This window comes from Marmota monax, unplaced genomic scaffold (genome assembly GCF_021218885.2).
Source record: "Marmota monax isolate L192 unplaced genomic scaffold, Marmota_monax_Labrador192_F-V1.1 WCK01_AAM20220418_F8-fsc01179, whole genome shotgun sequence".
In the NCBI taxonomy this organism is placed as follows: domain Eukaryota; kingdom Metazoa; phylum Chordata; class Mammalia; order Rodentia; family Sciuridae; genus Marmota; species Marmota monax.
In genome coordinates, this window is record NW_026692309.1 from 1 (window position 1) to 72089 (window position 72089).

The window sequence follows — 72089 nt, forward strand, 5'->3', positions numbered from 1 at the left end:
TTTTTTTAAATTTTTTATTGTTGGCTGTTCAAAACATTACATAGTTCTTGATATATCATATTTCACAATTTGATTCAAGTGGGTTATGAGCTCCCATTTTTACCCCATATACAGATTGCAGAATCACATCAGTTACACATCCATTGATTTACATATTGCCATACTAGTGTCTGTTGTATTCTGCTGCCTTTCCTATCCTCTACTATCCCCCCTCCCCTCCCCTCCCCTCCCCTCCCCTCCCCTCCCCTCTTCTCTCTCTGCTCCCTCTACTGACATTCGTTTGTCCCCCTTATATTATTTTCCCCCTTCCCCTCACTTCCTCTTGTATGTACTTTTGTATAACTCTGAGGGTCTCCTTCCATTTCCATGCATTTTCCCTTCTCTCTCCCTCTTTCCCTCCCACCTCTCATCCCTGTTTAATGTTAATCTTCTTCTCATGCTCTTCGACCCTACTCTGTTCTTAGTTACTCTCCTTATATCAAAGAAGACATTTGGCATTTGTTTTTTAGGGATTGGCTAGCTTCACTTAGCATAATCTGCTCTAATGCCATCCATTTCCCTGTAAATTCTATGATTTTGTCATTTTTTAATGCAGAGTAATACTCCATTGTGTATAAATGCCACATTTTTTTTATCCATTCATCCATTGAAGGGCATCTAGGTTGGTTCCACAGTCTAGCTATTGTGAATTGTGCTGCTATGAACATCGATGTAGCAGTGTCCCTGTAGCATGCTCTTTTTAGGTCTTTAGGGAATAGACCGAGAAGGGGAATAGCTGGGTCAAATGGTGGCTCCATTCCCAGCTTTCCAAGAAATCTCCATACTGCTTTCCAAATTGGCTGCACCAATTTGCAGTCCCACCAGCAATGTACAAGTGTACCCTTTTCCCCACATCCTCTCCAGCACTTGTTGTTGTTTGACTTCATAATGGCTGCCAATCTAACTGGAGTGAGATGGTATCTTAGGGTGGTTTTGATTTGCATTTCTCTGACTGCTAGAGATGGTGAGCATTTTTTCATGTACTTGTTGATTGATTGTATGTCCTCCTCTGAGAAGTGTCTGTTCAGGTCCTTGGCCCATTTGTTGATTGGGTTGTTTGTTCTCTTATTGTCTAATTTTTGGAGTTCTTTGTATACTCTGGATATTAGGGCTCTATCTGAAGTGTGAGGAGTAAAGATTTGTTCCCAGGATGTAGGCTCTCTATTTACCTCTCTTATTGTATCTTTTGCTGAGAAAAAACTTTTTAGTTTGAGTAAGTCCCATTTGTTGATTCTAGTTATTAACTTTTGTGCTATGGGTGTCCTATTGAGGAATTTGGAGCCCGACCCCACAGTATGTAGATCATAGCCAACTTTTTCTTCTATCAGACGGCGTGTCTCTGATTTGATATCAGAATAGAGGACACAGAAACCAATCCACAAAACTACAACTACCTTATATTTGATAAAGGGGCTAAAAGCATGCAATGGAGGAAGGATAGCATCTTCAACAAATGGTGCTGGGAAAACTGGAAATCCATATGCAACAAAATGAAACTGAATCCCTTTCTCTCGCCATGCACAAAAGTTAATTCAAAATCATTTTTCTTTTTTTTAACATTTTTTTTATTTTTATTTTTTAGTTGTAGTTGGACACAATACCTTTATTTTATTTATTTATTTTTATGTGGTGCTGAGGATTGAACCCAGCACCTCGCACGTGCTAGTTGAGCGCTCTATCGCTGAGTCACAACCCCAGCCCCAAATGCATTTTTCTTTAAGTCTAGTCATCCATAAACAGATGGAAGAACAAGGAAGCAACATTCAAGGCTTTCAAGATTAATTCAATTATCCAACTCTGGTTCTCGACCTCCACTCTGGCACTCTGCTGCCTCAAGGCATAGACAGACTCCGTTTCCTCTAGTGTCCTCTCCATTTGGGCCTTTCTCCTTTCCCGCTCCAACTCACTTTCCAGGTGTCTGATTTTCCTTTCGTACTCCTCTCTTATCTGTGCTTTCTCTCTCTCCAACTCTGCTCTGTACCGTTCTTGGACTGCTAGGACTTGATGCTGAATCTCCTCCTCAGCCCTCCGGTACATCTTATTGGTGAAGTATCTTCCCCCGTTCTCCCTCACCACCTGCTGGACCAGGGTCATCAGCTCCACCCTCTGTGCCTCCTGCTCGGCTCCTGTCGCCTTGTTGTTGAATGCACAGTAGCGATGATGGAACTTGGCCACCAGCTCCTGAATGCCTTCTGGAGCTTCCTTTAAGTAATCCTGGAAATCGATGCTGTCCAAGTCATCTTTCCTAGTGAACAAGAGAATCATGAAACTTCTAGCACTGTCTCCAAACATTTGCAGGATCTTCCTTGTGGCCTTTTGTTCTTCCACAGTATAACGGCCTAATGGGACCACCAGGACCAGAACATGAGGCCCTGGGGAGGTCAGGAGGACACAGCGAGCAATCTCCTTCTGTGTGTCAGCATCCTGTACCTCGGTGTCAAAAATGCCAGGAGTATCAACAACGAGGAGTTCACTTCCGTTCCACACACTGCACTTTTTCTCACAGGACTTAGTAACGGATTTTGATGAAATGCCAGATTTAAATGCTTTCTCTCCAAGGATGCTGTTCCCTGTGGCACTTTTTCCTCCTCCGGTTTTACCAATTAATACAATTCTCAATTGGGAAATTCTGTGATCTTGGTGTCCGGGCCCTGGGCGTTCAAGGAAATAGACACAGAGTTAGAATCTACCTCCGACAGCTTCCCATGCTCTCTCTGTTGAGGCCAGCCTGTACTCACAGGGTCTATAGAAAGCCTTCTGGGCCATTTCCATCCTGGACAACTGGCACATCCCTTGATCTCCCATTTTCACTCTCTTTTCAGGATTCCCTTGAGCTCCTTACTGTGACCATATGTGGCTTCCCAGCCCATAGAGGAAGACATAAATGGTTTCAGAAGAGAACTATGAACTGCTGCTGAGAGCTATCCCAGCAAAGTAATTTAGGAAAGAACACAAAACTTGGCTTTGGAGCTTCTGCAGTGGGAGATTGATTTCCCAATTTATATTCCAAATGGAGCTCCCAGTACGGAGCCAGTAGCAGGTTACACAACTCATCACTATTTTTATGGCAAAGTTTCCTATGTTTGAGATCCAGAATCGGGAGATGAAAGAAATATATTTCCAAAAGTTGTATGTCTGAGAACACAGGATAAAGGAAGGCAAAAGTTGTCTAAGGAAAAACATGGGTGGACATTCACATTGTTATTTAGTTAGCATCAGGGAGGAAGTCACCCTCCTTGGAACCTCCTGGGAGCACTGGCCTGCTGGCCATGGGCAAGGGGAGCAGGAAAATCATGGCAGGTGGAATGGAAGGGCACCAGAGCCCAGCTCCCACACCGCCTCCGTCTGCCAGTGTTGACAGCGTATGAATGGCAATCCATGGGCTGATTGCCCCACGTCATTCCCATCCCTGTGTGCACGCCTGCTTGGGATATGGATTTGCAGCTCCTCCCACTAAAAAGCAACTGATGAATCAAGATGGTCAAAGTGACATGCTTTGGACAATGCCACAATGGAATGCATAATTCAAGCAGAGACTCCAAAAGTGCTCCTGTACTGCGGTTCACCTTCTCTCTGCTCTTCCTGCGACTGCTGTGTGAAGACTCTTGGACCGGCCTACCTGAAGACACCTTGGCCTGCCCAAGAGCTTGTTAACCACACACAGGTCCATGAAGCTATCAAGGCCGAGACCCAGAAGCTGGCTCAGACCCAAGAACTGTCCGCCTGACCTTAAGAACCAACTAAGTAGTTGGTGTTTTAAGCTACTAAATTGTGGGCTAGGTTGATAAATCAGTTCAACTGACATATTCAATTTCTATGGGTAAAAGAGTAAAGGGGGGTTTTGTGATGTGCTGAGTCAGCCTGTTGACTTTGTTGGTCGTAGGGGACCCCAGCAACAGGCAAATCAGGGACCTGGAGGAAGGATTGATTACTCCCACATTTCTCCTTCTCAATCCCCCTCCAGGATGAAGAAAGGAGCAGAGGATCAACAGAGAGGCCTCGCCCGCTGCTGTGCGGTGTCTGTGCTGTGGGAAGCAGGGAGTGAGAAATGGTGCTGAGCCCTGGATCTATGGGGGCCCTTTCCGTTTCTCCCCGAAGTAGCTGTTACGGCCACCTCGGGAGGAAATGGAGAGGGTGGAGGGAAGGAAAAGATCTGGGTCAATGGAGAGAAATGAGGAGCAAGGCTGGGGACGTTGCTCTCCTGTTGAAGTGGGGACTGGCCGTCAGAACCAGAGTGGTCCCCACCGCCCAGCCCTCTTCCCAGCGGCCAGGCCTGGGGCCCTGCGCATGTCTCACCATAGCTGGTCCCTGGTGTGCTGTGGTAGAAATCCACATCATGGTACTGGGCTGCCATTATGGTTTGGATTCCTGTAGATAAAAGTAGAAAATCGCACAGTGTGGGGAAGGCAGAGTGACTGCAGCGTCTGATCTGGCTGTCAGTGTTTTCTCCTGCTGTAAACCTCTCCTCTGACGGCTCCTGCCTCATTTCCCAAAACCTCACCTCAACCCTCTGCTCTCAGTTTCACTTCTAGGTCGTTCCATCATCCCCCCCCCCCCAAACACACACACACAAACCTCAGGGCTTTCTGGGTGCCGGCTCCAGCCCGGCCCCTCTCTCCCTGGGGGCTGCCCTGTGGGCCTCTCACCAGCCTCTGCAGGCTACAGACCCCCTGCTCCGTGTTCCAAACCTCCGCCCTGCACTTTGGCCTCATTTGGCTGTTCCATGGGCTTCTCAGACAGAAGCTGGCCAAAAGGGAGCCCAGGTCCTCCACCTCCCACAGGATTCCTCTTCAGCCAGGGGCTCCCGCCAGACCCAGGGTCATGTCGTACTCTTCTTTCCTCACCTGCATCCTCCCGCCCCGAATCCTGTTGATTCTGGCCCCCCAAATCTCAGAACTATTTGTGTCTCTCCGTCTCCCTGCTCCTCCTCTGCCACTGGTTTGCACGTATCACTTTCCTAACTGATCACCTTGTCTTCCTTCCCTTTCCAATTCCACCAGTTTTAAAACTAAAATTTTACTTTTTTCTTTTCTTGCTTAAATCCCCTAGTTGCTGCCTACTGCCTTTAGAAAGTAGTTTAGATCCTCAGAATGACCCGGAAAGCCCTGCGTGATAACTTCCTTCTCTCATAGCTTTAGCCACAGCGGCTCCTTCAACATTCCCAGAACCCTCTGGATTCCTTCCAACTTTTAGCCCTTTGCAGACTCTTTTTTCTCCCAATTCAGACCAGTGCCCAGCTCATGCCCGGGCAGCCCTCAGGCCTCAGAGGTCTTCCACACTTCACCCAGCACCATGCTGACCACAAGCCAGCGCTGGTGTGCTCCCTGGCTGTTGGCTCTAACTGGACTCCAGGGCCTTTTCATGTCAGAAGAGGAAGCTATTTGTAGGATGTTCTACTGCCCCCCCATAAGCTTTGTGATGGGAAGACCATATGTCGCCCCCCTTTTCTCTGGGGACAAGCATAATACTGGACAAAGGGTGGTTCTCAATAAATGTTTGCTAAATAAATCAATTGATCAATAATCCCTCAGCTTCTTGCCCCTCTCTGTTTGATCATTATATCCAACCCATGTCTACTCCGTATAAATGACAATTCCTTCCTGATGGTCAACTCTTGGTGGCATAGAAGCACAGTGTTCTTTTTAAAATGTTATCCTTCACTGCTACCTCTGAACATTTTGAAAAACTGTCACAGGTGCAGACTTGAGCCAGGACAGTTTGAAAATGCTCTTGTTAAGGACAAGGTCACCAGGCAGGGAGCCATAAATTATAGATTTGAAACAGAAAGTCAAGCACTTCTTTTTCAAAAAGGAAAAAGGGGGTAAGTATTTCTTTATTCTTTAGGAATAGAGAGGAAACAGCTTCCTGTAAACCTGGAAGAGAAATCATAGAACTTTTAAAAATAAGCTGAAACCACAGAGTTGATTTTGGTGATTGGTATTAGAAGTGGATATAGGAGGCCAGCATTAGGAAAACAGGCTGTTTGTGTTTTGTTTGGGGTACAGGGGTTGAACTCAGGGCCTAGAGGCACTTAACCACTAAGCCACATCCTCAGCCTTTTTTTTTGAAATTTTTGTATTTTATTTCAAGACAGCATCTCACTGAGTTGCCGAGGCTGGCTTTGAACTCCCGATCTTCCTGTCTCAAGCCTCCCAATTGGCTTCTCCACATTTGGGATTATAGGTGTGTGCCACCACATCTGGCCTGGGTGTTTCTTAAGGTCCTGCTTTCCACACATGGGCTCTCTAATGCTGCTCTACTGACCCTAATCTAAATGCAAGACTAGGGGAAAGTGCTTTTGTGAGTGCTGATCTTGGGTAGCTAAGTTCTCCTACTCTGCCTAAAGAATAAACACGCATCAGTCCCAGCTTCTCCTGAACTGCAAGTCACACAGGAAAGCATACCCCTTCTCCCCGCTCCTAGGGAGAGCTCATTTCTGGCTGAACCCAGGAAGGGACTGTCTCTGAGGCAGCAGGTCCCTAGCAGGCAGCTCTGAGCAGACAGTTAGTGGGGTCACAAGGCCTCCCACTACACAGCCTCTGATCCTGACCTACGGGTCAGTTCTGGGGAGCTGCACACCAAGCTGTGCCCTTTACAGGTATCAATGTTCTTCCCACCAGCCCCTCAGGGCTAATTGGGTCCACTCAGCCGACTCTAACCCTGGAACAGCCAAGTTTATTCATAAATTCTACAACCAGGGCAGGAATAATTTATTTGTAAGACAAGTATCCTCTAAACAGTAACCCCTGAAAAAGACATCAATTTGTAAGGCTCAGCCTTCAAAACAGATTACAACCTCAAATCAGCAAAGACAGGAAACAGGAGCCAACAAGAAATATATTCTGAAAACAAGTTTGCCAAAAAGTTTAGGACATAGAGCCAATAGAGAGGTCCCCTCCCCACCAAATTTAACATTTTCCTCCCCAAAACAGACACGCATTCCCTTACCTGGAAAATCTGGGTCTTGTACCCTTTTCTGATTTTGCAGGCAATGCTAAGCCAGAATATTGAGGAGGAGGAGGAGGAGGAGCAGAAAGGAAGTGAGGGGAGGAGCTATCTAAACTTGCTTGTGCAAGGGACCTGCACACCTTACTCCTCAATTGCACCAACAGAACTTTCTGTAGTGATGGGATATATTCTGAAAACAAGTTTGAACAAAATCTCAGTGTCCTATCTATTCCATCTACGAGTAACAATGTAAAAAAAATTGAACTTGATTCTGATCTCTCTCAGCAAACCAACCACGTCTAACTCCCAGTTTAAAAAATGTATGAGAAAAAGGAATCTGTCTTTTCCTTCTTTTTTTTTCAGTACTTGGGATGAAGCCAGGGGTGCTGTTCCTGTACTGAGCTACATCTCCAACCCTTTTTGTTTTTTAATTTGAGAGAAGCTCTTGAGAAGTTGCCCAGACTAGTCTTGAACTTGCAATCCTCCTTCCTCTGCCTCCTGAGTTGCTGGGATTACAGGCGTGCACCACTGCACCCAGCATCTTATTTCTTTTATAACTAAACATGCCTTCATCTTTCCAAGGACAGATGGATGCCTATAACAGACTTCAGCCACATTCCTGTGTTTAGAAAGTCCCAAAAGCAAACATGTGAATGTTCTTAAACTACTCTCCACAGTCCAGATGTCACTGTTTAGATTTCAGAGTGCCAATGGATCCTTTGTTTCCTCCTAATTCTAAAAAATAGCACATACACTCAAAAAGTGGAGTCATCTGGGTTAAACTGTCACCTCTTTACGCAAAGCACAGAGTCCCCTAGTAAGTTGGCATGAAGAAACAGCAGGCAAAGTTCAAAGTGAGACTTCCTAAACCTCCTACCTGAGTGGAAATGTGAGCAGGGAGTGGGACTTAGCCAGCATCCAAGACGTGTCAGACTGAGACCTGCTCTAGATAGACTCTAACAGGGAGCTGGGGGCCAGGAGCAGGTTTTACGTACATAGACACAGAGAGACCCAGAAACCCTAGGGAGAGCTCAGGGAACCTATTTACATGTTTGAAGCAAAGTAAGTCTTGTCTTTTTCTCCTTCTCCTTCTTCTTCTCCTTCTCCTTCTCCTTCTCCTTCTCCTTCTCCTTCTCCTTCTCCTTCTCCTTCTCCTTCTCCTTCTTCTTCTTTTTTTTCAGTACTGGGGATTGAAGCCAGGGGTGTGTTGCAGTAATTCACGTGCAGGTCAGCATGGGAAAAGAAAGACGAAGCAGAGCAAGCAAAGCAGCAGCAGAAAAACAGTGCTTTATTGTGTACAGCAATCTTTTTATAGTCTTGTGAACAAAGAAGGCAGCCTTCCAACAGCAATAAATCAGGTCTTTCAGCTAATTAAACATAGCATACAGAAGTTTTACTTTCTAATCAGAAGTGACCCGCTTCTCATGGCTAATCTATTCTCGGCCCGGAGTATGTTGAGCTCTGCTCTTTGTTAAGAACAGATAATAAAATTTTTCTCAGCGCCCTCCTAGCCCACTTGGCAGAACATCCCGTTTGCAGGCAAGTCCTCCCAAGGACAGCAGACACCTCGTTTTCAAGCATGTCCGCTGTTACCTATCTATACCTTGACAGAATATCCTGTTTGCAGGCAGACTCCATCAAGGACAGTAATAGTAACGCAGTTACATCTGATTCTCTACAGGGGTGCTTCAATCTTGTAGTGAGATACGACTGAATGGAGGCCAGGCTTTCTCTCAAATTCTTTTCCCCGAAATACTCCTTCTATGAGGAGTGCATTAGGGCTTGGACCTGGAGTGTCCCCTAAAGGACCCATTATTAAAGACTTGGTTGCCAGCCTGTGGCACTATTTTGAGGTGGTGGAACAGGAGATGGGACCTAGTGGAAGGAAATTAGGACACTGGGGGTGTGTCCTTGAAGGGTAATTGAGACCTCAGCTGTATAAGTCAGCTTTCTGTTGCTGTGACAAAACACCAGACAACAACAACTTCAAGGTAGGGACATTTATTTTGGCTCAAGTTTTCAGAGGTTTTAGTCCATGGTTGGCTGATGCCACGGCTTTTAGCAGAGGCAGAGGCATCATGGTGGAGGGGTGTGCAGAGGAAAGCTGCTCTCTAACTGTGATGGAGTAACTGGGATTGCTACTTACCCTCCTTCCATTCCAGTCAGAAAAATGGACAAAATGTAGAAAGGAACCGTCTCCCAACATTGGACAATAGGCTGTTCAGGACTCATCCATGAGCTAACAGGGTAGATGGAAGGGAAAGAGGGAGGTAACTGGGCTCCCAAAGGAACGAGAAACCAAAAATAGTAAATATTTCTATAAAGAGAAAACATTCCTTGTATCATGTAAAAGATTTTTTAAAAGATGATTGAGCCTTGAAAGCAATGTCATTGAGTGTATTTTTGGTGAATGTAAAATGTATAACAATGATAATGCAGAGAATGGAGGCAGGAAGTCAAAGAGCAACAGTGGCAAGGTCTTACAGTGTAGGCACGGTGACTGTCACTGACGCTGAACTCAGGGAGACTAAGTCCAGGTTCATTTCTCTTTGCCTATGGAAGACAAATTTGTCTAACACCATTTGACAGGAGAGCTTTTCTCCAACAACTTGCTTTTGTACTTTGCCAAAAATCAGTGTGGTATATTTGTAAGAATGTATTTTTGAGTCCTCTTTGTTGTGTTCATTTTGATTATTTAATTACATAGGAGTCTTAAAATTGAGTAGACTGACTCCCCTCATTTATTATTCTTTCAAAAAACTGAAAATTGAAAATAGAATTATTCTAGTTCATTCTCTATTCTAGTTTTTCTCTTTTGTATGATATTTTGAAGAAACTTGTTATACCTACAAAAAATCTTGCTGTACATATGTTTAGAAGAGAATTGATTTCATTACCATGTTGTATCTTGCAGCCTAATTGGGTGTTTACAGTTAACTGATCTTGTTTGATTTCTTTTATTAGTTTTGCTTAGTATTCAGTATGAAAATTTTGTAAATGTTTTTCTATATTTATACCTCAGTTTTTCATATCCTTTTGAGCAATTAGAAGAGGTGGAAAAATTGGGCTGGGGATGTGGCTCAAGTGGTAGCACGCTCGCCTGGCATGCGTGCAGCCCGGGTTCGATCCTCAGCACCACATACAAACAAAGATGTTGTGTCCCCCGAAAACTAAAAAATAAATATTAAAATTCTCTCTCTTTAAAAAAAAAAGAAGTGGTGGAAATGTTTCCATCTTCTTATCATGACTTTGTACTTGGAGTCTTTGAGCTCCTCTCTTCTAGCTATTTATAAAACCGAGGCTAGGATATTGTGAGCTATGCTGTGCTGTAGAACACCAGATCTTATTATATGGCTCCGTTTTCATGCCTCTTATCCATCCTCCCTGTTTCTCTCCAATTCCCAACCTCTAGTATTTGGTGTTACACATTTTGATCAAATTATTGAGTAGTAGATTTTAAGAATAATAGGCATTGTATAATTTTTTTAAAAAATTTCATTTTCCTTAAGATTAGTAAAACTCTGGAATTCATAAAGCACAGGGAAATAAGTGTGCATTTTTTCTTCAGTATGGTTTTAAACCCCTTTATTTCTACTGTGATTTTCATGCTCGTGAAGAGAGTGCACTTCACTAGGTTCAAAAGTGTTCGAACTGAAAAATGGGCAAATGTCATATAAGAATACATGACCAGTGTAACTCCACGTCATGTACAACCACAAGAATGGGATCCTAATTAGAATAAGTCATACTCTATGTATAATATTTCAAAATACACTCTACTGTCATCTAAAAAGAATAAATTTAAAAAATATAATAATAAAACTAGGCAAATGATCTGAATAAACACCTTTTTGAAAGAAGAAATACAAATGACCAATAAATAAATGAAAAAATTGTCAATATCATTAGCCATTAGGTGCTGAGAGCCATTGCCAAGTAGGAATGACGCATGGCAATTTCTTTGTCAGCCTACCCCATGTTGCTTAGAGGAAGGACTCTCCATTGTGGACCCAGGTCATTTGCAGTGACTTTGCATGAAAGGTGACCTTGCTCAAGGACCAGGGTGGATCCGGGTTTAGGGTGGAGCGGGGTTTAGGGCGATCAGGGTTTAGGGCGGTTCCAGGTTTAAGGTGATTCCTGCTGGGAATAGGGCGTATCCTGCTGCTTCAGGCGCCTTGAGTTCCCGTTGAGTTCTCACGGGATTCAGAGAGTATTTGGGATTCAGAGCCCGGTGGAGAGTGTGGATTTCCCCAGAACTCTGCGTGTAGAGTGCCGGTGAGAGGTCGGGAATAAAGAATTGCTGTTTGAATCTACAAGGCTGTGAGTGGCTCGTGATTTTGTGCCCAGCCAGACTGCGGCAATTAGGGAAATGCAAATTAAGACTATATCTCACCCCAGTTAGAATGGCTATAATTAAACACAAAAACAAAATAGCAAATGCTTGAGAGGATACGGAGAAAAAGGGACTCCTACTCTTTGGTGGGAATGTAAATCTGTGCAGCCCCTGTGAAGAACAGTGTGGAAGTTCCTCACAAAACTAAAACCAGAACTACCCCATGTCCAGTTCTCCCACTCTTGTGGGTATTTCCAAGGGAAATGAAAACAGCATGCAAAAGAGTTACTGCCTGCCCAGGGTCCTGTGATACCACTCACAGTAGCTAAGACATGGAATCAGCCTGATGCCCATAACAGGTGGGTGGATAAAGAAATGTGGCATATACACATACAAGGAAGCATTCGCTATGAAGAAAAATAAATTCTGCCATTTCAGCAAAATGGGAGGAACTGAGGTTATCCCATCCTGCAAACCAAGCCAGACCTCGCCTCTCCTCCGGGTGGGCTCCGTGCAGCGCCTGCGCCAGGCCATACACCTGGTTGGTGTAGTGTGCGCCCCCGCGCATGCGCACCAGGCCCTCGACCAGGTCCAGCAGCTGCTCCACCTGCACCTGGCGCTCTCTGCCTGTGGCACAATTGTTGAGGGCGCAGACTCAGCCCTCGCACTCGGCCACCAGATCCCGCAGGGCCCGGTTCTCCGTGCAGCGCACGTAGTCCTCCACAGAGTCGCCGGCCAGGTCCTCCTTGTGGGTGAAGACAAGGACGACTCGCGCCACCACGGCCTGGCCGAACAGCTCCTTCACCTTGCGCAGCGCCTGCTGGTCCTGGGCGGTGAAGCGGCCCAGCTGGGTGACCAGCAGCAGCGCGTGCGGCCCGGGCGCCGACAGCAGGTAGCAGCGCGCTCTCTGCAAGCACTTGGGGTCTGTGTTGTGCACGTCGGAGCCGAAGAGGTCGGGGGTGTCGATGACGTGCACGCGCCACCTGTCCCAGTGCCCTCAGGCCATGGTGCAGGCTCTGGTCGCCAACGTGGCTCCAAGCCTGGACAGGAAGTTCCTGTGGGGACCCGGTGTCGTCTTCTGAACCTGGAGGACCAAGGGTTAGAGTCCGGCATCAGTTTAACCAACTTCCACTGGGCAGCTCCTCTGCTTTCCAGCCAAGGGTCTTGCCAGTTCACCCCAGGCTGGAGACCCCTCTGGGACTTATGTGTATTTGGTTATGAGTGAGCCCAGTCTCCTCTTACCCTGAGCTGAACCACAGGATGCATTGCTGCGATCTGTTCTTACCATAGGGGTCTTCTTCATCTCTTGCCATCTTCCACCCTCTCAGATGTCCCTGAAAGTCCCAAACACGATTGGCTCATTCACGTGTTATACCTCTGAATAGCATAACCACCTATCTCATGCCAGGCAAAGTCCAAAGAGCTGGGGATGTCACAGTGACAAGACATGGCCCTTGCTCGTGAGGGTGGGAACATGCAGGTGTGTTCTTTGGGGAGGGGCAGGTGTCCAGAGAGGAGGCAGGTACATTTTGTGAGTTATAGTAAATTGTGCTAATACTTTTTGGAGAATAATAACAGAAGGGCCAGCACCTGGGTGGCTTAGACCCATGAGAATATTCAGTGGGTTTTTCTTTTCAGGGACTCAAATACAAACAGCCAAAGGCAAGTTTTCACATTTACTCTGTGTAATTTATACTAAGCCTCAGGTATTAATTTTCCCAGATAATAATCAAGGTCAATGGCATAAGTTCAGGGGATTCAGCAGCCAGAAGACACTTAGTTAAATCCTGAGGACTGGGAAGTTTACCAAGGGACTTACAGACCTACTTTAGGGTGGTTGGGCTGGAGAAGGAGCAAGAAGAAAATGGGAAGCCTTCTTTTGGAAACTGGAAGACAGTCACCTCCCAAGCCTACCTGCAGAATCAGCCTCTGCTGTCTTCCAGGCAAAGCCCTGCCTTGTCCAAACACATCTACCTGTGCTCTGTGGCTGGGGGGCCTGGGACGCTGTCCTCAACCACTAAGTGTGAAGCTTTTAAAGTAAAGGGATATGCCCAATTCTAGCATTATTTCATACAGTGGACACTCTGGTCATGTTTCCATGATCCCACAAGTCCCTGAGTGTAGTGTTCCTTTCCATTAAAACACTCAGGGTCCCTCCAGGTGTACTGGGCTGCACGAAATAACCACACAAGAGACAGAGGTACCTTTTTCTTTACAGTCCTGTGACTTCTCCTCTGACCTTAAGGGTTGGCAGAAAGAGCATGTGATGAACACTTTTATTGAGGAGAAGCCATCCAAATGAGGCAAGGGGTCAGGTTTCAAGGGGCTGAGTCTAGCTTCAAGATGTCTGCTGTCAGCAGGTTGACTGACATCTAGGAAGGCCACACCCAAAGGCAGAGCAAGAGAAGGGGATGCACAAAGGGCATTTGAATGGAACATTCTATCCCAAACAGGGCAAAGGGGTAGTATCACAAAGGAATATGTGAGTGTAGTTCAATCTATGGGGTGGCATGCCTATGTCTGAAAGCAGTAGGACCAGGGCAATGTCCATGTCACTACGAGATGTAGTGATGGTCAAAAGCCTCTCCACTCCTGGATGGAAGAGGCGAATCATCCAGAGTGGCTCCCCGCACCTGAGCACAAATGCATGGTCTCCCTTCAGTCTAGCTCTCCAGCCAATCCCTGCTCATTCAGCTACTCCACAAAGAGCCAACTTCAGGGCCTTTCTTGCCCCTTCTGTGCCCTCACTCCTATGACCAGCCATCCTCTCCCATGTTTCTTTCAGAGTTCCTATCTACATTTCCCCGTTGTTTCAAATTCTGCCGCCTTATGCCTGCCACCCTAGTTACTGCAGGGCATGTGTTCTGTCTCCTGGGCACCAACACAAAGGAGAGCAGAGAGAGAGGGCTGAACAGCTTGCCTTTGGCTGAGGATCTGTGAGAACGGGTTTGCTGTGTTCAACCCTGAGGTGTTCTGGGCTGCAGAAGCTCCCTGTAGACGAACACGGTATCTTTATTAATTTATTTTATGTGGTGCTGAGGATCGAATTCAGTGCCTCACACATAGGAGGCAGGGCTCTACCGCTGAGCTATAACCCTAATTTCTTGTTTTTAATAAGTCCCTAAGGGTCGATCCAACATGGCGACGGGCGCGGAGAGATCAAGTCTCTGACCTCTTCAACTGCGCGGGCATAGGGAGTCGTAAACTGTCTAAATGCTGCTTGCTCAGAATCACTAGGCAATGCTGAGCTGACGTGGATCTGGGGCGAAAGTCTGGACCTCTCAGAACACACACCGAACCCGGACTGGCTGCATTCAAGCTCCCGTTCGCCTGCTTCTTGCAGCCAAACTGCCGTGACTCAGCACTAACGACCCCGCTGAAATAACTGGTCGGCCCCTCTGAACTTACGGAGGTAAAAGCCAACCGAGCCTTCATAGGCAGTGGCCACAGGTTTGAAACGGGGCTTGGGAGAGACAGTCAGGACCCACCCGTTGCATTGGTCACCCGGCAAAGGGAACGAACTGTCACCATTTTCATGGGACACCACCATGGCAGAGACCTGACGTCACCATAACGCGGCGGAGGAGATAACTTCATTGAAACCAGCGGCGACAGGTGTGTAACCCCTTAGCCCTCCCTCTCCACACAGCGGGGAAACTTTAAGGGCCCCTCCCAGCTCTCCCGTGAGCGCGATAGCCAGAGCGAGGGAATCAGGAGTGGCGCGGGACTCGCGGCGCCGAACTCCTGGCTACCGCTCCCACCAGTGCTGACAACTGAGGGCTCTTGCACCAGCTACCGGGGGCGTGGCTACAGGAGGGCAAGCAAATTCGCTGGGGGATCTCAGCCCCAAGCTCTACAAACTTAGGGTCTGAGGGAAGGGCAAACAGGGACAGTGTTGCCCAGGCGTTCATGAAAACAGGGCTCCCAGGAGCAGCAGACCTGGCGTGTAGCCAGTATTGTGGTAAGCGTCACCGGTGAGCGGGGCCTGGCTTGAGGAAAAGTGGGGAAGTGACTAGACACAATTGAAGGCCTTAGGCACTCAGGATTGGAGACCCGCCCAGTCTGGGAGGAAGAGCTGCTGCACAGTGATTGGTTCCCACCTATTGAGAGGAGAAGCTTGGCCCAGTGGGCACAGCTCCACCTACTGGAAGAGAAGTTAATCAAACTCTAAGACTGCATTTATTAATTTTTTTTCTTTTCATTTTCATTTTTTTGTTGTTGTTTTTAAAAATTTTTTTCTAATTTTTTAAAATTTTTTTATTTTATTATTATTATTATTTTTTATTTTAATTTTCATTTTTATTATTATTAATTTTTTTTAATTTTTTTCTTTTTCTATTTGCTGTTTTTTTTCTTTTGTCTTTTCTTTTCAATTTTCTTATTCCCCCTTCCTTGAATTCTACCAGCTTACTCTCATTCTCTTTAGTGACCTCTTCCCTTCCCTTCTAATAATTTTCCTCCCAAGCATCAAATAAATTTATAAGAGTAAACAGTAACTCAGCAGTCAAACAGAACAAGAAGTAACATGAGCAGCATGAAAAAGCAAGGAAGAAAATGAGTACAAACAATGCAGGACAGCCTAAATATTCAGGAGGACCCAGAGGCATCAGAAAAATGGTCATATAAAGAACTCAAGGAATACCTTACACAGATGGAATGGAACCTTAAAGAGGATACGAGACAGCAAATTCAAACAGTGAAAGAACACATTGAAAATGAATTACATAAACAGATAAAAGAAGAAGTTAAGCATCTTTATCAGGAGATAGAGATAATAAAAAAAATCAAACAATAATTCTAGAAATGAAGGAAATTATAAACCAAATTAAAAACGCAAATGAGAGTATCACTAACAGAGTGGAGCAAGTAGAAGCCAGAACGTCAGATAATGAAGACAAAATATATCATCTTGAAAAGAGTCTAGCCAACTCAGAAAGAGTGGTAAAAAATCACAAGAAAAACATCCAAGAGATATGGGACAACATAAAAAACCAAACTTACGAGTCATCGGGATAGAAGAAGGTATAGAGATTCAAACCAAGGGAATGAGTAACCTGCTGAATGAAATAATTACAGAAAACTTTCCAGAAATAAAAAAGGAAACGGATATACAAATTGTAGATGCATACAGGACACCGAGCACACAAAATCACAGTAGACCAACGCCAAGACACATTGTTATGAAGATATCCAATATACAGAACAAAGATAAAATATTAAAAGCTACAAGAGAAAGGAGGCAGATTACATTCAGGGGTAAACCAATAAGGTTAACAACGGATTTTTCATCACAGACGCTGAAAGTGAGAAGATCCTGGAACAACGTATTTCAAACACTGAAAGACAATGGATGCCAACCAAGAATTCTGTATCTAGCAAAATTAAGCTTCAGGTACGACAACGAAATAAAAATCTTTCATGATAAACAAAAGCTAAAATAATTTGCAGCCAGAAAACCAGCATTGCAAAGCATCTTGAGCAAAACACTACACGAGGAAGAAATGAAAAACAATAACCAAAACCATCAGTGGGAAGTGCCTCGGTAAAGACAGAGGGTGGGGGGAAAGCTAATTATGGAGAAACAAACTAAATTTAAAAAAAAGATAAATAATCAAACATGGCTGGAAGTACAAACCATATATCAATAGTAACTCTAAATAGTAAACTCTAAATAGTAACTCTAAATAGTAACTCTAAATAGTAAACTCTCCAATAAAGCGACATAGGCTGGTAACATGGATTAAAAAAACAAATCCAACAATATGCTGCCTCCAGGAGACACATATGATTGGAAAAGACATACACAGGCTGAAGGTGAAAGGTTGGGAAAAAATATACCATGCACACTGTCCTTGTAAGCAAGCAGGGGTGGCCATCCTCATATGGAATAAAATCGACTTCAAGACTAAGTTAATCAAAAGGGATAAAGAAGGACACTATATACTGTTAAAAGGAACCATTCACCAATAAGACATAACAATTATCAATATTTATGCACCAAATAATGGTGCTGTGACGTTCATAAAACAAATTCTCCTCAAGTTCAAGAATCAAATAGACCACAACACAGTAATTATGGGTGACTTCAACACACCTCTCTCACCATTGGACAGATCCTCCAAAAAAAAGTTAAATAAAGAAACTATAGAACTCAATATCACAATAACCTAGACTTAACTGACATATATAGAATATACCAACCATCATCAAGTGGATATACTTTTTTCTCAGCAGCACATGGATCCTTCTCAAAAATAGACCATATATTATGCCATAGGGCAACCCTCAGTAAATATAAAGGGGTGGAGATAATACCATGCATTTTATCTGATCATAATGGAATGAAACTGGAAATCAATGATAAAAGAAGGAAGGAAAAATCCTACATCACATGGAAAATGAACAATATGTTACTGAATGATCAATGGGTTACAGAAGACATAAAGGAGGAAATCAAAAAATTCTTAGAGATAAATGAAAATACAGACACAACATATCGGAATCTATGGGACACAATGAGAGCAGTTTTAAGAGGGAAATTCATCGCCTGGAGGTCATTCCTCAAAAAAAGGAAAAACCAACAAATAAATGAGCTCACACTTCATCTCAAAGCCCTAGAAAAGGAAGAGCAAAACAACAGCAAATGTAGCAGAAGGCAAGAAATAATTAAAATCAGAACAGAAATCAACGAAATTGAAACAAAAGAAACTATTGAAAAAATTAACAAAACTAAAAGTTGGTTCTTCGAAAAAATAAATAAGATCGACAGACCCTTAGCCATGCTAATGAAGAGAAGAAGAGAGAGAACTCAAATTACTAACATACGGGATGAAAAAGGCAATATCACAACAGATGCTACAGAAATACAGAAGATAATTAGAAATTATTTTGAAAACCTATATTCCAATAAAATAGAAGATAGTGAAGACATCAATAAATTTCTTAAGTCATATGATTTGCCCAGACTGAGTCAGGAGGATACACACAATTTGAACAGACCAATATCAATGGGTGAAATAGAAGAAGCAATCAAAAGTCTACCAACCAAGAAAAGCCCAGGACCGGATGGGTATACAGCGGAGTTTTACAAAACCTTTAAAGAAGAATTAATACCAATACTTTTCAAGTTATTTCAGGAAATAGAAAAAGAGGGAGCTCTTCCAAATTCATTCTATGAGGCCAACATCACCCTGATTCCGAAACCAGACAAAGATACCTCAAAGAAAGAAAACTACAGACCAATATCTCTGATGAACCTAGATGCAAAAATCCTCAATAAAATTCTGGCGAATCGGATACAAAGGCACATCAAAAAAATTGTGCACCATGATCAAGTAGGATTCATCCCTGGGATGCAAGGATGGTTCAATATACGGAAATCAATAAATGTTATTCACCACATCAATAGACTTAAAGATAAGAACCATATGATCATCTCGATAGACACAGAAAAAGCATTCGACAAAGTACAGCATCACTTTATGCTCAAAACATTAGAAAAACTAGGGATAACTGGAACTTACCTCAACATTGTAAAAGCTATCTATGCTAAACCTCAGGCTAGCATCATTCTGAATGGAGAAAAATTGAAGGCATTCCCTCTAAAATCTGGAACAAGACAGGGATGCCCTCTATCACCACTTCTATTCAATATAGTTCTCGAAACACTGGCCAGAGCAATTAGACAGACGAAGTAAATTAAAGGCATAAAAATAGGAAAAGAAGAACTTAAATTATCACTATTTGCGGAAGACATGATTCTATACCTAGAAGACCCAAAAGGGTCTACAAAAAAACTACTAGAACTACTAAATGAATTCAGCAAAGTGGCAGGATATAAAATCAACACGCATAAATCAAAGGCATTTCTGTATATCAGCGACAAAACTTCTGAAATGGAAATGAGGAAAAACACTCCATTCACAATATCCTCAAAAAAAAAAATAAAATACTTGGGAATCAACCTAACAAAAGAAGTGAAAGATTTATATAATGAAAACTACAGAACCCTAAAAAGAGAAGTAGAAGAAGATCTTAGAAGATGGAAAAATATACCCTGTTCATGGATAGGCAGAACTAACATCATCAAAATGGCAATATTACCAAAAGTTCTCTATAGGTTTAATGCAATGCTAATCAAAATCCCAACGGCATTTCTTGTAGAAATAGATGAAGCAATCATGAAATTCATATGGAAAAATAAAAGACCCAGAATAGCAAAAGCAATTCTAAGCAGGAAGTGAGAATCAGGCGGTATAGCGATACCACATTTCAAACTATATTACAGAGCAATAGTAACAAAAACAGCATGGTACTGGTACCAAAACAGGCGGGTGGACCAATGGTACAGAATAGAGGACACAGAGACTAATCCACAAAGTTACAACTATCTTATATTTGATAAAGGAGCTAAAAGCATGCAATGGAGGAAGGATAGCATCTTCAACAAATGGTGCTGGGAAAACTGGAAATACATATGCAACAAAATGAAACTGAATCCCCTCCTCTCGCCATGCACAAAAGTTAACTCAAAATGGATCAAGGAGCTTGATATCAAATCAGAGACTCTGCGTCTGATAGAAGAAAAAGTTGGCTCCGATCTACATATTGTGGGGTCGGGCTCCAAATTCCTTAATAGGACACCCATAGCACAAGAGTTAATAACAAGAATCAACAAATGGGACTTACTTAAACTAAAAAGTTTTTTCTCAGCAAGAGAAACAATAAGAGAGGTAAATAGGGAGCCTACATCATGGGAACAAATTTTTACTCCTCACACTTCAGATAGAGCCCTAATATCCAGAGTATACAAATAACTCAAAAAATCAAACAATAAGATAACAAATAACCCAATCAACAAATGGGCCAAGGACCTGAACAGACACTTCTCAGAGGAGGACATACAATCAATCAACAAGTACATGAAAAAATGCTCACCATCTCTAGCAGTCAGAGAAATGCAAATCAAAACCACCCTAAGATACCATCTCACTCCAGTAAGATTGGCAGCCATTATGAAGTCAAACAACAACAAGTGCTGGCGAGGATGTGGGGAAAAGGGTACTCTTGTACATTGCTGGTGGGTCTGCAAATTGGTGCGGCCAATTTGGAAAGCAGTATGGAGATTCCTGGGAAAGCTGGGAATGGAACCACCATTTGACCCAGCTATTGCCCTTCTCGGACTATTCCCTGAAGACCTTAAAAGAGCGTACTACAGGGATACTGCCACATCAATGTTCATAGCAGCTCAATTCACAATAGCTAGACTGTGGAACCAACCTAGATGCCCTTCAATAGATGAATGGATAAAAAAAATGTGGCATTTATACACCATGGAGTATTACGCAGCACTAAAAAATGACAAAATCTTGGAATTTGCAGGGAAATGGATGGCACTAGAGCAGATTATGCTTAGTGAAGCTAGCCAATCCCTAAAAAAACAAATACCAATGTCTTCTTTGATATAAGGAGAACAACTAAGAACAGAGCAGGGAGGAAGAGCAGGAAGAAAAGATTAACATTAAACAGAAACATGATGTGGGAGGGAAAGGGAGAGAAAAGGGAAATTGCATGCAAATGGAGGGAGACCCTCATTGTTATACAAAATTACATATAAGAGGTTGTGAGGGGAATGGGAAAATAAACAAGGAGAGAAATGAATTATAGTAGATGGGGTAGTGGGAGAAGATGGGAGGGGAGGGGAGGGGGGATAGTAGAGGATAGGAAAGGTAGCAGAATACAACAGTTACTAACTAATAGGGCATTATGTAAAAATGTGGATGTGTAACCGATGTGATTCTGCAATCTGTATTTGGGTTAAAAATGGGAGTTCATAACCCACTTGAATCTAATGTATGAAATATGATGTGTCAAGAACTATGTAATGTTTTGAACAACCAATTAAAAAAAATAATAATAAGTCCCTAAATTCTTTGTTTTTAATAAGTCCCTCTTTCCCCTGGGGTATGTCAGATGCAGCCATCCATGGATCCGAGTTAGGGAATCGCTTGTCATAGTCCAGCCTCTTATTATGCAGATGAGGACATTCTGATGGATCATGTGAAGGGAAGAGTTTGAAGATTCAAGTTCAATACCTCAGATGCCTCCTGGGAGACCCCCACATCCACTGAGCCTAGGAGACTGGAGAAGCAGAGTTCGAAGCTCAGGTATGTACAGAATTCTCTTTCAGACTTGTTCAGAGGTTAGACTTGCTCATATGCCCTCAGAAATATCTTTCACCTTTGTGAATGTGCACTTGGGGACTGCTTCCCACCTTCTGTAGTGTATTAATAATTCTGGAAAACAGCTCTCTTACTCCTTTGGGGACTAGGGAAAGGGAAAGGAGCTAGTCCTAACCAGGAATGTGTGCATTCAGCTGGCAAAGACACCCGCTGCATCTTCCACACCAACTCCATTGGAAACTCAGAACATTCTTGAAGCCCTGGAAGCATAAGTCTCTTCCCTCTAATTCCTGGTCCCCTGCTTTGTAGAACAGAGGTGCTCATCAGCCAACTTCATTTGAACAGTGCCTCTGTAGCTCTTGCTGCAGCTCCATCTCCTCACAGCTCTTGCCAGTCTGTCCCCTTCCCTGGCTCAGGCTCACCTTTCCTGGGGACAGGCTCAGGAGTGGCCTCTGATGTGAGTTCAGGAGACACCTTCCCTCTGCCTCACAGAGGAGTCACCCAGACCTCAGAGCTGAGCTCAGGAAGCTCAGGGAAGGCCTGCTGATGACAACTTAAAGTGACAGAGACCCTCACCAGTGAGGCAGTGGGCAGGAGACGTTTCTATCACAGAATCCAACCTCTGCTTAGGACTAAGGTGTTGTTTCAGAAGGTTCCTATGATGGTGTCTTTTAGTCCCCAACAGAAGATGCACCTTAAGGGGAAGAACATTTTAGGTCTCTGAGGCCTGTCTTTATTTTTCTAGACTCTGACCATTAATGTTCTCTCTTGCCTTTTGCTTTTTAGGTCCTTTCCTATTAAAAGGTATCCCGAGTCCCCTTTCTCAGTACAGGAATCCCAAGAGAAATTCCTGGCTGAGCATCAGTGTGGACAGTACCACCACCTGCCAGGCACATCACATTAGGGTCCTTAGCATGTTAATTTTATCAGTCTTAAATTCTCTGATAATTCCAATATCTCTTTCATATCTAATTCTGATGCTTGCTGTCTCTTCAAATGTGCATGCATGTGGTGTGTGTGTGTGTGTGTGTGTGTGTGTGTGTGTTTTCCTTTTATTTTGGTACTGGGGATTGAACTCAGGGGTATTCTTCCATAGAGCTACATCCCCAGCCCTTTTTATTTTTTGAGACAGGGTCTCTCTAAGTTTTGAGGCTGGCCTTGAATTTTCGATCCTGGGATAGCTATATACAATTGTATGGAAGAAATAAATCTCACTTCTGCATCACTTCACACCAAAAGTTAATTTGAAATGGACTTTAAGATCAGCAAGATGGTGGAGTAAGAGGTCTCAGCCTTCATTTTCATCTCCTCCCCCAAAGAAGATCAAGTGAACAGCTATCTATGAACAAGGATAACTAGAAGAGATCAAGAATCCACTTAAGGAGCTATTGAAAAATAGTAGAAGGGGAAAATGCTGGTAATAGCCAGACAGTAAGAGAAGAAATAACAATTTCAGGAAAAAGGAGAATGGAGGAAAAATTAGCTTCCTCAGCCTTTCAGGGCAGAGCCTGAATGGTCAGTTTCAGTTTCACCCCACCCAGGACCCTAGGGAGACTGGCATACCTGGGGCATCTGGAGACACCTGGGAACAAAGAGTGACTGTCAGTATAGACACGTGGCAGGAACCACCATGGTCCCCAACAGCCTGCTGCACAGGACTCTTCTGTGCCAAGGACTGCAACAGCCTTGTGGCCCCCATATACTACCCACAGTTTCCCAGCAGGGGCCCTAGTTTCTCTCTTTCAATCTCCAGCTTCTCTAAACACCACCTGGAGTCACCTGCTGCTCCATGAGCTGAGTGCAGCCACTGAGCACATGCCCACAAGTCACCTCAGGCCTGCACCACAGGCTCTGGCACTTAGCGGGTCTGTGTGTTTGTGATCCATCTCTGCAGCTGCCAGCGCCAGTCCTCACCAGCAGGCTTGCCTCTGCAGATAGCCCGTGGAGCTGCACACAGGCTCGCTGCTTGTCTTGACTTCTGTAACTGTTCAGATGTCCACAGCTGACCTTGCCCCATGGTGCCCACTTCAACCACCGTGTTTGCACTTGTGTCTGGCCGGGTATGTGCACACTGCCAATCCCGACTCCTGGGGTGGCACACACACTCCCCTGGCCCCTGCTGCCATGCATTTACTTGCAGTTGGTCCTAACAATTCCTTTGCCCTTGGCCGTCACTACTGTCCTCATGCCTACAACCAATTCACAACCAAGCATGGATCCACGGCAGGTACTGGCTCCCCAGTGGCCCATCCTGTTCAGAGGCATTGCTGAGTGCCCTTTGCAGCCCCCTTGGTTCCTGCTACCAAGGACTACCCAGTTGACAATGTTGTAGAGCCCAGCTACATGAGCTCGTGAGAAGTCACATCCCCCCAGACTGAGTCCCCTGCACACATCCAGAACTGACCAGCCACACCTAGGCCTGATGACGCAGTATTCCAGCCTCTCCTCCCCCATGCCAGCACACATAAGGCATTTCCTTAATAACTCCAATCCATAGAACCCAAAGAGGTGAGTGCCTCTTCAAATGGGCAGACACCTGTGCAGGGCTTCCAGGGTCATGAAGAATCCAGAAAATAAGACACCACTAAAGGACCCAATCACCTTCCAGCAACTGATCCAAAGAGTTGGAGATCCATGAACTAACTGCCTGCTAAAAAATTCAAATTCCTTTAAAATATGTTCCTAAGGGGCTCAGAAAGTTAGGAGAGAATACAGATAAACAATTTACCCAAACCAGGAAAGCAATGCAAGAAGAAAATGAAAAGCTCAACAAAGAGAAAACAAGCAAACAAAAGTTCAAATCTGAAATTGAAAATACACTGAAAGTATTAAAACAAATGCAACGGATTTGCTTCAACGTAGACTAGATTGAGCAGGAAAAAGGAACTAGGCCTGGTGGTGCACACCGTCATCCCAGGTCCCAGGAGCCCAAGGCAGGAGGATCATGAGTTTGAGGCCAGCCTGGTGCAACTCGGTGCAACTCCACCTCAAAAAAGTCGAACAGAACAAAAAGAAAAATCAAAACAGAAGAAAGAATAACAAACTGGAAGACAGAACATTTAAAATTGTGCAGTCCATGGAGAAAAAAGAAAAATAATGAAAAGGCATGAAGAAAGACTCTGGGATGTGTGGAACCTCATCAGGAGAGCTCACATTTGCATTATAGCATTACAGGAGTTTTAAGGCAAGGGAGAGGGAGGGAGGGAGGGAGGAAGAGGAGGAGGAGGAGGAGGAGGAGGAGGAGGAGGAGGAGAAAAACACATGAAGTTCATTTAAAGAAATAATGACTAAGAATTCCTGAAATACGGGGAAAGATATGAACATCTAAGTACCTGAAGCTCACAGGTCTTAGGTCAGAATCAACTCAAGGATTTTACCCATGCCAGAGGTAGTGGCTCACACATCTGCAATCCCAGTGACTCAGGAGCTAAGAGGATCCCAAGTTCAGGGCCAGCCTCAGGACTTAGTGAGACCCTGTCTCAAAATAAAAAATGAAAGAACTGAGGATGTAGCTCAGTGGTAATAGCACCCCTGGGTTCATCCTCTTACAATAAGAAAACACAAAAGCCAACACACAAGAAAATAAAACCGAAGACAAAGAGAATTTTGAAATCAGGAGGAGAAAAAGGAGTCTCACGTACATGGAGATGCCAATAAGGCTGTCAGTGATCACCTCTCAACAGACTCCTTGCAGGCTGGAGGGGTGCGCTGATGTAATCAAAGTGCTGAAAGAAGAAGATGCCAACCAAGAATATTTCCCCCAGAAAAGCTGACCTTCAAAAATTAAGGAGGACAGGGAGGAGGGGAAGGGGGAAGGGGAGAAAAAGACTTTCCCAGACAAACAATAGGTGAGGGAATTCATCACCACCAGAGCTGCCTATGAAAAAAGCTATTTGGAATTCTTCAGTGTGAAATGAAAGGACATTATTTAGTGACATGAAAACATAAGGAAGTATTAATTTCATGGGTAAAGGTAAATATATGGTCATGTTCATGATATTCTAATTCTATAGTGTAATGGTGGTGTGGAAGCCATTTGCATCTTTGGTATGAAGGTTAGAAGAGGAAAGAATTAAAATAAGTATGGCAACAGAAACTCAGGAGAACACAATATCAAATTATATAAATTGTGATATAAAAAATGAAATGTGGGGAAAGGGCTTGAATAAACATGGATTTTTTTCCATTTTATTTATTTATTTATTTGTTTCAATTTATACTAGTTAGGTATAATGACAGCAGAATGCATTTTGATTCATTGTACACAAATGGAGCACAACTTTTCATTTCTTTGCTTGTACATGATGTAGCATCACACCATATGTGCAGTCATACATGTACCTGGGGTAATAATGTTCATCTCATTCCACCATCTTTCCCGCCCTCATGTCCCTTCCTCTCCCCACTGTCCCCTTTGACTAAAGTTCCTCCATTCTTCCCATCACCCCACCGCACCCCCACCATTATGGATCTGCATCCAGTTTTCAGAGAAAATATTTGGACTTTGGGTTTTTGAGACTGGCTTACTTTGCTTAGCATGATATTCCAAATCCATCCATTTACCTGCAAATGCCATAATTTTATTCTCTTTTAATGCTGAGTAATATTCCATTGTGTATATATGCAATCCCAGTGACTCAGGAGCTAAGAGGATCCCATTCATCTATTGAAGGGAATCTATGTTGCTCCAACAGTTTAGCTCTTGTGAATTGAGCTGCTACAATCATTGAAGTGACTGTGTCACTATAGTATGCTGTTCTTTTAAAATTATTTAAAATTATTTTTTAGTTGCAGATGAACAAAATACCTTTATTTTATTTATTTATTTTTATGTGGTGCTGAGGCTCAAACCCAGCCTCACAGATGCTAGGGGAGTGGTGTACCACTGAGCCACAACCCCAGCCCCTAGTATGCTGTTTTTAAGTTCATAAAAGTGTGTTCTTTTATGCCATTAAAGTGGAGTTGTTATCAGCTTAAATAGACTGTAAGAAGTGTAGTATTGGGCCCACCGGCGTGGTAGACAGACCACCCCAACTGGAGGAGGGGCCCAGCCGCCTGCCCGTGCGGTCACCTGACGGAGCTCTGGACAAACATAAGGTTTCCCCAACACCCCCCACCTCATCAAACACCTTATGAGAAGATGGAACTCATCTTGGAAAATCCCACCAACCCTTAAAACCCACCAATTGGTGGGCGTGGCTGCCAGCTCGGTTCTGCAACGGATCAGGCACCTGGTTTACATCTCAGAATAAGAGTAGAGAGGCCACAGGTGGAAGCTCAAGTCCTCTCACACTGACTACCACCACCACCCTGAACCCAGAGACTCAAGCTAGGAATAGGCAATGCCACCAACTGGAAGAAAAGAAAACAGAGTTCTGAGAGACATTTTTTTTCTTTCTTTTTTTCTCTTCTCTCTCTCTTTTCATCCATTCATCCAGTCTCCTCTACCCTTCCCCCTCTGGTCCTCTCAACCTCAACATATGTGAAACCAAGAATTGTGCATGAAAAAGGTCTTTAACAACTGAATCACCAGAATAATATAATATAGAGGAATTGCATATGCTCCACCTCCCTCCCCCCTTTTTATTTCTTTTCTTTTTTCTTGTATTTTCTTTTTCCTGCTCTCTTTTTTCTCTTTCTTTCCTTGTTATTTGTTTTTCTCCTTCTTACTCCCTCTATCCCACTTGCAACCCCTAAATTTTACTATTTATAAGTAGGGTAATCTTATAAACACAGATAGGAATTTGAATCTATACATTCTTCCATAAATTACCCATCTATTGGTTAGAGCTTTCCAAAGATACTAAGTTAGATTAACCCCATACCCTCACTCATTTCCCCCTAAACATAACATCTTACACCTGAAATTCAGTTTTCTTCAAGCTACCAGAAACGGTATGCCTTTCAGGAAACTAATGACTATATTTGTAAACGATAATCGAAACCAACATTTGTAGACATAGAGTCTAGCTATAAATGTAGTAATAAGGAAGACGTGTGCTTAGATGATGTACTATTGATATTGAGAACTGTTAACATTGTCTTTCTCCACAAAAGGGAGACTTTGCAACTATACAAGAGCAATATAAATATATAGGGGGAAAATCAATAACACAACAGTTTCACAAAGCAGAAAGAAACATGAGCAGTATGAAAAGACAAGGAAAGAAAGGACCACAAGCAATGCAGGTCAACTCAACTTTATAAGAGGTAATATCTGCAGCAGATGGAATGTCAGATAAAGAATTCAGGATATACATGCTTCAGATGATCTGGAGTCTCAAGGAAGACATTAGACAGCAAAATCAGACAATGAAAGATCACTTTGAAAATGAATTACATAAACAAATCCAAGAAGCAAAAGATCAATTATACGGGGAGATAGAGGTTATAAAAAACAAAGAGAAATCCTAGAAATGCAGGAAGCAATAAACCAAATTAAAAACTCAATTGAGAGTACTACCAGCAGAGTAGAACACTTAGAAGATAGAACATCAGACAATGAAGACAAAGTATTTCAACTTGAAAAGAACATAGACAGCTCAGCGAGACTGTTAAGAAACCATGAGCAGAACATCCAAGAAATATGGGATAACATTAAGAGACCAAACTTAAGAGTCATTGGGATACAGGAAGGTACAGAGCTCCAAACCAAAGGAATGAGCAATCTGTTCAATGAAATAATATGAGAAAACTTCCCAGACTTGAAGAATGTGCAAAATCATAAGAGATCCACACCAAGACACATTATAATGAAGATGCCCAACATACAGAATAAGTAGAGAATTTAAAAACTACAAGAGAAAAGAAGCAGATTACATTTAGGGGTAAACCAATCAGGATAACAGCTGATCTTTCAAAACAGACTCTGAAAGCTAGAAGATCCTGGAACAACGTATTTCAAACGCTGAAAGAAAATGGGTTCCAACCAAGAATCGTGTATCCAGCAAAATTAAGCTTCAGGATGGAAGATGAAATTAAAACCTTCCACGATAAACAAAAGTTAAAAGAATTTGCAGCTAGAAAACCAGCTCTTCAAAACATCCTTGGCAAAACAATTACAGGAAGAGGAAATGGAATATAACAATGAAAACCAACAGCGGGAGGTAGTAGAGTAAAGGGAAAAAATAATCAAAGAGGAAAAACAAATCATGTTAAGTAACATAAATAAACAAATATGGCTGGAAGTACAAACCATATCTCAATAGTAACCCTAAATGTTAATGGCTTAAACTCACCAATCAAGAGACACAGGCTAGTAGAATGGATCAAAAAAAAAAAAGATCCAACAATATGCTGCCTACAGGAGATGCATTTGATAGGAAAAGACATATATAGACTGAAGGTGAAAGGTTGGGAAAAATCATATCACTCATATGGACTTCGGAAACAAGCAGGAGTGTCCATACTCTTATCAAATAAAATAGACTTCAAGCCAAAGTTAATCAAAAGGGATAAAGAAGGACACTATATACTGCTCAAGGGAACCATACACCAACAAGACATAACAATCATAAATATATATGCCCCAAACAATGGTGCAGCTATGTTCATCAAACAAACTCTTCTCAAGTTCAAGAGTCAAATAGACCACAATACAATAATTATGGGAGACTTCAACACACCTCTCTCACCACTGGACAGATCTTCCAAACAAAAGTTGAATAAAGAAACTATAGAACTCAATAATACAATTAATAACCTAGACTTAATTGACATATATAGAATATACCACCCAACATCAAGCAGCTACACTTTTTTCTCAGCAGCACATGGATCCTTCTCAAAATAGACCATATATTATGTCACAGGACAACTCTTCAAAATTATAAGGGAGTAAAAATACTACCATGCATCCTATTTGATCATAATGGAATTTAACTGGAAATCAACGATAAAAGAAGGAAGGAAAAGTCCTGCATCATTTGGAGAATGAACAATAGGTTACTGAATGATCAATGGGTTACCGAAGACATCAAGGAGGAAATTAAAAAATTCTTAGAGATAAATGAAAACACAGACACAACATATCGGAATCCATGGGACACAATGAAAGCAGTTCTAAGAGGAAAATTCATTGCTTGGAGTTCATTCCTTAAAAAAAAGAAAAAACCAACAAATAAATGATCTCACACTTATCTCAAAACCCTAGAAAAAGAAGAGCAAAACAACAGCAAAAGTAGTAGAAGGCAAGAAATAATTAAAATCAGAGCTGAAATCAATGAAATTGAAACAAAAGAAACAATTAAAAAAATTGACAAAACTAAAAGTTGGTTCTTTGAAAAAATAAATAAGATCGACAGACCCTTAGCCATGCTAATGAAGAGAAGAAGAGAGAGAACTCAAATTACTAGCATATGGGATGAAAAAGGCAATATCACAACAGACACTACAGAAATACAGAAGATAATTAGAAATTATTTTGAATCCTTATACTCCAATAAAATAGAAGATAGTGAAGGCATTGATAAATTTCTTAAGTCATATGATCTGCCCAGATTGAGTCAGGAGGATATACACAACCAAAACAGACCAATATCAATTGAGGAAATAGAAGAAGTCATCAAAAGACTACCAACTAAGAAAAGCCCAGGACCGGATGGGTATACAGCAGAGTTTTACAAAACCTTTAAAGAAGAACTAATACCAATACTTTTCAAGCTGTTTCAGGAAATAGAAAAAAAAAGGGAGAACTTCCAAATTCATTCTACGAGGCCAACATCACCCTGATTCCTAAACCAGACAAAGACACTTCAAAGAAAGAAAACTACAGACCAATATCTCTAATAAACATAGATGCAAAAATCATCAATAAAATTATGGCAAATCGGATACAGAAACATATTAAAAAGATTGTACATCATGATCAAGTAGGATTCATCCCTGGGATGCAAGACTGGTTCAATATATGGAAATCAATAAATGTTATTCACCACATCAATAAACTTAAAGATAAGAACCATATGATCATCTCGATAGATGCAGAAAAAGCATTCGACAAAGTACAGCATCTCTTTATGTTCAAAACACTAGAAAAACTAGGGATAACAGGAACATACCTCAACATTGTAAAAGCTATCTATGCTAAGCCTCAGGCTAGCATCATTCTGAATGGAGAAAAATTGAAGGCATTCCCTCTAAAATCCAGAACAAGACAGGGATGCACTCTCTCACCACTTCTGTTCAACATAGTTCTCGAAACACTGGCCAGAGCAATTAGACAGATGAAAGAAATTAAAGGCATAAAAATAGGAAACGAAGAACTTAAATTATCACCATTTGCGGACGACATGATTCTATACCTAGCAGACCCAAAAGGGCCTACAAAGAAATTACTAGAGCTACTAAATGAATTCAGCAAAGTGGCAGGATATAAAATCAACACACATAAATCAAAGGCATTCCTGTATATCAGCGACAAATCTTCTGAAATGGAAATGAGGACAACCACCCCATTCACAATATCCTCAAAAAAACCAAAACACTTGGGAATCAACCTAACAAAAGAGGTGAAAGATTTATACAATGAAAACTACAGAACCCTAAAGAGATAAATAGAAGAAGATCTTAGAAGATGGAAAAATATACCCTGTTCATGGATAGGCAGAACTAACATCATCAAAATGGCGATATTACCAAAAGTTCTCTATAGGTTTAATGCAATGCCAATCAAAATCCCAATGGCATTTCTTGTTGAAATATATAAAGCAATCATGAAATTAATATAGAATAATAAAAGACCCAGAATAGCAAAAGCAATTCTAAGCAGGAAGTGTGAATCAGGTGGTATAGCGATACCAGATTTCAAACTATACTACAGAGCAATAGTAACAAAAACAGCATGGTACTGGTACCAAAACAGGTGGGTGGACCAATGGTACAGAATAGAGGACACAGAGACCAATCCACAAAATTACAACCAACTTATATTTCATAAAGGGGCTAAAAGCATGCAATGGAGGAAGGATAGCATCTTCAACAAATGGTGCTGGGAAAACTGGAAATACATATGCAACAAAATGAAACTGAATCCCTTTCTCTCACCATACACAAAATTTAACTCAAAATGGATCAAGGAGCTTGATATCAAAACAGAGACTCTGCGTCTGATAGAAGAAAAAGTTGGCTCCGATCTACATATTGTGGGGTCGGGCTCCAAATTCCTTAATAGGACACCCATAGCACAAGAGTTAATAACAAGAATCAACAAATGGGACTTACTTAAACTAAAAAGTTTTTTCTCAGCATGAGAAACAATAAGAGAGGTAAATAGGGAGCCTACATCCTGGGAACAAATTTTTACCCCTCACACTTCAGATAGAGCCCTAATATCCAGAGTATACAAAGAACTCAAAAAATTAGACAATAAGAAGACAAATAACCCAATCAACAAATGGGCCAAGGACCTGAACAGACACTTCTCAGAGGAGGACATACAGTCAATCAACAAGTACATGAAAAAATGCTCACCATCTCTAGCAGTCAGAGAAATGCAAATCAAAACCACCCTAAGATACCATCTCACTCCAGTAAGATTGGCAGCCATTATGAAGACAAACAACAAGTGCTGGCGAGGATGTGAGGAAAAGGGTACATTTGTACATTGTTGGTGGGACTGCAAATTGGTGCGGCCAATTTGGAAAGCAGTATGGAGATTCCTGGGAAAGCTGGGAATGGAACCACCATTTGACCCAGCTATTCCCTTTCTTGGACTATTCCCTAAAGACCTTAAGAGAGCATACTATAGGGATACTGCCACATCGATGTTCATAGCAGCACAATTCACAATATCTAGACTGTGGAACCAACCTAGATGCCCTTCAATAGAAGAATGGATAAAAAAAATGTGGCATTTATACACAATGGAGTATTATTACTCTGCACTAAAAAATGACAAAATCATGGAATTTGCAGGGAAATGGATGGCATTAGAGCAGATTATGCTAAGTGAAGCTAGCCAATCCCTAAAAAACAAATGCCAAATGTCTTCTTTGATATAAGGAGAACAACTAAGAACAGAGTAGGGACGAAGAGCATGAGAAGAAGATTAACATTAAACAGGGATGAGAGGTGGGAGGGAAAGGGAGAGAGAAGGGAAATTGCATGGAAATGGAAGGAGACCCTCATTGTTATACAAAATTACATATAAGAGGAAGTGAGGGGAAAGGGAAAAAAACAAGGGGGAGAAATGAATTACAGTAGATGGGGTAGAGAGAGAAGATGGGAGGGTAGGGGAGGGGAGGGAGGATAGTAGAGGATAGGAAAGATAGCAGAATACAACAGTCACTAGTATGGCAATATGTAAAAACGTGGATGTGTAACCGATGTGATTCTGCAATCTGTATACAGGGTAAAAATGGGAGTTCATAACCCACTTGAATCAAATGTATGAAATATGATATGTCAAGAACTATGTAATGTTTTGAACAACTAATAATAAAAATTTTCAAAAATAAAAATAAAAAATAAACATTAAAAAAAAGAAGTGTATTATTGGGCTGAGCTGTAGCTCAGTGGAAGAGCGCTTGCTTAGCATGCGTGAGACACTGGGTTTCATCCTCAGCACTGTTAGGTGCAGGACATGCTGAATAAGTTGTCTGAAGGTCATGCCAAACAAAGTTAGCTGCAGGATGACCTGGCTTCTCAAACCCTCTGTCTGGTTCTTTATCACCTCTTTGCTTCAAGCCCAAACGCCCAAGCCCCCACCCCCTCAAGGCTAAGCGCTTCGCCCCCCTGCTCAAGGCTGAACACTCAACCCACCGCTCAAGGCCGAACACTTAACCCCTTGTGTGCCAACAAGGCAGCTTGCAAACCCAGAGACCCTGTTAGATTTAGGCAGCACTGCAGAAGGGCTGTAAAAGCCTTCCCCAGCCCCCCCCCCACTTCTCTTTCTCTCTTTTCTCCTCTGTTGCACTGCTGCAATAAAGACCTCTTGGTTGCTCCGAGTGTTGTGGTCACTTTCCTTTCAAGCACCACATAAAAATTAACAAATAAAATAAAGGCATTCTGTCCAATACAGCTATAAGAAAATTTAATAAAAGAGCTATAGTATAACTACAAGAACCTCCACGCAACAGAGCAGAGTCCTTGTCTTGTTCCTGATCTTAAGGGAAAAACTTGGTCTTTCCCCCATTAAATATGGTCTCAGGGTCAGGCATTCACGGAGATCCTTTCCCAGGTGGTGAAAGCTCTGTTCACAGGAAGATATGACCCTGCGTGATTCCCCTCCTTTGCTGTGTTGATGTGGTGCCTTGGTTCATTGGTGTGGATGTTAAACCACCCTGGCTTTCCTGGGAGGAAGCCCACACTGTCATTGTACACTCCTTTCCATGTATTGCTTGCTTTGCTTTGCTGGTATGTGATGAGGATATTGTGCGTCATGAGAGATGTTGCTAGGCAATGTCCTCCTCTTGTAATATTTTTGTGACTTGGTATCAGGATAATGCTGTATCAGAATGACCTGGGATGTATTCCTCCTATATTATTGTTTTGGATGAATTTGTGAGGAAATAGTATTAATTCTTATTCTTATTAAATATTTGGTGAAATACATTAATAAAGGCATCTCCATCTATGTTGTCCCTTGTAGGCAGTGTTTAAACTACTAATTCAATCTCTTTATGTGCTGTATGTCTGTTCAGACTTTCTATTTGTCCTTGAGTCAGTTTTAGTAATTTGTCATTTGTCCATTTTGTCTAAATTATCTAATTGTGGGGGCATAAAGTTGTTCATAGTATTTCCTTATAATTGTTTTATTCTGTAAGATCACTAGTAATGTCCTTTATTCCTAACATTAGAAATTTGAGTTTAAGCCTATGTTTATATTTTGTCAAACTAGCTAAAGATCTGTCAATGTTTTAAAAGAAGCAACATTTACTTTTGTTTATTTTCTCTGCTGCTTTCTATTTTCTGCTTCATTATTTCTGCTCTAAACTTTACTCTATCCTTCTTTCTGATTGCTTTTGGCTTACTTTTTTCTTATTTTATCACTCTGTTAAATGTGGAATGTTAAGTTGTTGGTTTGAGATCTGTCGTCTTTATTTAATAAAAACACTTCCAGGTATAAGTTTTCCTCTAAGTATTGCTTTTTCCTTATCAATTTGGCTGCATTATTTCTTCACTTCCATTTGTGTTGATTTTATTTTGATTTCGTCTTTGACTCATGGGTTCTTCAAAGTAAGCTGTTTACTATCCACCTATTGGTGAATTTCACTTTTTCTCCTATTGGTTTCTAATTTCACTTCATTCTGAACATAAATGGCATTATTTCAACTTTATGTATTGATTGAGGCTTATCTTGGGGCCTCACTTATGCTCTGTTTGGTGTGTTTGCTTGGAAGGACCGTATTTGGTTCCTGGGTAGTGTTCTGAAGATGTCTGTTAGGTCCCATTGCTTACAATGTTGGTCACGTCTTCGATTTCCTGACGACCTCCTTCTAGTCACTCTAGGCATTAGGAAAGTAGGGTATTGAACTCTACAACTGTAATTATTGAATTGTGTATTTCCCCTTGACTTCTGTTAATTTTTGCTTTGTGTATTTTGGGGGCTCATATATGTTTGTACCAGTTATTTCTTCAAATTGTGACTTTTTCTTTTGTCAGTTCAAATCCACCACTGAAGGTCTCTAGTACATTTTTATTTCAATTAATGTATTTTTGGATTCCAGAAAAATAATTTCCCACTTTATTAATGTTCTCTATTAGATGAGACGTCACTATTGTAGCTTTCTTTATTTCTTTAAGTGTGGTTCTCTTCAGCTTTTGGAACATACTTATGGCAGCTGTCCAACATCTGGACCTTCTCCCAGGTAGCCTGTGTTGCTGACTTCCTTTCCCAGTGTACGAGCCACACTTTCCTGTTTCTTTGCATATGTTATAGTTTTTAATGGAAACTGGACATTTTAGGTGATGGAGTGTAGCCCTATTAAAGGATATGAATTCTCCTTCTGCTTTTCTCGGGTTGTTTTATTGTTGTTAATTGTTTACCTAAAAACCCGGCTACACTCTTTTCACGAAGCCCTTCCCTGTGGCGTGAAGCCTCTGATCCTGCCCCTCGCAGGTGCAGCCTGGTACATGCCCATGGTCACTCTGGGAGGACGGCAGCTGTAGCAGTGCTCTCTTGTGCCACCTCTTTCCCTGCTCTTTTGGTTACCTGCCTGCCTCTGTTGCCCTTGCGTCCATCTGCGAGGCCCTCTGGCTGCCAGTTGATGGCCCTCATGTTCTTGACAGCGTCCTGGGGCATGATTGTGCCGCAGTCTGATCTCACTCAATTTCTTCCCCTTTGCAGGGGCAGCTTTTGAAGCTGGTCTTTCAGGCGTTCTCTGACCCTAGGAGGACTCTTCTTACTTGTCTTTCTTCTAGTTCTCTCTGGTAAAATTGCTGGCCTATACTTTCTCTTTTGGCACTCACAGGGTTATTGGATTTCTTTAAATTAGTTATTATCAAAATCTTCATTTTTTTTAAAAAAAACAACATTGGCTTGAAATTTTTCATATTCTGTGTCCTCTGAGGAGTTGTTTGGGTTTCTCTGTTATTATGGGCTGCCTTTCTCCCTGTGAAATTTCTGAGCCCCAGCTCCAAGCCCCGGACAGGCAATGTCAGCCTCTGCTCCTCTTGGCTTGTGTAGACCTTGACCCTCTGGGGGCTGGGAGCCCAGATCTGGGTAGTTGGGACTCAGTGTGCTTGGCCTGCTCTGACTGGAAGAGCAGTGCCCTGGATGCGTCCACGGGAGGTTAATCTCCACCACACATAGAGGAAGAGAAATGTTGCTATACTGACCCAGCAGGAGGCTTGCACCCCTGATTGGTAGCTGAGGGGAGAGGGAGTCCCAATGTATTGGACACACTTGCCCAGAGTGGATCTTCCTTAAAGTGGAGTTGGGAGTAGGTTGAGGAGGGAGAAATGGCTCCAATGTCACAGAATCTCATTGTTCTTACTAAGATGTCATAGGTTTTCTTTGCCAAATGCACTAAGACAATTTTTAGAGACTTAAAATTAAAAACAAATCATCACCAGTTATGGTCCCGCCTGGTAACACCTCTGCAGGGTTGCTCCCACTGCAGTGTGGGAACGGAAACCCTGTCGGTTACTTTAGATCAAACTTTGGCCAAATAGCTAGCTTCCTTCTTTCTTCCTGCTGAATGTATGGATTTTATGGAGATTTATTTAGCCTTTCTTCTTGTGACTTTTTGTGTTAGAATGAAGAATTGCCTAACGGGGATGGAGTTATCATCTGCCACTCTCTGCCCCACTGCTATCTTGATCTAGAAGTCCTTGGTCTTTTACTAGAACAAATATGTTACACCAACAGAGGATAAGAGAAATGCTGCTGTCTGTATTTCCAAGTACAGTCATTTAGAAATGCATCATTTAAATATTATTTTCAAGTTATTTATTTATTTTGGTACCAGGAATTTAAGCCAGGGGCACTTTAGCACTGGGCCACATCCCCAGCCCTTTTTATTTTTGAGACAGAGTCTTGCTAAATTGCTTAGGGCCTTGCTAACTTGCTGAGGCTGGCTTTGAACTTGTGATCCTCCTGCCTCTGCCTCCCAAATTGCTGGTATTGCAGGCCAGTGCCACTGCATCTGGCCTCAAGTCATTTTTTTTCACAATAAACTGTAGTAAAAAATTATGAGTCTGCTCAGCTGGTTACTAGCTACTTGGTTTTGAGAACAGAATTGGTAGGACCTAGAAAGGCATCCATACCTATAAGCACTTGAGTCAGAGTCAGAAGTTCAACTGTTGTGCTTGCTCTGAATGAGGCCACTGTGTGGGTTGGACTCAGGAAAGGTCTTCTGCTTTACCCATGCACTGTCCTCAGGTGGACCTGTGGAGGGTCCAGAATGAGATCTGGTGTGATCTGCATGGTGGTATTTCTTCTTGGCCCAACCCTCCTCCTCCCGTTCTGCTGAATGCGTTAGCAGTACAAGGAAGGGGACATGGGCCCTATTACCTGGCCTTTCTTCCTGTGGTCTGACCACAAACGTGAGTGACAGAGGAGACAGAATGGGGAGGAGGTGAGGCAGGAAATGATTGTGGCCGAGCTAAGATACATGTTTTTCTATGCACAAATGAATTTACAATAAACATTTGTGGTTCATTTCTTGAAGATATGAAGGTTTATAGGAAATAAAAGTTTTCATGCCGTGTTATGCTGAGATGTATGCTGCAATGGTTCCTTTATCCCTTGCTAAGTTTTGATCTATAGCATCCTTCAGTTGTAAGAAAGCCGAGAATGCTTTATTTATAGGAGGAAGTCAAAGTCAAACAAGAGGGATGGTGGCAACTACAGAGTAGAAAACCTGGGAAAGGCAAGGTCCCTAAGGCACAGCCTCTGGCAGGGTCTAAAATGACCTCCTGAGAAAGCCAGAGTTGCCTCTCTCATCATTGAGATTTCAAGGTGCATCTGGCCAGATGTGTGGGTGCTATGGCCCAACAAAGAATATTAAGTAACTACCAAGCACAAAGAGTTAACTTCTATTTGGAGATTTTCCAAAATTTCGAAAATCTAGAATTAGGCTTTTAAAAACTCTATTATTTGTTCTTCTATCACAATATAGGAAAGAAACTAATTTCCCCCAGTAAATTTGGCATGCAGTTTTGATAAATCTGCATGAATTTCCCTTTTCTTGAGGTCTGCCATGGAGTGGACTTTATGCCTGTTAGACTGGGACCCTGGAAGCCAAGTGCCTCATTGATTTTCTTGTGACGGGGGCTTGGAGACATTAGCTCCACCAGTAACATCACCATTGTTCCTTAGGAGTGATTTTTTTTTTTTTGGTACCAGGGATTGAACCCAAAGGCACTTAGCCCCTGAGCTATATCCCCATAACTTTTATATTTTATATTTTATTTTGAGAGAGGGTCTCACTGAGTTGCTTAGGGCTTTGCTATGTTGCTGAGACAGATTTTGAACGTGCAATTATCCTGCCTCAGCATCCTGAACCACTCAGATTATAGGCATAGTGTCCATCAAATATCACACTCTAGATATAGTGTTGATGCAAAATTGCTTTGTGTGGTTATATCTTCACTTAAAACAGTATAGATTTTTTTTGGTACTGGGGGTTGAACCCAGAGATGTTTTACCACTGAGCTACATCCACAGGTCTTTTTATCTTGAGACAGGGTCTCACAAAGTCCCTGAAGCTGGCCTTGAATTTGTGATGTTTCTGCCTCAGCCTCTTGAGTAACTGGGATTACAGGTGTGCACCATTGTGCCCATCTGATACTGAACATATGATTATATAACCTTGAAAAATAAGAAGACTCAGCACAAGTATTTGTTTTTGAATTTTGAGAGCTAGTGGAAAACACACAATAATAAGTAGTTTCTTTTTTATTGATTTTTTTTCAAAAATAAATGATAGCAGAATGCATTACAACTTCTTACACATATACAGCACAATTTTTCATATCTCTGGTTGTATACAAAGTATGTTTCTAAGTACATAGTCTACTTAATTGTGAGATATAGATTGCTAGAAATAATACCAATAGTATTCCAAACAACTAACCACAAGAATATTTCTTAAATGTTTCATTCAATACTTTGTAATTAATTCTTATTCTACCAGATCTTGGGTCAGTAATCTGATTTCAAGAACATCTGCTTTCAAATGGAAAGAATCCTGGAAATCCAGGCTGAGCTCACTGGCACAGCGTGAAAGTTGGTAAGTGTTGCGGTCTTGGAAACCTGTCCCTAGCAGTTCCACATGGCCAACTGCAGGCTGGAGATGCCAAGGAATCAGCAGCAGCTCAGTCCAAGAAGCTGGAGCCTCAGAGAAAGAGGGACCAATGATGGCCTGCAGACCCCCTGGAGAATCCATAGTTCAGGATATCTGTGAAGGAGCAATAGCTGAGGATAACTGTGAGGCTTCATCTGGATTGTGGACTTCATTGGATTAATGGATGCCCAAGACTGAGACACTTCTGGAACTGTAGATGCAGGGTGTTTTCAGAAATGATTGACATATGGGACAGCCAACTGAGGGAGGAGACCCTTCCTGAATGTGGGTGGCACCGTCCAGTAGGCTAGGGGCCTGGATGGGACAAAAGGTGGAGGAAGGAGAAAGCTGACGCAGGCACAAGCTTGAGTCTTCTTGAAAGGGTGCTTGGATTGCCGCTGCGATCACATCAGGTTCCAGGCCCTTCACTCCAAAGCCCACTCCGATCAGCGATTCTCCAGGGGGTCTGCAGGCCTTCAGTCAGACTGGGGCTGCGTCATTGTCCCTCTTTCTCTGAGGCTCCAGCTTCTCGGACTGAGCTGTCACGGGTTTCTTGGCAGCTCAGCCTGCAGTTGGCCATGTGGAACTGCCTTCTGATCCTGTAAGCCAACCTAATAAACCACCCTTTCAGTCATATGTATAAAATCCTGTTCCTCTAGAGGACCAAGACCAGTACAGGACCTAGTACAATTCTCTGCATGAAGCTCCAAGAGAGTACTTCTCTATTGACGACACAGTCCTGTCTGGAGGCTTATAGCGGAGTCTTCAGGCAAGCATTAACAGAAAGCAGAGACCTCTTTCGTAATGAGACTGAATGTCTGTGGCTGTCTTACTACAGCAACAAGAACCAGAGGGGAGGACAGTAAAGGTCTCTTTTGGGCATGGCATTTAACTCTGTTGAGAGTTGGGTCAGTGCTTCTTTGGGGGATCCAGCTTCAAGAGTGCTTTCACACCCAGCACCGTTTTCTTTCCTTACAGTCTGCCCCACCCCAGCTGCAGAAGACAGTTTTCCTGAGCACCTGGGAAGCCAAAGACTACTTCATCAAACTCTCTAGATTCCTTGTCATAGTCCCAAGGGTGCAGGCACCAGATCTTCCTATTCATGCAGACCCTATTTGGGTGAGAAGGGAGAGGGACAATCCAGGAAACCTGTGCAATACCCCAAAGCAAAGCAGGAAACCGGAAGGAAGCTGTGCTGAACATGGAATGAACTAAGGCCGCTGGGTTAGGTGGCAGGTTGGATGTCCCCGCTGATCCCCCACTGCTTTCATCACCCGTGATCTGCCAGTCCTGCAAAGACAGGCAGGGGCAGGGGCAGTGTCTGTCCCCACACTGACGCTTGACTGAAGGGAGGAGTGTTTCCTGGGAGAAGCTGGTGGCTTGTGCCTTTTTTCAGACTTATGGGGGAAGTGTCTTTAGACACACAGGGGAAGAGATGCTGGACCAGGAGCCAACAGTAACCGAGAATTTTCAGATTTGTTTTAGTAAGATGCAGTGCTTTCCAGAGATGGAGGGCAAAGCTGTCTGCAGTGTGTGGTGACATGAAGTAAAGATTTTACAAGCTTGCCGCCTTTGCCTCTTTAGAAGGCTATTTGGTTCTATTTACATATTTGGGCACCCGTGATGTAAGTGTACAATATGTGAACTTCACAAGAGGAAGCTGTGACCCTGAGGCTGACCTCAATAACTACTTTACTTGTTTTTTTTTTTTACATTTTCTATTTTTTAATATATCCTAAGTAGTTTTTCCTGACAGTTGAATGCATTTGTGTAAGAGTCAGGATGCTATTCTTTTCATCTCCTGGTATTATTTTTGCAATGTCTTAATAAGTTAAACTTGAATTTGTCTTACATCATAGCATTGAAAGAAAAGTGACCACAACACTCAGAGTGACCAAGAGAGCTTTATTGCAGCAGTGCAACAGAGGATAAAAGAGAGGGGGGGGGGGAAGCGTGCGCAAGAGAGACAGAGAAAGCAAGAGAGAGAAGGGCCCGGCAGGAGGGATTTTTTATAGCTCAAATCTAATGAGGTCTCTGGGTCTGCAAGCTGCCTGTTGGCACAAGGCGGGTTAAGTGTTCAGCCTTGAGCCGGGGCTTGGGTGTTTGGGCTTGAAGCAAATAGTCGATAAAGAACCAGACAGAGGGTTTGAGTGCCCAGGTCATCCTGCAGCTAACTTTGTTTGGCATGCCCTGCAGACAGCTTACACAGCCTGTCCTGCACCTAACAAGCATCAGAAAAAGCTCTGAGTTTTTAATATATATATGTGTATATATGGATATGTGGGTTTACACACACACACACACACACACAGAGATGCTCCTCAACTTACAGTACAGTTATGTCTGACAAACTCATCTCATGTTGAAAACACCATAGGTTGAAAATGCACACAGCCTCTGAGTGTCATAGCCTAGCCTAGCCTACCTGCTGAGGACACTTACATTTGTCTACAGTTGGGCAAAATCAATGTGACCTCAAACAAAAAAATATAACTTTGAAAATTTTGGTGTTATAGCGGGCACACAGACAAAATATTTCAACTTGGCAAAACAGAAGCTCCCACTCAATTTTAGAGAGTATTTCTGTTTCCTTAAAGGCAAGAGTGTTTTCACTGACTCCACCCAATTGGGTTTCCTGACTCAGAGGTTTGGGGGAGCAAACATTTCTGTCACAGGTGAAGCAGAGGCATCCACTCAAGCAACTTTCTTGGAGAAAACTTGAGAACTTACCAACATACTCTAACGGTGAGGCTGGCTGTGAAGAGGACCCGGAGCCAAGGAGCTGTGAGGGCAGTCAGGAGCTCTGCACGGGGTGGGCTCTGGTTTGCAGAGGGGCGAGGTACGGTTTCTCCCTACTGAGCGCCAGTAGCACCCTAGGAGTGTGCTTCCGGGTGGTAGTGGCTGGCCGCGGGTCGGGGGAGCGCAAGGAGATTTATTAGCGTGGTGTCCTCCATCCAGATATTCACAGGGCGAACTTTTGCTGGGCAGGGCAGGCTCCGGGCAGTGGGGTTTCGCTCCAGACAGCGCTGCCTGCTTTTCTCCCTAGGAGGTTCCGTGCGCTCAAGGTAGAATTTGGGGGCTGGAAATCCATTTAGACACTGTCTGTTGAAATCCTTCCTTTTACTGAAAAAGAACCAGGATCCCAGCAAGTTTGGTGACCCTCTGTGGGTTCCGCAGGTCACTCAGGTCAGAGGGAAGCTGGGATCCAGACTCTTTCCCAGGACTCAACAGATGGAAGCTGTGTCCTAGCAGTGTGACCTGCGGGTGGGGGAGGGCTGCTGTGGACGGAGAATTAGCTGTTCTGAAGAAATAGCAGGACCGAGGAGAGTCGCTTTGCTCTATTTATGCATTTTCTATGCATTTGGAATCTTTTAAAATTTACTTATATCGCTTGCTCAATTTTTATTTTTATTTCCTCTCTCCTTCCTTCCTTTCTTGTTTGCTTTTTTCTTTCTTTTATACTACGGAGTGAACCCACAGCCTCATACGATCTAGGCAAGTACCCTACCTCTGAGTCACTCTGCCCTAGCCTTTAAATTTTTTATTTTGTTTAATTTTGAGAAAGGATCTCATTAAGTTGCTGAGGCTGGCCTCTAACTTGTGATACTCCTGCCTCAGCCTCTCCAGTAGCTGGAATTACAGTTGTATGCCACCCTACACATTTCTTGTCCATTTTTTAAAAATCAAGTTGTTGATGTTTTCTTTCTCTGCTTTTAGATATTCTTTGTGTATTAGTAAAATTAAATCTCTTTGATATAATTTAGGAGGATTTTTTTTGTAGTTTTACATTTGTATTTTAATTTGCTTTTTTTGGTCTTACATTATTATTTTTTTTATTTTTATGTAATCAATTTATCAGTGTTTCCTTATACAATTTTAAGTCTTACATTACAAACATTTTCATCATCCCCAGGTTGCAAAGAATCTGAGTTAACTTTCTTCTCCACATTTTTTCAGTTGGTGCCTTATAGTTCTTACGCATGATGATATGCTCTTATATGTGAGAATATGTGCACAATGTAACAATGTAATTCCGTCAGTATCCTTTCCCAGCACTCCCCCACTCCCTCCCACCTACTCCTTGGTCCCTTTCCTCAACGGATTTCCTCTTGATTTTCTACCTCTGAGCCACTCTGTGCTAGCCTTTAACATTTTTTTTTTTTTAACTTGAGAAACGATCTCATTAAGTTGCTGGGTCTTTTGTGTTTTCATGAGGTCCCCTGCACCCCTCCCCTCCAACTCCTTCTTTCCTTTTTTTCCCCTCTAGCTTTCACATATGAGAGAAAACATACAGCCACTGACCTTCTGAGTTTGGCTTACTTAACATAATGCTCTCTAGTTCCATCCATTTTCCTGTAAATAACATAATTTCATTTTTCTTTATGGCTGAATAAAATTCCATCGTGCATATAGACCACAGTTTCCTTACCCATTCATGCATTGATGGACACCTAGGCTGGTTCCGTAATGCAGCTATTGTGAATCGTGCTGCCATAAACATGGATATCATGATATCACTGTGGTGAGATGAGTTTAATGCTTCAGGGTAAATACCCAGAAGTGGCCTAGCTGGGCCATGTGGTGGTTCCATACCTGATGTTTTGAGGAGCCTCCATCCTAATTCCATAGTGTTTGTGATAATTTACAGTCTCCAGCAGTGTTAGAGTCTTCCTTTTTCTTCACATCCTTTTGAGCAATTATTATTGTTTGTATTCTGATGACTGCCATTCTGATTGGAGTGAAATGAAATCTCAGGGTGGTTTTGATTTGCATTTCCGTAATTGCTGTTGATGTTGAACACTTTCTTATGTATTTGTTGACCATTTGTGTTTCTTCTTTTGAGAAGTGTCTGTTTAGTTCATCTGCCCATTTATTAATTGAGTTACTTGACTTTTGGGGGTAAAGTTTTTTGAGCTCTGTATATATTCTAGCTATTAATCCTCTGTCAAAAGAGTAGCTAGCAAAGATTTTCTCCCATTCTGTAGCGTCTCTCTTCACATTCTTAACCGTTTTTTGTTTGTTTACTTGCTGTGCAGAAGGTTTTCATTTGATTCCTTTCCATTTACTAACGCTTAGCATTCTCTCCTGAGCTTCAGGGGTCCTATGAGAATCATTGCCTGTGCCTACATTTTGGAGTGTTGATCTGTGTTTTCTTCTTGGAGTTGCACGGGTTCTGGTCTAATTCCTGGGCATTTGATGCATTTTGAGTTGATCTTTTTGCAGGGGGAGAGATAAGGCTCTAGTTTCATTCTTCTGCACACGGATCATGGGTTTTCCCAGCACCATTTGTTAAAAGGGCTGTCTTTTCTCCAGTGTATGCTTTTGGCACCTTTGTCAAGATCAGATGACCCTATCTGTGTTACGTTCGTCTCTGTGTTATTATCAGTTCTGGGCCATTGATCCAGGTGTCTGTTTTTATGCCAGTGCCATGTAGTTTTTGTTATTGTAACACTGTAGTATGATTTGAAGGAAGGTATTGTGATGTCTCCAGATTGCTTTTTTGGCTTAGAATTAGCTTGGCTTGGGCTAGGGAGATAGCTTAGTTGGTAGAGTGCTTGCCTCCGGTGCCCAAGGCCCTGGGTTCAATCCCCAGCACCAAACAAACAAGAATTACTTTGGCTATTCTGGGTCTTTTATTTTTTTCAAATGAGGTTCAGGACTCTTTTTTCTAGTTCTGTAAAGAATGTCGTTGATACTTTGGTGAGGACTGCATTGAATTTGTAAACTGCTTTTGGTAATAAAAACATTAAAAACATTTAATGAAGACATTTAAAAACATTAGTTTTGCCTATTAATGGACGTGGGAGGTCTTTCCATCTTCTTGGGTCTTCTTAAATTTCTTCAGTATTCTATAGTTTTCATTGTAGAGTTCTCTCACCTCCTTGATTAGATTTATTCCTAGTTTTATTTTTTCCCTAAGGCTACTGTGAATGGGATTGTTTTCCTTATTTCTTTCTCAGCAGATTCATAGTTGGCAAATAGGAGAGCTTATTGATATTTGTATTGTTGCTTTTGTAACCGGCTACATTGCTGATTTGTTTTTTAGCTCCAGTCATCTTCTGGGGAATTTTTTGGATCTTCCCATTAAAGGATCATATTATTTGCAAACAGTGATAATTTGACTTCTTCCTTTCCAATTTTTATTCCTTTTATTTCCTTCTTTTGCCTAATTGTTCTGACTTGATTTCTAGCACTATATTAAATAGGGGTGGTAAGAGGAGACATGCTTATCTTGCCCTGGATTTTAAAGGAAATACTTTCAGTTTTCTCCCACTTTGGGTTTTGTCTTATGATGTTGAGGTAGGTCACCTCTATCCCAGTTTCTTCAGTGTTTTTATCATGAATGGTTGATGGATTTGGTCAAAGGTTTTCTCTGCATTTGAGGTGACTGAGTTTTTTGTTCTTAATTCTATTTAGTTGATGAATTGCATTGACTGACTTGCATATGTTAAAACATTCTTGTGTCTCTGGGATACAACCAAGTTGGTCAGAATGCAAAACCTTCTTAAATGTTGTTGAATATTTTTTGCTAATATTTTATTAAGTATTTTTGCATTCAAGGTCATCAGAGTCTAAGTTTTGGTCTGTAGTATTCTTACCTTGATGTGTTCTTGTCTGGTTTGGGTATGAGTGTCAATGTGGCTTCGTACACTGAATTCAGGTGTGTTCCATTCCTTTCTATTCCACACAATAATTTGAGGAGTGTTGACATTAGTTCTTTAATGGTCTGGTAGACTTCAGCTGAGAATCTATCTGGTCCGGGGCTTTTCTTTGTTGGAAGACTTTTTATTACTGCTTCTCATTACTAGTTATTCCATTTTTATGTCCTCTTAATTAAATCTTGGCAAATTGAATGTGCACTAAAATGTATCCATTTCTTCTAGATTTTCTGATTTCTTGGAGTTTTTTCAATTTAGTCCCTAATGACCCACTGGATTTCTGTGATGTCTGTGGTGATTTCTTTTTTTACGTCTTTCATTTTAATAGTTTGGGTCACCTCTCTTTTTCCTTCTGCTCTTTTAGCTAAGGTTTTTATCAATCTTGTTTATATTTTCAAAGAACCAATTCTTTGTTTCATTGATCCTTTGTAATTTTTTACTCAATTTCATAGATTTTGGCTATGATTTTAATTATTTCCTTTTTTTTTTTTTACTGGTTGTGAAGTTGTTTCATTCTCTTTTTTGAGGACCTTGAGATGTATCATTAGGCTGTTTATTTGGGATGTTTCTGATTTTTCTTATGTAGGCATTCATAGCTATAAATTTCCTTTTAGAACTTCAGAGGTAGAGCTTTTAGCATGTACGAGGCACTAGGTTTGATTGTCAGCACCACATAAAAATAAAATAAAAAATAAAAATATTGTGTCCACCTATATCTAAAAAATAAACATTTTTTTAAAAAAGAACTGCCTTTAGAATGACCAAGAGGTTCTAGTATGTTGTGTCACTATTCTCATTTGAGTCTAAGAATTTTTGGATTTTCCCAGTTTGTTCTATTATCCATTCATCATTCAAAAGTGCATTATTCTAACTAGATGTTTTGGTGCACACCTGTAATCCCAGTGATTTGGGAGGTTGAGACAGGGGGACTGCAAATTTGAGACCAGCCTCAGCAAATTAGTGAGGCTCTAAGAAACTTAATGAGATACTGCCTTAAAATAAAAACTAAAAAGGGGTGGGGATGTTGCTCAGTGGTGCCATGCCCCCGGGTTCAATCAATCTACAGTATGAAAAGCAAAACAAGCAAGCAAACAAAACCCCAAAGTGTATTGTTCAGTCTTCATGTATTCATATAGTTTCCCATAGAGTTTTTGGTGTTAATTTCTAATTTTGTTGATCTGATAAGATACAAGGAATTATAACAATTATTTTGTATTTGTTAAGCGTTGCCTTGTGGTCTAAAATATGGTATATCTTGGAGAAGATTCCCAGAGGGATGAAGAGTGAGAAGAAAGTGTATTCTGCTGTTGTTGGATGAACTCTTCTGTCTCCCTGCTTCACTCTCATTCTGCTAGGTACTCCCTGGGTCCCACGGGGGGCACTGTGGGGCACTGTGGGGCACTGTGGGGCTGTTTGCTCTGATCTCCAGGGTTCCCACAGCAGCAGCTGCAGCATGGCCGCCTCAGGACGGCCCAGCCTCGGCTCTCCACAGCAGCTGAGCAACTCGGCAGTGTTCAGACACCAGCTTGAGGTGCAGCCTCTGGTTCAGCTAAGTGCCTGCTGCTTTTCTGATCTCGGGTTCCCATGCCGACTCTGATCCCTGTGTTTCTCTCTCTGTTCTCCCTCCCCTCCCTGGTGACCCAGTGCCACCACAGCTGCCCTGCCACTGCCACAACCAGCCTGGCTCCAGTGAACCTTTTTCTTTGTTCAACGCACCTGAATTTCTGAGTCTCTAAGGCATTCTGACTGTCCAGTATTAAATTTTAGTGAAATCCCTCCTTCACCCACCTCACTGAGAAGCTGCACTCTGCTGCTTGAATACCCAGTCACTGAGCAACTAGGAATGCGGCTTTCTCTACTCTGCCATCTTGAATCTCTCAAAAGGCACTTTGAGAAAACCCAAGTTAACGTTTTTACATTTAAATTTCCAACCTATTTGGAAGTCCCGTGGTGTGAGAAGATGAATGCAATTTAATCATTTTCTGCAAGATTATATAGTTACCCCAGCGTTGCTTATAAAATTGTTTATCTTGAAAAGAGATGCTGCCTTATGGAATATAGATGTAGCTGAGTATGGTCAGATCAATATAAAAGAAAACCAGTCGGACAATTCTCTCCTCTGTGACTCTTCTTGCCCGAGCGTCCTCCTGCTGCAGTCACGGAGACTGGAATCATTTTCTGGCAGATAGACATACTTTTCTTTTCTGATGTTCAGGATAACTCATTTTTCTTCATCCAAATGAACTTTATAATGAATTTTTTAACCTCCAGAAGAAAAAAATGATAATAAAATTTTTGAAATTTGTATGTATGTTAAACCATATTAAAAGAAGTGTCTATTAATTGCAAATTGACTATTAGATAAAATGCTTTAAACATGAATCAATGTGAAATTTGGTCAAATATCTTTTCTGCATCTAGGTGATTTTCTTCTGAATCTATTTATGGGATGTATTATAACAGTCAATTGTCTTATAAGTAACCATTCTAGTATTTTTGCATTGAATCACAATCATGGTATATTATTTTTTGGCATCTGATAACTCATTTAGGATTTTTACATCAGTATTAAATGAGATACAACTGTAGCCTTCTTTATTGGTAAAATCTTTACCAGCTCTTAGAATCAATAGTATACTTGCCTCATGGAAGGAATTAAATTTTTTCTTTCTTTGTATTTTTGATTAACATGAAATAATGGTATACATTTTGGGGTTCAGCATGATATTGCAACACATGTATACAATGTGTACTTATCAAATCCTTATCATTTCTTTTTGCTCTACCACTGAGCTACATCACCAACTCCTTTTTGTTTTATTTTATTATTTATTTTTCATGGTAGTGGAGATAGAACCCAGGGCCTTCCTCATGTTAGGTAAGCTTTCTACCACCGAGCTTCATCCCCAGCCACCTCCTACCAGTTTTTAGTGTTTTGTTTTTAAATTCAGGGGCTCCCTAAGTTGTCCAGACTGGGCTTGAACCCGCAATCCTGCCTCAGCCTGCCTGGGAGCTTGGATCACAGGCTTGAGCACCATTGTGCCTGGCTTCCTTGTCATTTCTTGGAGCCTTGGAACTCCTCTCTTCTATTTCCTCTTAAAATATATAATAGGTTTTGGGAGCGACAGTCATCCCACTGTGCTGCAGAATACTAGAACTCATTCCTCCTGTCCACCTCGGGTGGCCCTACTCTGTATCCTCTCTTTATGCTCTGTGCCCCCAACCTTCCCAGCCTCTAGGGATCACTAGTCCACATTCAGGCTGACTTTTAATTTCTCACATATGAGAGAGGACATGCAGCATTTATCTTTCTGGGTCTGAATTATTTCACTTAACAATGTCCTCCAGGTCTATCCATTTTCATGCAAATGTCAGGTTTCCCCCTTTTATGGCTGAATAATATTTCATTGTACATCTATACCACATTCTCTTCATTTATTTATCCATTCATAGGGACCTCGGTGTTTTCCTTATTGTCTTTCTCCCTTTTTTTTCTTTCTTTCCCCCTCCCTTCCTCCCTCTCCCTCCCCCACCCCTCTTAGTTCGTTCCTTCCTTCCTTCCTCTCCTCATATTAGTGGTTGAACCCAGCATTGCTTAAACACTGAGTCACATTCCCAGCCCTTTTTTATTTTTTTATTTTTAGACATGGTCTTGCTAAGTTGCTTAGGGCCTCACTAAATTGCTGAGGCTGACTTTGAACTTGTGATCCTCTTGCTTCAGTCTCCCGAGCTGCTGGGATTACAGGTGTGCACCACCACACCTGGCTAGGTTAGGTTTTTAATCCTGGCTATTGTGACCTGTGATGCAAGAAACATGGTAGTGCTGGTATTTCTTTTGTATATTGATTTTATGTTATTTAGATACATACCCAGAAGTACAACATCTGGATCATATGGTGGACTATTCTAGTTTTATGAGGACCCTCCTACTCTTCTCCATAATGACTGTATTAATTTACATTTCCACCAACAGCGTGTGAGAGTTCCTTTTTCTCCACATCCTTACCAACACTTGTTCTTTTTGTCTAATTGATAGTAGTCACTCTAACTGGAGGGAAATGATTTTGCATTGTGGTTTTTGTTTGCATTTCCCTGGTGAATAAGGATATTGAGCATTTTTTCATATATTTGTTTGTCATTTGTATTTCTTTTTTTTATATAAGTCTAGTCAGATTATTTGCTCATTTAAAATCAGATTGTTCCTTTGTTATTTTAGTTCCTTACATATTGTTTTTTATTTATTGATGTGCTGTATTACATTTATTGATTTCTGTATGTTGAGTAATTCTTGAATCCTGGGATAAATTCCACTTGATCATGGTGAATCACCTCTGTTGCCTCTTTATCGTTGTCTTCTTTATTTTGCCTGATATAAAATTAGCTTCTACTATTCATTTTTGGTTCTTGTTTGCATGGGAATATATTTTTCTATCTATCCCGTTTAGTCTGTGTGTCTTTACTGGTGAAAAGAGTTTCTTACAGGCAGCACATATCTGGATGGTGATTTTGTACCCCTTTATGAAGCTAGTGTCTTTTACTTGAGGAGTTTACTCTGTTTACACTCAAGGTCATTACTGACAGGTAAGGGCTTAATGGTTTTGAATACACTTTGTTCTGTTCTTGCCCCTTACTCAACTTGGTGGCTTGGTGGTCTATTGTATTGATAACTTCTGGTTCTTTTCTCTTCCCCTCTGACATCTGCTCTTTCAGTGGTTTTAATACTTCTGTAGGAACTAACTAATGCTGTTAGTTCCTTTTCTTTTGCTTCTAGACACAGGATTCCCTTCAGCTTCTTTTATAAAACTGGTCTCGTGGTGATGAATTCCTTCAGTTTTGCTTGTCTTGAAAAGTCTTTGTTTCTCCTTCATTTCCCAAACCTAGATTTTCTGGGTATAGTGCTTTTGGTTGACAGTGATTTCCTTTCAGAAGTTGGAATATGTCATTTTATTTCCCTCTGGGCCTGTAAGGTGAACTTGCTGTTTCCTCTTGCAGCTTTTAGAATTCTTTCTTTGTCTTGTACTTTTGACAGGTTGACTATGACTATGTGCCATTTTGAGAATCTTTTCTGGTCATGTCTATTTGGAGTCCTGTGGGTCTTTGGTACATGGATGTCCATATCTTTCACAAGATGAGGGAAAGTTACAACTTTTATTTCATTGAATAGATTTTCTGTGCTTTTCTCCTTTTCTTCCCATTTAGGTACTCTCAACATGTGACTATTTGCTTAATGGTGTCCCAAGGTTTGGAGGATGTATTCATTATTTATGATTTTTCTTTCTTTTTTGTCTGGTTGGGCTATTTCAAAATACCTGATTTCAAGTTTAGACATTTTTTATTTATGATTTCTTTTGAGACATGTCTCATTAAATTGCCAGAGCTGGTCTTGAACTTGTGATCCTCCTGCCTCAGACTCCTGAGTAGTTGGGATTACATAAATTCTCCTGATTGATGTAGTGTGTTGCTGAGGCTTTCAGCTGTATTTTGCAACTTGCTGAGCTCTTCATTTCCAATATTTCTGCTTGGTTCTTTTTCAAGATTCCCATCTCTTTGCTAAATTCCTTAAATTTACTGAACTGACTGTATGTATTCTCCTGTATCTCATTGAATTTCATTATAATCATTCTTTTCATATTCTTTTTTTTTTTTTTTGGTACCAGGGATTGAACTCAGGAGTGCTGGACCACTGAGCCACATCCCTAGCCCTATTTTGTATTTTATTTAGAGACTGGATCTCACTGAGTTGCTTAGCACCTCACCACTGCTGAGGCTGGCTTTGAACTTGCAATTCTCTAGTCTCAGTCTCCCGAGCAGCTGGGATTACTGACGTGCGCAAGCGAACCCAGCTCTTTCAAATTCTTTATCAGGCATTTCATCAATATCATTCTTTGGGGTCTCTGGCTGAAGAGTCATTGTATTCCTGGGAAGGAATCATGTTACTTTGCTTTTCTCCATTTCTTCTGTCTGTAGGATCATATTTGCATATCTGGTATATCAGTTGTTTCTATTATTTTTAAAGGATGGCTTTCGTAGTAACAAGCATCGACCTGAAGATGTATTTTAGCTGTCAGTGTGATAACTACTTTGGCTTTGGTTCTAGTTGGACAGCACAGCATAGCTTCCCCATAGCTTCTTTGTCTGTAACTGGTGGCAGTGGCAGTAGAAATTGGAGCCCAGGAGCTTGGCCTCAGTCTTGGCTTTGGCACTGAGGCAAGTGGCAGGATAGGGATGCAGGTGCACATACCTGTATGCAGGACAGCATCAGGGCAGGGGCACATGAGCAGTACTCCCTATGTTGGCATGTGGGCTGGTGGGGGGGCACCCTTCTTTTTATATAATCAGGAGCAGTTTAAGTAGCATTGAGATGATCAGATTTGTCCGTTTCACAGGCCTCCCCATGAAATCATCCGGACCCGGTACTCTCTTGTGGGGGACTCTTTATTTTTCTTTTATTTCTTCCACAGTAAATGGACCATTTCATCTTTTTATCTACTGGAATAAATAAGGATGATAGAATATTTCCCAATTTCAGTGGGGGAAGAAGAGAAGAAAAGGGGATGGGGAATCATCCCCATAGAGCTAAACTGGCGTTTTTCTCTCCTTTCACTCTTTCAGGTCTGTGTGTGCCCAAGCTCCAGGGCCTCTCTCCAGGAAGATGGCTGACCACCAAAATGACACTCTGAGAATTGTTCTGGTCGGGAGAACTGGAAGTGGGAAAAGTGCCTCAGCAAACACCATCCTTGGGGAAGATAAGTTTAAATCTCAGATTTCTGCCCAAGCTGTTACCAAGACCTGTCAAACAGAAACCCGAGCATGGAAGGGAGGACAGCTTCTTGTTGTTGATACTCCAGGGCTCTTTGACACCAAGCAGAGTCTGAAGACCACGTGTGAAGAGATCAGTCAGTGTGTCCTTTACTCCTGCCCAGGACCTCACGCCATCATCATGGTCATGCAGCTGGGCCGCTACACAAAGGAAGAGCAGAACACTCTTGCATTGATCAAGACAGTCTTTGGGCCGGAAGTCACAAAGAACATGATAGTCTTGTTCACTCGCAAGGAAGAGTTGGAGGGCTGTAGCCTTGATAGCTTCCTGGAAAGTGCGGATGTGAACCTAAGAAGCATCATCAAGGAGTGCGGGAACCGCTATTTTGCCATTAGCAACAAAGCAGACAAGGTCGAGAAGGAAGTTCAAGTGCAGATGCTGGTGGAGCTGATAGATAAGATGGTGGAGAACAATGGAAGGTCTTACTTTTCTCACCACATATATGAGAACATAGAGGAAAAGCTGCAAAAGCGTGGAGAGATTCTGAAGAAAATTTATGCTGAAGAACGAGATAATGAAATCCGACTAATAGAACAGGAATATGCTACTAAGCTAGAGGAAGAAAAGGAGGAACAAATAAAATTAACAATGATGAGATATGAAGAAAAATTAGAAATATAAGGGCAGAAGCTGAGAAGAATATATTCAAAGATGTGTTAAGTGTGATTTTGAAGACAATTTCAAGAGTCTGGCATACATTTTGGAAGTAATGTAATTTTCATTCTTTCCTTTTAATTTAGTACCATTTGTTACTGTAGTGAATTACTGTATGTTTCCAAAGATGACTACGACAATATTTCCCATCTCCTGATTTATGGAGATATAGTTGACAAATAAAAATTGCATATATTTACTGTGTACAGTGTGATGTTTTGACATATGTATACCTTGTGAAATTATTTATTCAAGGTAGTTAATACACCTGTCACCTCATGTAGGTCTTCTTTTTAGTGCAGTGAAAACAATTTAAAGTCTATTTTCTTAGCAAATTAAAAAAACAAAAAACAAAAAAACAAAACAAAAAAAAACAAGATGGCATAATAACTATAGAAACTGTGTTGTACTTTAGATCTCCTGAACTGATTCCTCCTGCATAATTGAACATGTGTGCTCTTTGATGAACATCTCCCCATTTCCACAAATCTCTAGTCCCTGGAAACTAACATTGTACTCTTGGCCTCTATGATTTTGACTTTTCAGATTCCATGTATATGTGAGACCATGCAGTGTTTGTGTTTAACTCAATTCACTTGGCATAATGTCCTCTAGTTTATCCATATTGTTGCAAATGACAGGATATCTGCAACAGTTGATATGAATTGTCAACTTGATTGGATTAAGAGATGTGGAAGATTAAGAGGCTTCTGTGTGTGTCAAATGAGGGTGTGTCTAAGAATGATTGGCATGTGGCATAGCAAACTAAAGAGGAGACCCTCCTTCAGATGGGCAGCATCATCCAATAGGCTGGAAACTTGGATGGAATAAAGGTTGAAAGAATATGGAAGCAGCAGCAGATGCAAGCTCTGTTCTTCTTATGTTCTTCTAGGTTCTTGATTGCTACTGTGATCATCTGAGGATATCAGACTCTTGCTCCTTCACTCTTCCAAAGTGGACTCTGCCACTGATTCTCCAGAAGCCTTCGGTCTTGGACTGGGGTAGCACTGTTGAAACCTTTGTTGTGAGGCTTTAGATTGCGCAGCTACTGGTTCCTCTAGCTCTTGAGCCTGCAGATGGCCATTGTGAACTATCCAGCTTCTAGTTGTGTAAGCCAATCTAATAAATCCGCTTTTTATGATCATACCTCCTGTTGGTTCTCTTCCTTTAGGAACACTGAGTTAAAAAATATCCTTTTAAAATCCTAGATAATATTGTATGGTACAGCGTGCACAGACACATATGCATGCCACATCTCCCTTTCCATTCATCTGAGTGCATGCACTTGGGCGATCTAAATGTCTTGTTTACAGTAAATAATGCTGCAATGAACTTGGGAGTGCAGATGTGTCTTCGATGCCTAGTACGCTTCTTCTGACTGTTGTCTCAGTCCATTTGGGCTGCTTTGACAACATACCATGAATGATGCAGCTTATAAACAACAGAGTTATTTCTCACAAACGTGGAGGGTGGGAAGTGTGAGATCAAGGCACTGGAACATTCAGATCAGGTGAGGTCCCGCTTCCTCCTAGACAGCCACCTCACTAGCCTCACTCGGAAGAAGGAACACAGAGTCCCTCGTAACTCTTTTTTTTAATATTTTTATTTTATTTTTTTTAGTTCTCGGCAGACACAACATCTTTAATTTATTTTATGTGGTGCTGAGGATCGAACCCAGCGCCCTGCGCATGCCAGGCGAGCGCACTACCGCTTAAGCCACATCCCCAGCCCCCTTGTAACTCTTTTTTAAGGGAACCAATCTCATTCATTAGTGCTCTGCCTCCAGGACCTGATCACCTCCCTGAGAATCAACCTCCTAATAATACCTCCTTGGGAGGGAGAATTTCAACATATGAATTTGGAGGGGATGTAAACATTCAACCATAGTGCAGGTCCTGGCATCCCAAATACATGTCCTCCTTTCATAAAACAACATCGATTCCATTCCAATAGCCTCACCCCAAAGTTTTAGCTTGTTTCAGCATCAATTTTAAAAACTAAACGCAAAGTATTAGGTAATTCTTATGTAAATCAGATCTGGGTGTGAGAAGTTACAATTAATTCTGAGGTAAACTGCTTTCCAGTTGTGAACTTGTGAAATCATATATGTTACGCACATCCAAAATATAATGGTGGGCAGGCATGGGATAGACATTCCCATTCTGGAAAAAAAGGAAAAGTGTAATCATTCTCAAGCAAGTACAAAATCTTAAATCCCAAGAATTATTTCCTCTGATTTGATACCTTGCCCCTCAAGCCCACTGACATGGAGGGTTGTTTGATTGTTTTTGGTTTTTTTGCAGTACCGGGGATGGAACCCAGGGCCTCACGCAGGCCAGACAAGTGCTCACTACTGAGCCACCTTCCCCCCAGGGTCCTGTCTTTTGGACCCTTAATATCAGCAGCCCTGCCTCTGAAGGTTTGCCGGCTGCCCAGCTTTGGAAAGCCTCGCCCCTAATAGATTTTTGTCAGTACTTTCCGCTGGGGCAGCACACACCATGCTGTAGCCTAATGGAGCTGCACATGGGGCAGCCCAGGAGCACAGCTGTGGCTTATGAGGAGCACAGCCTTCAATATGAGGCATCTCTGGGCATTAATGTCTCCAGTTTTGTAGCATCTAGGTTTGGAAGGCACAGGAAGCCCTGATTTCTGAAATGTCTTTGGGGATACTCTTCCCTTTTCTCGTGCAGTAAGTCCTGGGCTCTGTTTAGATGGCCAACTAATCAGCCTGTCTTAATGAAGAGCACCTGGCCTCCACAGAGATGGGCAACTCAGAGTAACCTCTTTATCAAATGATTGCTCAGCTTTACCCTTGTTCTCCCCTGAACAGACCATCTTATTTATTTCAGTACAGGTAGACTGAGAATTTTCTGAATTTAACATTCATTCCCTTTTTATTAACTCCATCTTGAAAGTCATTTCTCTCTTCTCATATTTTACTGCAGGAAGTGAAGTCAAACCATAGCTCCGACACTTTGCTTAAAATTTTCCTTAGCCAAATACCCAATTTCATTGCTCACAAATTCTATCTTCCACAAAGCACTAGAACACAAACATGATTCAGTTGAGTTCTTTGCCACTTGTATAGTAAGGATGGCCTCTCTCCCACTGTCCAATAACACGTTCCTCTTTTCTGTTGAAGACTCTCCAATATATTTTTTATGAGTACCTAAGTGTTCTCTCAAAAAATTGAAACTTACTCTAAACCTCTCCTCTTCCTTTCTGAACCCTCACAGGAATCACCCTTGATGGTCCATTCATGGAAGTGTAGCTTGTACACTACACTTCCATGAATGGACCAAACTCTTTCAGTCTCTACTCACTGTCCAGTTCCAAAGCCACTTCCCCGTCTTGGTCTGTTCGGGTCGCTGTAGCAAGATGAAATGAGTGGGTCCTAAACACAGGACTTTACTTCTCTCAGGTCTGGAGGTAGGGAAGTCCAGGCATCAGCAGATCCACCATCCGATGAGGGCCCACTTCCATACAGAGAATGGCCTTCCCAATCTAACTTCACCTACTAGAAGAGGTGAGAGATTTTGCCAGTACTTTCATAAGGGCAGTAATCCCATTCATGAGGTCCCCATCCCCAAGACCTAATCACCTGCTGTGGTTTGGACAAGTGTCTTCCAAAAGTCCATGTGTTAAAGACTTGGTCCCCAAGAACACACTATTGGCAAGTGGTGAAACCATGAGAGCTGGGGACTAGGGAGGTCCTCAGGTACTCTGGATGGGGACTGTAGAACCCCAGTCTCCCAGTTTTTCTGTTTCCTGGGTCATGCTGTTAGCAGCTTGCTCTACCACGTCCTTCTTGCCATTGCCATCTAATGTCCTTTCCAGAGGCCCAAAGCAATAGACCCCAGAACCATAAGCTAAATAAATTTTTCTTCTGATAATTGAATTGCATCAGATTTTCATCATAGTGATAGAAGCTGACTTGTACATCTCCCCAGATCCTGACTACATAATACCCTCCCCTTAGCAGTGGGGATTTCTGCCGCAGTCTGGCTGGGCACAAATCACGAGCCACTCAAGCAGGAACAAACTTTATTTCCGAACTCCACCAGCACACTCCACACACGCTCCCCGGGAACTCCCGAACGCCACCCACACAGCTCCTTCAGGAAGACACCACACACCAACCGGAATTCCCCCCACTGGGCTGCGCACGCACCCACTCTCCGAATCCCGTGAGAACTCAACGGGAACTCCAAAGTAGTGGGCGCCCGAGGCAGCAAGAGCCGCCCTATACCAGACAGTAAAGGTCTAATATACAATTGAATCAATCCAGCATCATCTTAATGGCTCGCCTCTCAACCATTACTTCTGGCAAAATGCCAGGGGCCATTCCAACTAGGCTGTGGCTCTCAACATCTCCCCCCTTCTGTTTAATTAAACACCAAGCATGTGGCTTAGGGACCGTGCCTGTCTTAGGTTGTCCAATACTACATATGGTCCTTACCCGTCATCGAATGAGCTGACCTCAAGGCGTCAGCCTCCTGTCTAGGTTGGTACCATTGCAATTGGATCATACTTGTCACTGACTACCTGTCCAGCATACAGCCATACTAGTGGATAGGCCTTTGCACCAGTGGTGGGGGGGAGGTTCTTTGCCTCACCTCTGTTGGCCCCCAAATTTGGCCTTGGTGCCAGTGGGGGGTGAGGTTCTTTGCCTCACCTCTCTTGGCCCCCAAATTTGGTCTTGGTGCCAGTGGGGGGGAGGTTCTTTGCCTCACCTCTGTTGGCCCCCAAATTTGGCCTTGGTGCCAGTGGGGGGGTGAAATTCTTTGCCTCACCTCTGTTGGCCCCCAAATTTGGCCTTGGTGCCAGTGGGGGGGGTGAAATTCTTTGCCTCACCTCTGTTGGCCCCCAAATTTGGCCTTGGTACCAGTGAGGGGGTGAGGTTCTTAGCCTCACCTCAGTTGGCCCCCAAATTTTAGACCATCACAAGCAGAAGGGAGGAGGATGCAAAATGCCATGACACCAAGCCAAATGACGGTTCCTTTTGGAAAAATTGTACCACCGATGATACCATCAGCAAAGATACCCCAGCACTACCACAATTCGCTGCACCAACAGATAGTTCACAATGCATACAAGTGATACATAGTCCAGGCAAGTTCTTCAAGCAGTTCAAAGCAGAGGAATCCATTAATATGTCCATTTCCTCCCAAAGTAAATCGACTCCTTGATTGAGCATTACTTGTTGAGTTATTATTCATTGATGCATAAGTTTATACAGTTTGTTGTAATAGCTATCGTAGAAGCTGTAGTTTGGTTTTATCTTTGTCTTCACCGGCACTGGGATGAAGATAGGAATTCTGGCAATGATGGCTTAAAAAAAATTATGTAACATTCCAGCAGGCACTAAGAAAACAATTTTCTGAAAATTTACATTATCCTGAACAGAATTATTAAATATAATGAAAGGTGAAAGCAAACAAACAGATCTGTTAACCACCTTTAAAAACAATCCTCAACAGCTGTTTACCTAATTTAAATTAAACCATATAAATCACGTGAATAATAAAAAAAATTTGGATCTATTTTTTATAAGCTCTCCTCATATATGATATATGGACATACGCACATTTAGACATACAACACAAAACACAAGTGTGCACACATAATACAATACATACAACACATAGCATAATAGTAAAGGCATTGTGGCTTTTCGCAGGTGAAATCTCCATTGCAATGTTTAAAAACTCCACAGTCAAAAAATAGAACTGATCAGAAAAACATTAACCTAGGTCTGTATGAGCTCAAAAAATAAAATAGAACTTCATGATGTGGGAAAAGGCAATAATAAAATAGATATTGAAAAAAGCATCCTGGTTACCACCTGGGTTTGAGTCTTCTTTGGATATCCCATCCTTTTTTCTGTAACTTGCATATGGGTCTGAAGGTATTCCCACAAGCAAGCCCCAAGGTTTTTATTGTATTTGAAATAGGCCTTAATGGTGTTCATTATTCATAGCCTCCAGGTGTGGGAGAACCACTGTTGCAGATGTAAGGATATCAGCTGTTATGGATTTGAGCCAAGTTATCTTCTTTTTGGTCTGTAGAAATCGCTTTAGTTAGTCTCTCTGGAATCCAAATCGGCTGCTGTTCTCCCTGTGGAAACACACAAACAGATCCCCGACTCCAGACAATCACTGGGTCAGGACCTTTCCATTGTCCTGTTAGAATATCCTTCCAAAGTACCTTAGGCTTATGTACATTTTTTGGACACATATGCCTTTCTGCAGCACTAAGCCCTGATGAATCCAAATTTAAAAAGTTTAGAGTAAAAAGGGTTATTTTAAATTTATCTTTGGGGGATATATACCCCTTCCCAATTCCCTCTTTTTGCTTTAATAAGTACTGTTATAGTTAAAGCTTCGTCCCAGGGTTTCATAAACTGACTTCCAGACCACTCACGTATAATTGAATCAAGCCTTTATTGAAGCACAACGGTGCCGGCTGACCAGAACATAAAGCTGTTCCCCTGATCAGCCCGGAACAATTACAAGGGCACTCCTTATAAGCCTGAAAACCACAAAAGGGATGTTCGGGGGGTCTAGCCAATGCAAGCAAGCCAGGTTACAGAAGCGGGACAGTGCAGTCAAGCAGAGGGAAGCCTAACCAATCACAGTTAGCCCAGTCACCCCAGTTACAGAAACAGAGCCCCGTTACCCTAGTTACAGAAACAATACCCTGTTAGGTAGTTCCGTGTTCTTAAAGGAATCTATAGCAAAAGGAAAAGAACATCTTGCTCCAGTCATGACTCTTCAACTTGGCATGGTTGTTTTACAGGATGAAGTCATAAAACAAAATGGAGTCACATTTGCTCCTACTATCACAGTACATTTTAATAGTTTGATGAGCTCTTTCAACTATGCCTTGTCCCTGTGGATTGTATGGGATTCCTATTATATGAGTAATGCCAAATGATGAGCAAAATTTTTTAAAAGAGGTAGAGGTAAAGCCAGGGGCATTATCTGTTTTTAACTGTTTTGGAATGCACACAGTGGCAAATTTTTGTAAGCAATGAGCTATAATATCTTTAGTTTTTTCTCCAGCATGAAGGGAGCCCATCAAAAATCCAGAAGAAGTATCAACTGTAACATGCAAATATTTTAATTTTCCAAATTCTGGCAAGTGTGTGATGTCCATCTGCCAAATATGGTTAGGTGTCAGTCCTCTAGGATTGACTCCAAGATTAACTTGTGGTAAAAAGGTCACACAATTTTGACATTGTTTTTATTATTTGTATAGCTTGTTCCTTAGTTATTTTAAAACGCTTTTGTAAAGTATTAGCATTGACATGGAACCTTTTATGAAAATTTGTAGCTTCTTCTAGTGTAGAGAAAATATGTATGTCATGTGTAGTTTTATCTGCTAAATCATTGCCCAAACTAAGGGCTCCAGGCAATCCTGTATGTGTTCTGATATGTCCTATAACGAAGGATCTTTTCTGTCCCAGATTAAACTTTGAATAGTGGAAAACAAAGAGAAGACAGTAGAGGAAGGGGAAATCCTACCAGCATCTTCAAGGGATACTATAGCATTAACTATATACTGACTATCAGAAAATAAATTGAATACAGAATCTTTAAACATCACAAAAGCTTGTAATACTGCATTAAGATCTACCTTTTGAGCTGATTGTTTGGGTACTAAAAATGTAAAAGTTTGATCAGGGGTAACTACTGCTGCTGTACCATTATTTGACCCATCAGTGAATATATTTGGAGCATTCATGATAGGTGTTTTTCTTGTCATTTTTGGAAAAACTACAGGATGCGAAGACCAAAAAGACAACAAAGGATTAGATGGTAAGTGATTATCAAATGTAACATTAGATTTACACATGATTATTGCCTAAGTATTTAACTCATCAATTTGATCCATAGTATATGGAGTAATAATTTTATTCGGAGAAATTCCAAACACTCCCTTTGCTGCTTTTATTCCTTTGAGTATCAATTGTCCTACAGCCTCAGGATACCTAGTAAGAATAGTGTTAGGAGAATGAGATAAATGTATCCACAATAATGGACCTTCTTGCCAAAATACTCCTGTAGGAATATTTTTTGTTGTTAGTACAATAAATAATAAAGGCAAACTTATATCAATTCTATCCAAATGCATATTTTCCATATATGTTTCAATGACTTTTAATGCCCTTCTTGCTTCAGGCATTAACATGCGGGGTGAATTTGGATCTGATGAACCTTTTGGGATATCAAATAAAGGTCCCAACTCTCCTGTTGGTATGCCTAGATAAGGCCTTATTCAATTTATGTCTCCTAATAACTTTTGAAAGTCATTAAGTGATTTGAGTTGATCTACTCGTATTTGAATTCTTGGTGGACAGACCATGGTTGAGTATAATAGAACTCCTAAATAATTAATTGGAAAATTTAATTGTACTTTATCTATTGCTATCTCTAGATTATAATTTTTTAATAAATTTGTAAGTGTGGCATAACATTCTAGCAATGTGTTTTTATCTTTGTGTGCTAATAATACATCGTCCATAGAGTGAAATATTTGTAGTTCAGGATTTTGATTTCTAAGTGGCTGGATTTCTTTGTTAACATAAATTTGACACATAGTTGGGCTGTTAACCATCCCTTGAGGGAGTACTTTCCATTCATGTCTCTGATCAGGACCTTCATGATTCAATGCAGGGACAGTAAATGCAAAATGTGGACTATCCTCAGGATGAATTGGAATTGAAAAAAAACAATCTTTAATATCTATAGCTAAAACATACCAGGTTTTTGGCAAAGCAGACAATTGAGGAATTCCTGACTGAGCAGGTCCCATAATAACCATCTCATTATTAATGGCTCTTAAATCTTGCAATAATCTCCATTTACCAGATTTCTTTTTGATGACAAAAATGGGAGTATTATGGGGAGATACAGACAGTTGTATATGTCCCTCTGCTAATTGTTGTTTGACCAGGTCATGGGCTGCTTGTATCTTTTCTTTAGTCAGGGGCCACTGAGGAACCCATACTGGTCTTTCTGATTTCCAAGTAATTTTTAGTGTCTCAGTGACCCCTCCTGAAAACCCAATCCATGTCTATCTATTTATTTATTTGTATTGGCGCCACTATACTTTGTCCTTTTTCTCCTAATCTTTTTCCTTTCCTAAAACCTTGTCTAGCCATAATAGTGGGCGCATTTGGATTGATGTTATTTGTTAATGTCAAACCTAATTGATCTAGGATCTCATCCCCATAATTTTATAGGAAGATGATCCAATACATATGGCTGTATAGTTCCTTCACATCCTTCAGGATCCTTCCAATCTAATACCATTGCACTTCTATGGGGATTAGTTGCCACTCCTAGGCCTCAAAGCATTTGAATGGCTTGTTGTAATGGCCAATGTTTTGGCCATTATTGATGAGAGATGATGCTAAGTTCTGCACCTGTGTCCAGTAGCCCATTAAATTCATGTCCTTGAATATTTAGTTTTAGCATTGGGCGAGAATCTAAATTTAAAGAAAGCATAGCCCAATCTACACCTGTGGAGCCTAATCCCCTGGAACCTCTTTCTATAGTACTACTGGAAAATTTATCATGCAGGCTGGGTATTATTAATAACTGTGCTATTCTATCTCCTGGTGAAATTACTGATATACCCCTTGGAGAACTAGCTATAATTTTTATTTCACCTTCATAATTGGGATCAATTACCCCAGGACTTATCATAAGTCCTTTTAGAGTAGAAGAACTGCGTCCTAACAATAAGCCTACTGTTCCTTGGGGAAGAGGTCATTTTACTCCTGTGGGAATGATTTGAACTCCCATCTCTGGAGTTAGTACTGCTCTGGTGGAGGCGCAGATGTCCAACCCTGCGCTCCCTCTGGTTCATCTGATGAGAGATCTAATGGATAATGTGTCCTGGGCACTACCCTGATGGTGTTGCTGGGTTCCTCCAGTGCCCCATATATTTGTGGTCATGGGCCCCGGAGCATTGGGCCCCCCTGTCCGTTTTTTGGCCATGGAGCCCGATGCCTTTCTCCACGATATCTTGGGTAAACACCTGGTCCTTGTCCATTTTTTGATAACGGAGTACCCTCTATGGTGTTTTGAGAACAGCATTCATTAGCCCAATGTCTCCCTCTACGGCATCGTTGGCAAATACCCGGTATTCTACCCCTTTGATACCTAGTTTTGTTAAACCCTCCTCCTATGGGGCAATTCCTTTTAAAATGTCCTATTTGTTCACAATTGTAGAATGTTTTTGGCCTGGCATCTAAAGCCTGTTGTACTGCAGCTGCCAAGACTTGCCCTTGTTCATTAATGTCTCTACATAATTTAATATATGTGTTTAAATCTTCATGTTTCCATGGTCTAATGACCTCCCTGCACCCTTTGTTTGCTTGGTCATAGGCTAGCTGTTTAATTAATGGCATTGCTTGCTCTGTATCCCCAAAAACTCTGGTAGCTGTTTGAATAAGCCTATCTACAAATTCAGCGTAAGGTTCATTAGCTCCCTGTATTACCTTAGATAATTGACCTTGTAAATCTCCATGTCCTTGTAAAGTCATCCAAGCCCTAACTGCATCTGCAGCAATTTGTGAGTATATAGCAGAATCATATCTAATTTGTTGCTGCTGATCCTCATAAGGTCCTTTTCCTAACAACATATCTAGATTTCTTTGAGGGTAACCGGCTGCTGCATTTTGCCTAGCCATCTCCGTGCAAAATTCCTCATTGGCAACCTTCCATAACAAATATTGCCCTCCATTTAGCACAGATTTACACATACTAGCCCAGTCTGCTGGCATCATGTCCAAGTTGGTAATGGATTCGACCATGCTTACAGTGAAGGGTGCTTGGGGACCATAGGTTGTTACAGCCTCCTTTAACTGTTTCACTGTTTTGAAATCTAAAGCACTGTAAATTCACTGCCCTCCTGCCTGCTCAAGTACAGGGCATGCTAATCTTTGAGGTCCTGTCTCAGGATCCCATCTATCAACTACGGGGGTTGGGGGCCCCATAGCATATGTTGTCTCTATAGGTGTAGCTGTTGGTTGGACACTTACGCCCTCTGGTGATAGAAAGGTGTTAGTAGCAGCCTCCTGTTGTAACTTTTTCCCTGATAGTTCTTCCTCCTTTAAATTTTCTTCCTTTTTCTGGCTAGCTCAAGAGACCTTCTCTTTTACTTGATCTAAAATGTCTTTCTCCATGGTCTGAACCTCTAACAATTTACTTAACACTCTTTCGGTTTGTTTTTTACTAATTTATAATCCACTATAAAGATAACGCAACCCAACAAGTTAACACAAAACAAAACCCAAACAGAATGAAACAATAACAGAACAAAAAATCATTGTATCAATTTTCCTATTTTCTTGAAATGTATTTTCGTGGTCTATCTCTATCTCTTCCTCAGGGCCGAACAACTTCAAACCTTGAGCCAACCATTTTTCCCAGTTTACCTGAGAAAGTTCTAGGGATAGGCAGCTTGAAACAAAAACAAAACAAATCAAAACAAGAACACATTGTTTTTTGAAATGTTCACCTATTTTCTCGCCTTCCCTCAAGGGCAAGCAATTTCACTTACCTCCGAGCTTCAGGCGTTCCCCATATGGGCCACCAAATGCCGCAGTCTGGCTGGGCATAAATCACGAGCCACTCAAGCAGGAACAAACTTTATTTCCGAACTCCACCAGCACACTCCACACATGCTCCCCGGGAACTCTCCCGAACGCCACCCACACAGCTCCTCCAGGAACACACCACACACCAACTGGAACTCCCCCCACCGGGCTGTGCGCGCACCCACTCTCCGAATCCCACGAGAACTCAACGGGAACTCCAAAGTAGTGGGCACCAGAGGCAGCAAGAGCTGCCCTATACCAGACAGTAAAGGTCTAATATACAATTGAATCAATCCAACATTATCTTAATGGCTCACCTCTCAACCATTACTTCTGGCAAAATGCCAGGGGCCATTCCGACTAGGCTGTGGCTCTCAGCAGATTTCAACATATAGATTTGGTGGGGACATCATGATTCAAACGGTAAGGGATATATACCTAGATAAAAACTGTCACAAGAGACAAGATCATCATATAATGATGAGGTGTTAATTAAGAGGATATAACAATTATACAGACACATGCACTCAATATTGAGCACCTAAGTACTGAGAGAGTCAAATTTGAACAGAGTTGAAGGGAGAAATATGTAGAAATACACCAAGAGTAGGGGATTCTTATATCCCATCTTCTACGATGGGTAGCTCATCCAGACAGAATCAATAGTGAACGTAAACATCACTATAACCAAATGGACTTACTAGACACCACAGAACACTCTTCCCTATGACATCAGAAGACACATTCTTTCATGTGCTCAGGAAAAGTGTCTAGGATAGATCACAGCTAGGCCACAGCACACATCTTAACAAACTTGAGTAGACAGAAGCCATATCCAACATCTTTTCCAACCCCAACAACAAAAAACTGGGATCAATAACATGAGGGAATGCCGCAGTCTGGCTGGGCACAATTCAGGAGCCACTTGTCAAAAGAAACGAACTTTATTTTTAGAACCACACATGCCAAACAAATCAGCTCCTCAGGAAAAACCTTCAGAGCCCAACTGCCACCACCAGCTTCCCACAAGCCTCTCCACCTCCCCCACTCCTCCTGCTCTTGAGGCCGATTGGCTGGGTCACGTGGGCGGAGCCAAAAAAGTCCCCCAATGAGCAGCTCCGTGGTCTGAAAGGGCAGGGAAACAGCCCAATGAGCATCACCGCAGAGGAGCCAATCAGTTGGCAGCTAGAAGTTGCTGGGGCCACTGTGAGCCAATCATCAGCTGGCAGCTGGAAGTTTGCTGGCAGCTGGAAGTTTGCTGGGGCCCCTTCGGCTGTGGCTCTCAACAAGGGAAAATGGAAAATTCACAGAGATTTGGAAATTAAACAACAAACTCCTGAAAAACCAATGGATCAAAGCAGAGATCAAAAGGGAAAGATAATATCTTGAGACGAATGAAAATGGAAATATAATACAACCTACGAAGCAGCAAAATAATGTTTCAGATAATGCCCACATAGCACAATAAATAAACACGTGCATTAAGACAAAAGATTTCAACTAACTTAACTTTATATCTCAAAGAGCTAGAAAATACAAACAAAGTTCAAAGTTAGCAGAAGGAGGAAGTTAATAAAGATCAGAGGAGAAATAAATTACATAGAGGCCAGGAAAACAGTCAAAGTGACAAATTTTTAACTGTAATAATAGTCTAAATTTTTTTGTTTGTTCTTTTTACTTATGCATGAGAGTAGAATGTATTTTGACATACATACATGGAGTATAACTTCTCATTTTTGTGGTTGCAGATGATGTGGAGTCACACTGGTCTTCTACTCCTATATGAACATAGGAAAGTTAAATTCCAATTCATTCTACTGTCTTTCCTATTCCCATCCTCTCTTCCTCTTCCCCTGGTCCCCACTGTCCAACCCAGTGAACCTCCACTCCTCCCTCCCAATGCCTATTGTGAGTTAGCATCCACATATCGGAGGTCATTTGGCCTTTGGTTTGGGGATTGGTTTATTGATAGTCTCCAGTTCCATCCATTTACCAGTAAATGTGATAATTTCATTCCTACTTTTGGCTAAGTAATATTCCACTGTGTATATGTACCACATTTTCTTTCTCCAATCATCTGTTGAAGGGCACCTAGGTTGGTTCTGTAGCCTAGCTATTGCGAATTGAGCTGCTATAAACATTGATGTGGCTGCATCACTATAGTATGCTGATTTTAAGTCCTTTGGGTACATCCTGAGGAGTGGGATAACTGGGTCAAATGGTGGTTCCATTTCAAGTTTTCTAAGGAATCTCCATATCACTTTACAGAGTGGTTGCATCAATTTGCAGTCCCACTAGCAATGTATGAGTGTACCTTTTCCCCCACATCCTCACCAATGTGATTGTTACTTGTATTCTGACTGGAGTGAGAAGAAATCTCAGTGTAGTTTTAATTTTCATTTCTCTAATTACTAGAGATGTTGAACCGTTTTTTATGTTTGTTGACTGACCATATTTCTTCTGTGAAGTGTCTGTTAGTTTCTTTGCCCATTTATTGATTGGACTATTTGTTTGTTTGTTTTTTTCTTGGTGTTAAGTTTTTTAAAATTTCTTTATTTATTCTGGAGATTAATGCTCTATCTGAGGCATATGTGGCAAATATTTTCTCCTATTCTGTAGGCTCTCTCTTCAAGTTCTTGATTGCTTCCTTTGCTGGAAGAAGCTTTTTAGTTTGATCCCATCCCATTTATTGACTCCTAGTTTTACTTCTTGTACTTTAGGAGTCATATTGAGGGATTCATTCCTTAAGCCAACATGATGGAGATTTGGGCCTACTTTTTCTTCCAGTAGGCATAGGGTCTCTTGTCTAATGCCCAAATCCTTGATTCACTTTGAGTTGAGTTTTGCAGAGGATGAGAAATAGAGATCTGATTTCATTTTGTTATGGATTTCCAGTTTTCCCAGCACCATTTGTTGAAGAGGCTTTTTTTTCAATGTCTGTTTATGGTGCCTTTGTCTAGTATGACATAGCTGTATTTATGTGGGTTTGTCTCTGTGTCTTCTATTCTGTACCATTGGTCTTATATCTGTTTTGTTGCCAATACCATGCCATTTCTGTTACTATAGCTCTGGAGTAGTATTAAAGGTCTGGTATTGTGATGCCACCTGCTTCGATTTTTTTCACTGAGTACTGCTTTGGCTATTCTGGGACTCTTATTCTTCCAAATGAATTTCATGTCTGCTTTTTCTATTTCTATGAAAAATTTCATCAGAAAGTTAATAGGAATTGCATTAAATCTGTATAGTGCTTTTGGTAATATGGCCATTTTGACAATATTAATTCTGCCTATCCAAGAACATGGTAGATCTTTCCATCTTCTAATGTCTTCTTCAAGTTCTTCCTTTAGAGTTCTATAGTTGTCATGGTAGAGGACTTTCACCTCTTTTGCTAGATTGATTCCCAAACATTTTATTTTTTTTTTTGAGGCTATTGTGAATGGAATAGTTTTTCTAATTTTTATTTCAGTTGATTCATTACAGATATGTAGGAATGCAATTGAACTATGGGTTAACTTTATATCCTGTTTCCTTGCTGAATTTATTTATGGGTTCTAGAGTTTTTGGTGGAAATTTTGTTTTTGGGGGGTCTTCTAAATATAGAATCATGTCACTGGCAAATAGGGATAGTTTGAGTTCTTATTTTTCTATTTGCATCCCTTTAATTTTTTTCTTCTGTCTAGTTTTTCAGGCTAGGGTTTCCAAGACTATGTTGAATAGAAGTGGTGAATGAGGGTATCCCAGTCATGTTCCAGTTTTTAGAAAAAATTCTTTCAATTTTTCTCCATTTAGAATGATGTTGGCCCTGAGTCTAGCATAGATAGTTTTTGCAATGTTGAGGTATGTTCCTACTATCCCTAGTTTTTCTAGTATTTTGAACATGAATTGATATTGTATTTTGTCAAATGCTTTTTCTGCATCTATGTAGATAATCATATGATTCTCGTCTTTAAGTCTGTTGATGTGAAGAATAATGTTTATTGACCTCCATATGTTGACCAACCTTGCATCCTTGGAATTAATCCTACATGGTCACTGTGCACTATCTTTTAAATATGTTTTTGTACACGATTTGCCAATATTTTATTAAGAATTTTTGCATCTATGTTCATCAGAGATATTGGTCTGAAGTTTTCTTTCTTTGATGTGTCTTTGTCTGGTTTTGGTATCAGGGTGATATTAGCTTCATAGAATGAGTTTGGAAGTGCTCCCTCCTTTACTACTTCATGGAATAATTTAAGGAAGGTTGGAAGTTCTACTAGATCTTCTTTGAAGGTCTAGTAGAACTCCACTGAGAATTCATCTGGTCCTGTGCTTTTGATGACATCTTCAATTTCACTGCTTGAAATTTATTCATTTAAATTTTCGATGTCCTCCTGATTCATTCTGAGTAGATTGTATGTCTCCAGAAATTTATTGATGTCTTCTTTCTATTTTATTAGAGCATAAATTTTCAAAATAGTTTCTGACTATCATCTATATTTCCTTTGTGTCCTATGAGATATTTCCTTTTTCATCATGGATTTTAGTAATTTGAGTTTTCTCTTAATCTTTGTTAGCTTGGCTAAGGGTTTATCTATTTTATTTATTTTTTTTCAAAGAACTTTATGTTTTGTCAATATTTTGGATTATTTCTTTTGTTTTAATTTCAGCTCTGATGTAATTATTTCCTGTTTTCTATTTCTTTAGGTGTTAATTTTTCTTCTTTTTCTAGGGCTTTAAGATGTAACGCTAGGTTATTTATTTGTTGACTTTCTATTCTTTTAAGGAATGAGATTAATGCAATGAACTTTTATCTTAGCACTGCCTTCATAGTGTCCCAGAGATTTTGATGTGTTGTATCACTATTCTCATTTACCCGTAAATATTTTTTTCATCCCTAATTTCTTCTGCTATCCATTCATCATTCAATAGCATATTATTTATTCTCTAGGTGGTAGAGTAGCTTCTATTTTTTATTTTATTGTTGATTTCTAATTTAATTCCATCATGATCTGTTGGAATGCAAGTTATTATCTCTGTTTTTTCGTATTTGCTAAGAGTTGCCCAAGATACGGTCTATTTTAGAGAAGGATCCATGTGCTGCTGTGAAGAAAGTATATTCACTTGTTGATGGATGAAATATTCTATATATATTGTTAAGTCTAAATTATTAATTATTTTTTTTATATCTGTCCCCAACAGGGCCAGACTGCACCCCTCACATTGACTCTAGTGGCTGGATAAGGAGGAGAATCCAGCGTTGGGAGAGGGTTAAGGAGACCTGGACACACTGCAGTCCCTGAACCTGAGCAGGCACAACTGAGGAAGGTTTGCCCTCAAGTGAAGGTCAGAGTTGGACCCCTGGATATTTTGATTATACAAAGGTGACTAGCAGTGACTGGATATTTTTTTCTGAGAAGAATCTGTCCAAGATTTCCTTCATGAGGCAGGGAACAGCTAGCTCTAGGGAGCAAGTTTGAAGGGACGAGAGGAAAATAATAAATTTCGTCTCCCCTTGACTGCAGAGCCCTCTTACTTAATTGCATTATTATATATCAATTCCATGCAGGTTTTTTTCCCTTTGGAGATTATTCCAGGGAGGACCTGAGAACGTGCCAGTCTTAAGGGTCATCGTTCCTGTAATTGAGAAGTTTCAAGTGAGTGGGGTTAGCAGGAGTCCCTGTGAGGGGCAGGTTCTCAGAGCAGTGCTCTGCTTACGTGGTGGTCTGCAATATCTGATGTGGGAAAAGTGTCCCTTATGAAACTTGAATCCTATTTTCTTAAGGCCAGTCAGGGATGTGCCCTGATGAGCTAATACCCCATGCTGAGGAGTCCTCCATGTCCTCATAGGCAGAGAAGAGGGGACGGGCAGTGAAGGGATCTGCAGTAAAGGGGCGTGGAACCTTCCCCATTCCTACAGACCACAGTGTAACCTCTTGAGAATGCACTTCCTTTTTAGACAGAATTTCCATCTGGTCGGTAGCATATCACCAAACTTGAAAGTGTGCAGATGGTTAAAAATAAACTGCAACTATTGTTCTAGAGACTTGTCTTCCATTGTGCTGATAACCCTGAAGACAACTCCACCAGAGGAGTACCAGAAAAACTGGGAATATTGAGCCTCCCAAGATTGCAGGACTGACTTCTAGAGGAAGTGGTCATTTGCCAAAATGCTGAGTATATAGTCCATGAATAACAACCAGGAGTTCTTATGGGTAAAGATTCACTGATTATTATTTCTAAAGGCAAATGCTTTTTAGAAAAATGGTCTCATCAACACATAGGTCTGTGTTGTTTTAAAAAATTATTTTAGTAGTACATGATCATTATTCACAATATGGGGTTCATTTTGACATAATTCTATGAAATAAAAATGGAATCTATGGAATATAATTTGCTTCACTTCAGTTCATGTACTTTCCTTTTCCCTACCCTCCATCCTCCTCCCCCTTTGCTGTACCCTACTGGTCTTCTCTATTTACTTGCAGATTTTTATATCATACATATATATCTGATATAAACACACACACACACACACACACACACACCAGTGAATCCCACCATAGGTGTATATTGGTCAACTTCATCCCACCATTGCTCTCTCTTCCTGCCGTCTTCCCTCCTCCCCAATCCCCTTCCACTGCTCCCCTGCTCTCCCTTCCATTTCCCCTTGATCCCCTTACTTTGCTCTAGCTTGCGCATGTGGGAGAAAACATTCCATCCTTGACCTTCTGAGCCTGGCTTACCTCACTGCCATCATGTTCTCCATCCTGAAATGCTGTGATCTCACTCTCTCTACAGCTGAGTGAAGCCCCATTGTGTATGGAAACCACATTTCATATGAAATATCGAAGGCAGTAGTTCTCCAGTGGGGGCAATTTTGGCCACCAGAGGACATTGAACAAACTCTAGAGGCACATTTTGTTGGCACAGCTGGGGTGCTGCTTCTGGCATCTGGTGGATGCAGGCCAAGGGACCCTGCTGAGCACCTTGCTGTGCACAGGCCTTTAATTCTGTCTCTCGCTGTATCATCCTCCACCTGTTTCTGCCTGTGTCAGGTTGGCAAATTTCACGATTCCAACACAACCAAGAGCCTCTCTGGCAAACACACAGTAGTGGCCTGGGGAGGAACGCAG

At 41.5% G+C, this 72089-nt stretch overlaps 2 protein-coding genes and 1 pseudogene across 2 annotated transcripts; 1 reads left to right on the forward strand and 2 right to left on the reverse strand.

Annotated features, from left to right (window-relative positions):
* Nucleotides 1-1250: 1250 nt before the first annotated feature.
* Nucleotides 1251-7099, reverse strand: LOC124090531 (GTPase IMAP family member 4-like). The gene is made up of 3 exons (XM_046441162.2): nucleotides 6988-7099; nucleotides 4336-4407; nucleotides 1251-2690 (listed from the first exon to the last, which is right to left on the reverse strand). The coding sequence occupies exons 2-3, from the start codon at nucleotides 4391-4393 to the stop codon at nucleotides 1762-1764; spliced, it is 987 nt and encodes a 328-aa protein (XP_046297118.1). The 5' UTR covers nucleotides 4394-4407; nucleotides 6988-7099; the 3' UTR covers nucleotides 1251-1761.
* Nucleotides 7100-11645: 4546 nt separating this feature from the next.
* Nucleotides 11646-35743, reverse strand: LOC124090534 (GTPase IMAP family member 1-like; annotated as a pseudogene).
* Nucleotides 35744-47128: 11385 nt separating this feature from the next.
* Gimap7 (GTPase, IMAP family member 7) lies at nucleotides 47129-54509 on the forward strand. The gene is made up of 2 exons (XM_046441163.2): nucleotides 47129-47244; nucleotides 52502-54509. The coding sequence occupies exons 1-2, from the start codon at nucleotides 47204-47206 to the stop codon at nucleotides 53328-53330; spliced, it is 870 nt and encodes a 289-aa protein (XP_046297119.1). The 5' UTR covers nucleotides 47129-47203; the 3' UTR covers nucleotides 53331-54509.
* The last annotated feature ends 17580 nt before the right edge of the window (nucleotides 54510-72089 follow it).

Bases quoted from the DNA above. Each gene is read 5' to 3' on its own strand.
- Gimap7 (XM_046441163.2), top strand. From the start codon at position 47,204: ATGAACTCTTCTGTCTCCCTGCTTCACTCTCATTCTGCTAG. The intron at 47,245-52,501 runs GTACTCCCTGGG...TCACTCTTTCAG, and splicing joins CTTCACTCTCATTCTGCTAG to GTCTGTGTGTGCCCAAGCTC.
- LOC124090531 (XM_046441162.2), bottom strand. From the start codon at position 4,393: ATGGCAGCCCAGTACCATGATGTGGATTTCTACCACAGCACACCAGGG. The intron at 2,691-4,335 runs GTGAGACATGCG...TTGAACGCCCAG, and splicing joins CACACCAGGGACCAGCTATG to GGCCCGGACACCAAGATCAC.